Raw genomic sequence first — 60,948 nt, forward strand, 5'->3', positions numbered from 1 at the left:
ATGGGGAAGGGAGTGGAAAGAGACTGGCTATGTGCAGAAGGGACCAAGCACACCTTACTTTATAATAATCCCCTGTAATGAGAACTCACTTTGTGAAACCTACATTAATTCCTTCCTTGTGTAAGGGCAGCACTCCCTATGAATTAATTACCTCCTACGAGGCCACACCTCTTAAAGGTTCCACCACCTCAGCACTACCTTACTTGGGACCAAGCTTCCAGCACTGAACCTTTGGGGGACACACTCAAACCACATCCAAACCATAGCACACTGCATAAAGCCAGAGGTAATAACACTAAATGGTGAGAGGTGGGACTGCAAAGAGTGGTAAATAACTGGTCAGTAGAGACAATCAAAAAATTACTTGACAAATAAAAAGTAAAACTATTTCATAATTCAAATTATGGCCATTTAGACTTTTTTTTTTCAATGTGCGAAGACTTTTATTTAAAATTCTGAAAAGTTGAAGACTTATGACCACCTCCGTATGTGCCATTCCTGTCATAAGGAGGAATGACAGTTTCAAAACTCGTGCAGAGTTGCATTTCCATTTACAGAACTCTTGTAGGCCCTTTAGAAGTGAAGCTTGGCTTCAAAATACAAACACTGAGGGCTTTGGCTCAACCTTTCAATATAAAAAAATTCACTGATGTACAACAATGTGAAAGTGTGACAATGACAACATATGAGATTCTGTGATTAAAAGTCCCCTCGAGTGCACTCGAGTGCACATGCACCCGCCCAGATTCTGGCGTGGAAACAAACTAAGGTAAACCAGGGCTACGAGAAGCGCCAACATGTGCGTTCTCCGTTCCACCAATCACAGACCAACAGCTACTCTGAACGGTCAGTAACAAAAAGTGCGGCATCTTTCCAGGAACAGCAAGGTAGGCTTCTTACGATGAACCAGCACGAATAAACCCAGCAAAAAAAATATTGCATACTTAAATTTAGGATAGTCATTCATGAGGATCGTCACAATTCCAATATAAGGAGCAAAACCTCTGGCTCGCCCCACAACACCTTTTTAGGCCTCAATCATCAACAGCATTATTATCTCCTTTGGTCAAAATCTCGATAGGCCCATTTTGCTTTTCATGAATCTTCAGGACTCGGTGAACTATAGGAATTTCTCTTCCTTCTATTCTAAAAATGACAATTTCTCCCACTCCTATGGGATCTTCAACTGGATTTGTTAAAAAGAGAAGATTTCCTCTATGAAATGCAGGTTCCGTGCTGCCACTCAGCACCACAACTGGACTTTCACTTCCAGTTATTACCATTAACCCCTTCCAGATCGTTAGTGCCGAGGAGACAAAATTTAGGACTTGATAATACAGCTGCCTCTTGTTCATCCGCCGCACATCATCCAAAAAGTCTAGAGACAGCGTGGCGGGACCGGCGAGCGGGACACCCGCCGCAGCAGAGCGCGGTGTGACCACCTGGCGGACCCGCTGGAGCGCTGGCCCGGCTCGCTCACAGTCCCTTTAGTCTTTTGACACTAAAATTTTGATTATTACATTGATTTTGAAATTACGGAGACCTGGATACTTTTGTGGTGGCAAAGACAAGAGTTCTCATAAACGAGTCTTTGGACATAAATCCTAGATCTCTATTTGAGGTAAAAGCTTTTCTTGAATAGGGTTGGGAGTGCAAAGATGTTATAAGAATCTCACTTTCTAAGGTTGAGGATATAGCTCAGTAGTAGAGCACATGCCTAGCAAGGTCCTGAGATCCATTCATGCCATCACACACAAAAAAATCTTACTTTCTTATTGCACAAGTGAGCATACACTCTCAGAAAATTCATGACTCGGAGAAGTGGCTGTGTGCTTTTCTAACCTTGGATGGATAAGATAAGATAAATGGATAAATGATAAGAACAGCTGTTCTTTTATTCCTTGAGTATATTAATATCATCTAGCTCTCCTAATGCCCTCTTTCTCATTCCCCACCCACCTCTGAATTCTGCCAGGTGCCCTGTGCTGCTTGTTTGAGTGCTCCTTGTTCCCTCTTCTTGTCTGACTGAGTCTTTGCCTCTCATCTGTGACCCTTCAGCACTGTCATCAGCAAAACTTCCTCAAGGCCTCAAGAACAGGACATTCTACTCCCCTATTCCAGGATGTTCCTGGGACAATGGTCCCAGTATCTAGAAATAAATCTAATGCAAGTTGTACAAATTCTCTAAGGAGAAAAATGACATAATTAAGAAAAATCAACAAGATCAAAAATAAACTGAGAAATAAATGATGATTATTGACTGGAAGATTCAGTTATGTAAGTACATCAATTTTCTCCAGATGTAGAGATGAAATAAATCTCCCCCAAATCAAAAAGGCCATAAAATAGTTTTATTTTTAAATGACTTTAGAATTGCAAGAAGTTGCAAAATGTAGTTTCTTTATAGATTTGACCCAACTTTCCCAATTATACCACTTTCAATGTCATTAGTACATTTTCTAAATGAGGAAATAGTCTTTAGTACAATATTGTTAACTTAACTATAGACTTTGTTTAAGTTCTATCAGTTTTGACATGTACTTTTTTGGGTACTATGAAATCTCATCAAATGTATAGTTTGTAGAAGATTCCCAAAAGCAGGGTACATAGCTATTCATCACCATCAAGATATTTCCTCATTCTACCCACTATTGGCAGATTCTCTTTCTTACTTTAGAATTTAATGAGCATTGGATGTTCCTGGGACAATGGTCCCAGTATCTAGAAATAGATCTAATGCAAGTTGTACAACCACCACTATAATTTTGCCATTCTGAGAGTATTATGTAAGTATAATAATATAAAATATTATAAAGCTGAATTTTTTCATTTAGCATAATACCCTTGAAGGTCATCAAATCACTGTATGTATGAATAGTTAATTCTTTTTCATTGTTGTATATTATTCTATTGCATAGACATACCACAATTAATCCATTATTCATTTACCATTTGAGGAAAATCAATGTTCTTTTTAGTTTTGGACTGTAACAAATACAGCTGCTATAAATATTCTTTTTCAGGTTTTGTGTGAATATGTATTACCTTATATTTTCACTTCACTTAGCTATAGTAAGTGAAAGAAAACACATGGATGTTTTCTAGGCTGAAAAAGTTATACTAAGGAAAAAAAAAGTTATACTAAGAAGTGAGACCCACTAAAAGTGTTCAATTCTCTTCTAATGAAATACTATACTAGTCAAAACATCTCTAATGACAAGAAGAGCAACAGTTACATGGGATGTAGGTGCTAGCCTGGTAGACAGGTTCACAAGGGCTGGCTAGGAGCCTGGGGCCAGAGGGACTACCTAGTACTCCATCAGTGTTTAATCCACAGACCAAAGAGGCTAAACTGGATCTGGGGGTCCCTGGATGCTAGCCTGATGTTGAAGCTCAGGAGGCTAGCCTGTCATCATGGGAGTGGTCCAGGCCCTGGGTCTGGTAGAGAATTTGGTCACGCCTAGAGTTTGAACCCTGGGTTGGGGGCAAGTGGCTAACCTAGAGATGGGACCACAGAAGATGACCTGGTTCCTTGGGCCATGAGTTTTTCTGGGGCAGGCCTGGCCCTGAGATCTGTGGTGGGTGAGATGCTCTCTCCACTCTCCTGACTAAGCAAGAGTGTATCTGTCCAAGCTCAGGGGATGATGATGCGGGTAATATGAAATTGTCTTTCCTACCCTCTTCAAAGACTCCTTTCTTATTTATGTACTACACCAATGTGCTATGTTTCACCTGAATTCCTTACCTCTTGGGAAAGTAATTTTGTGAAACACGTGGATGTTTCACAAGACATTTAGGAAAGCCCTAATGTGTCATCTTGGTGTTACTTGATGTCCTCACCAAGTAAATTTTTGAAGAACTGTTTTCTCAAATTCTTTGACCATTTTAAAATTTTTTCATTCATCCTCCACTTTGACCTTGACCCCATATTTTTTTCTCCACATTTTTATTGGTGCAATATTTACAGTTGTACATACTGATGGGGTTTGTTGTTACATATTTATAAATGCACACTACACAATACAACAATGTAATTTGGCCTAAATCACTCCCCAGCAGTTCCCCCTCCTTCCCTGCCTCTAACCCCTTGGTTTTTGTTTGTTTGTTTGTTTGTTTGTTTGTTTGTTTTGCTCTACTGATCTCACTTCAATTTTCATGAGATTATCCCCATTTTTCTTTTCTTTTACCTCCCTAGCTTCTGCATATGAAAGAAAACATATATCCATTGACCTTCTGAGTTCAACTTATTTTGTTTAACATAATGGTCTCTGGTTCCATCCATTTTCCTGCAAATGACATGAGTTTTATTTTTTTATGGCTGAATAGCACACAAGTATGTGTATAACTGCATTTTTTAATTCATTCATACGTTGATGGAAACCTCTGCTGGTTCCATAGTTTGACTGTTGTGAATTGTGCTACCATAAACATGGTTATGCATGTTATTACTGTAGTATAATGTCTTTAATTCTTCAGGATAAACAGGGAGGAGTGATATATCTGAGTCGTATGGGGGTTCCTTTTCTAGTTTTGAACCAACTACATACTGATTTTCATGGTGGTTGGACTAATTTACAATCCCATCAACAGTGTAAAACTGTTCCTTTTTCTCCACATCTTCTCCAGCATTTGTTATTGTTTATATTCTTGATGTTATTCTCATCAGCACAAGATAAAACCTCAGGGTTGTTTTGATTTGCATTTCCCTAATTGCAATGATGTTGAACATTTTAAAAATGTTTGTTGAGCCTTTGTATTTATTTTTTGAGAAGTATCTGTTTAGCTTATTTTCCCGTTTATTAATGGGGCTATTTGTTTTTTGGTGTAAAGTTTTTTGAGCTCATTATCTAATCCAGATAATAATCCTGTTAAAAGAGTAGCTAGCAAAGATTTTCTCTCATTTTCTAGGTTCTCTCTTCAAATTCCTAATTGTTTCCTTTGCTGTGCAGAAGCTTTTTGATTTGATGTCATCAGGTTATATTGAGAAATTTGATGCTTATGCCTATATGCTGAAGTGTTGACGCTACATTTTCTTCCAGGAGTTGCATAGTTTCTAGTCTAGTTCCTAGGTCTTTGATTCATTTTGAGTTGATTTTATGCAGGGTTATACATAAGCATCTAATTTTACATACAGATGACCAGTTGTCCCAGCAACATTTATTTTAAAAGGCTGTCTTTTGTCCAATGCATTTTTGGCAACTTTGTCAAGCATCAGATCTGTATCTGCATGGGTTTGTCTCTGTGTCTTCAATTCTGTACCTTTGGTCTATGTATGTGTTTTTATGCTGGTACCTACAGTTTTTGTTACTATAACTCTGTAGTGTAATTGGAAATCAGGTATTGTGATGCCTCCCCCATTATTTTGGTTTAGAATTGCTTTGGTTATTCTGGGTTTTTTATTATTCCAGATGCATTCTAGTTCTGTCAAGAATGTCTTTGATATTTTGATGTGGATTACATTGAATATGTATATTGCTTTTAGTAGTATGGCCATTTTAACAATATTAATTCTGCCTATCCATGAACATGGGAGATCTTTCCATCTTCTGAGGTGTTCTTCAATTTCTTTCTTCAGTATTCTTTAGTTTTCATTGTAGAGGTCTTTCACCTGTGATTAGATTTATTCCTAGGTATTATATTTTTTGAGGCTATGATAAATGAAATTTTTTTCTTGATTTCTTTCTCAGCAGAATCATTTTTGGTATATAGGAAAGCTATTGATTTTTGTACAAGTTATAGGTCTGCTTAGATTTTCTATGTCCTCTTTGTTTAGTTTTGGCAGATCATATTTGTCCAGAAATGTATCCATTTCTTCTAAGTTCTCCAATTTATTAGAGCATCAATTTTCAAACTAGTTGCTAATGGTACACTGGATTTGTGGTGTTTGTGGTGATTTCTGTTTTCTAATTTCCAATTTTATTAATTTGTATTTTCTTCCTTTTTCTTTTGGTTAGTTTAGCTAAGGGTTTATCAATCTTGTTTATCTTTTCAAATAACAAACTCTTTATTTCACAGATCCTTTAGATATTTTTATTCTCAATTTCATTTATTTCAACTTCAATTGTAATTATTTCCTTTCATCTTCTGGTTTTGGAATTGACTTGTTCTTCTTTTTCAAGATCCTTGAGATGCACCATTGGGTTGTTTATGTGGAATCTTTCTGATTTTCTTATGTAGGAGCTGATAGCTATAAACTTTTCTCTTGGAATTGACTTTATAGTGTCCCAGAGGTTCAGGTATGTTGTATCACTATTCTCATTTGAGTCTAAGAATTTTAAAAATTTCTCTGATGGTTTCTTCTAAAACTCATTCATTATTCAGAAGTGTTGTTCAATCTCCATGGGTTTATATAGTTTCTGTAGGGTTTGTCATACTGATTTCTAATTTCATTCCATTATGATCTGATAAAATGCAAAAAAAGTATTGTATCAATTTTTCATATTTGCTAAGAGTTGCCTTGTGGTCTAAAATATGGTCTGTTTTGGAGAAGATTCCATAAGCCACTGAGAAGATGTATATTCAGCTATTTTGTTCAATGAAATATTTTATAGATGCCTGTTAAGTTCACTTTATTTATATTTTTAGGTCCAAAGCGTCTTTACTGAGGTTATGTCTGGATGACCTATCTAATGCTGAGATAAATGTGTTGAAATCACCCAATATTATTGTACTTGGGCCTGTCTATGTCTTCAATTTGAGTAGATTCTCTTATGTAATTAGTTACACCTATGTTTGGGGCATAAATATTTATTATTGTTATGTCTTCTTGTTGGATTTTTCTCTTCACCAGTTTGAAATGATCTTCTTTGTCTCATCTAAATAATTTTGGTTTGAAGTCTGCTTTTTCAGGTTCCATTCACATGGTATATCAATTTCCATCTTTTAACTTCAGTCCATGGTAGTCTTTGCCTCTTGCAAAACAAGGTGCATCTCTTGCAAACAGCATATAGTTGCATCTTATTTTTTTTATTTGTTCTTTTTAGTTATACATGACAGTAGAGTATATTTGACATATGTAAACAAACATGGAGTACATCTTATTCTAATTAGGATTCCAATCTTGTGGTTATACATAATGTGGAGATGTTCTGTGATGTATTCATAGATTCCATTCTGCCAGCCAATGTATTTTAATTGGAGAGTTGAGACCCTTTGCATTCAATGTTACTACAGCAAAATGTTTATTAATTCCTGCCATTTTGATTTATGTATAATATTTAATTTGGTCCTATTTCTCATTTGCTTAGTTACTTTTCAAATAATATTTGCTCATTTGTGAGCTCTGGGATTTCGTTTTATTTCTTATGTATGGAGTATTTCATTATGTGAGTCCTATAGTGCCCATTTAGTAGTCATAAATTCTTTAGTTTCTGCTTATCATGGAAGGTGTTTATTTTATCTTCAATTCTGAATGATAGCATTGCTGGATACAGCAGTCTTGGTTGACAGTTATTTTCTTTCTGAACTTGGAACACATAATTTCAAGTCCTTCTGACTTTCAGAGTTTGTCTGAGAAATCAGAAGTGATTCTGAAAGGCTTGCCTCTAAATATGACCTTTTTTTCTCTTGAGAATCTTAATATTCTCTCCTTGTTCTATATGTTAGGCATTTTAAGTGTAATGTATTATAGAGGAAATTCTTTTTGATTTTATCTATATGGGGTTTTGAATGCCTCCTGTATTTGGATGTCCATCTTATTCTCATGGTTTGGAAAATTTTCTGGTATTACGTCCCTCATCAATTCCAAAGATTTTTAAATTGTTTTCTTAATATTGTCCCAGAAATCCTGTACATTACAATTATTGTTACTTCTTTTCTTTTCTTTAATACTGTCTGAATATTCAAGTCTGGCCACTTTGTCTTTCAACTCTGAGATTCTGTCTTCAGCAAGTTTTGTTCTTTTATAAAGACTTCCAACTGAACTGAACGTTTAATTTCTGTGCTAGTCATTAGTTTGTGGTATTGTCTCTTCTATTTTTCATATTAAAGTATACCTGATTGTTATCAATTTGTGAGTGAAGCAGTGTGTGCTGCCTTTGACCTGTGTTTAGATCAATAGCAGACTCTACCCTGTGAACTGTTAGTGTCTCTGTAGGTTCCCAGCACCTCAAAAAATACGGTAAAACAAATAATAATAATGACAGATTCTACAATAGGTAGCATTAAAATAAATACCCAGTTCCTGTTGTGAAATATACAACATTAATTACCACACACACACACACACGAATGGTGAGGTCAGCAATGGCCAACAGGAAAATCAATGTGAACTAGATCTGGTATTAAAGGAAGCGGCAGGGGTCAACTATGCCGTCCACAGCAGTAATAGCTGCATCATCATTAATGGTGGTAGAAGGAGTTATATAAACCAAGTAGCTCTAAGAGGTAATAAAAATAGTTAATTAAGAGAAAAGAAAATGTGCTAGGAAGGTAGAAAAGAGTTTATAATTTCAAAAAGTGAACAGGGAGAACGTATAAGTGATGTAGCAGGTGGTGTTTTTAAGGAAAGAGGAGAAAAATGGGAGAAACAAAGGGAGAAAGAACAATCAGATTTAGCTGTTAGCAGGAGAAAAGAAACGAAAAAAAGAGACAAGGAAACAGGAAACAAATAACTGAAAACAATACAAAATAAAACAAAATTATACAAACCAAAAAACTCCTAACCCTCAAAAAGGCAAGGAAAAATAACTACATTAAAATGCTAAATTTGATGCAAATCAAAACTACCCTAAGATTTCATCTCACCCCAATTAGAATGGCGATTATCAAGAATACAAGCAACAATAGGTGTCGGCAAGGATGTGGGGAAAAAGGTACACTCATACATTGCTGGTGGGGTTGCAAATTAGTGCAGTCACTCTGGAAAGCAGTGTGGAGATTCCTCAGAAAACTTGGAATGGAACCACCATTTGACCCAGCTATCCCACTCCTAGGCCTATACCCAAAGGACTTAAAATCAGCATACTACAGAGATACAGCCACATCAGTGTTCATAGCTGCTCAATTCACAATAGCCAGATTGTGGAACCAACCTAGATGCCCCTCTAGATGAATAGATAAAGAAACTGTGATATATATATATATATATAATGGAATATTACTCAGCCATAAAGAAAAATAAAATTATGGCATTTGCAGGCAAATGGATGAAGTTGGAGAATATCATGCTAAGTGAAATAAGCCAATCTCAAAAAACCAAAGGATGAATGATCTCGCTGATAAGTGGATGATGATACATAATGGGGGGTGGGAGGGAGGCAAGAATGGAGGAAGGAGGGACTTTATAAAGGAAAAAGAGGGTTGGGAGGGGTGGGGGGAAGGAAAAATAACAGAATGAATCAAACATCTTTGCCCTATGTAAATGTATGATTACGCAAATGGTACGCCTCTACTTCATGTACAACCAGAGAAACAAGTTGTACCCCATTTGTTTACAATAAAATAACAAAAAATTTAAAAAAAATAAAAATGTTGTGGAACCCCGCTCCCCCCAAAAAAAGTTGAGACCTGTTCAACTTGCTTTTACTGGGAAAAAAAGATGCTAAATTTGAGAAATAAAGAAACAAATGTGTATATGTATATATGTCCCTGAACCACTCAACAGAATAAGATCTCTCTCTCTCTCTCTCTCTCTCTCTCTCTCTCTCTCTCTCTCTCTCTCTCTCACACACACACACACACACACACACACACACACACACAAGAAGCAAAAAGAGAAAAAAGAAAAAGATCTTAATGACAAATAATAAAATCATCTCTACTGGGGTGGTCAAAACAGTCAATGAGAATGAATGGTCACTGTATGCCCAATTGTCTTTCTTTCCATTTATTCTTGAGTTGTGTACTGAGAGCAGGACCAGGGCTGGGAGTTGTTAACCCCTTCCTCTTTTTGTGTTGCTCTGTGAGCTGCCAGCTGGAGTGGCATGAGGCTGAAGCTGACTGAAGTAAGTCTCAGTTTACCTTCTCATCAGGATGAGGTAGGATGGAGCAGGAAGAACTTTCAGTTGGAGTTTTGTTTGCACAGACCAGATTGGTTTCAGTCCTAGGGTGGAATTGCTGCAGAGTTCTGTGAGGGGAGTTATGGCGGGTGGGGCTTTGGTCTAGTCAGGCCTCATGGACCTTGCTGGGTGGGGCCTGCTCTGAAGAGACTAGATGAACACACCTGCAAGGCCGGGCAGTTGATGATCTCAGTCAGGGGTCTGGATCTCAGGAGCCACCCAAGCTACCCATGGGACAGGGGAGCCAGTCCTCCACACATTTTGCTGCCCAGGAACACAGACTTCCCAGACTTAGTTCTTGAGTGTAGTCACACCCACCTGTCCAGATGTTCAACCTGCTCTTAGTTGGTCATAGGAGCCACCAAACTCAAAGCAGAAATGAGTTGGGCTTCCCTTTGTTTTCTGACTTGAATTCCCCTGGATACAATCTTCTCTGTACCTCTATGTGTTCAAAACTATTGGCAACTCTCAGACTTTATTTGCATTGGTCTTCATTTGTAGAATTTGACACTGAATTTGAGCATCATTTTTGCTGTCCCATTAATACTTTTTCAATCACTTCTTTTTTTAAATTTTTTATTTGTTCTAATTAGTTGTACCTGACAGTAGAATGCATTTATACATTTTGATAGATCATACATAAATAGAATGTAATCTCTCATTTTTCTGATTGTACATATTGTAGGATCACATGGGTCATGCAGTCATACATGTACATGAGGTGATAATGTCTATTTCACTCTACTATCCTTCCTACCCCCATACTGCTTTCCTGCTTCACTCCCCTCTCCCTAATATAAAGAAACTCTGTTCTTCCCTTGAGCACCAAGAATATTGCTGATTCAAAGTCTACATCTTTGGGATTCAGTCAGAACAGGGAAACTTGGCTCTGTGCCCTCAGGAAGACTGATCTTGGAGGAGTATGGAGCTTGGGATTACAAGAGCCCACACCAAAGCACTCAGGAGGTGTGCAGTGCAGAAATGCTGTGGCTTGAGGAAACCCAAGGGCCACAGCAGAAAGCTTTTCTTTCTTCTCAATAATAATGCACAAATGTACACATTTGTTCTCCAACCTTGACTAGCTCAAATAATCATATCAATTCACTTTTAAAATGTATTGATAGTATATAGTTCTGTGCAAGTCTGTTGATAGCATTATTACTGCTTAATAATGCCTTTATTTCACTTTAATCCTTAAGAAAAATTTTCTCTGAATTCAGGGTCCTATGTTGGTGGGTTTCTTCACTTGGCTTATTTATTTTCCTCCTAATTGATAATTCAGTTGTCTAAATATTCCTTTGAAAGTATTGTATTTTGTTCTCTGATTAATGTTCTTTCAACATTCTATCACTTTATTTGATTTCTGAAATGTCACTCTCATGCTTAGGATTTTGGGTCTTCTTGAATGTCTGGCTGGTGTTTTCCATGAGGACTAGAAAGTTTTTAACCATGTAATGAAACACTGTATTGTAGAAAAGTAAAGCTTCATACAATACCATGAGTAATTCCTAGAACTCATACATGATTCCTTTTATATTAACATTCAAAGCAGGCAAAATACAGAGTGGAAAAACTATAAAATTAAACAATGGTTAAATTCCACAAATTAAAGGATAATGCTAAAAAGGAAAAATAGGATGTGATTTAGGAAGGAACAGTTGGTGTGGGGTTTTCTGTGGCATGGACAATATTCAATATTGTGATCTGTTTTAGAGTTTATACACTTTGCTTTCAATAATTGAAGATACGAATGTATGTTTTATGCCTTTTCTAGTCCATGTATTACTTCGCCAATATAACCTCCCCAATGCGCGCGCACACACACACACATACACACAGAGGAAATAACAAGGGGAAAACTGCTTTGGTAAGATTGTCAGGATAACTTTTCTGAACATGGATTATTTTTATATTCTGGAGGAAAACATTAAACAACTGCAAAGTAAGCACAGCCATACAGGCAACTATGTGCCACCTGAGCAGGCTGGCAGGTTACAGAGAGGCCCCTGGGCATGGACTCCATATTTTGGTGAATTTACCATGAAAAGTAATGGAAGATACTAGACAAAGGGGCCAAAAATATGCAATGGAGAAAAGATAGCCTCTTCAACAAATGGTGCTGGGAAAACTGGAAATCCATATGCAACAGAATGAAATTAAACCCCTATCTCTCACCCTGCACAAAACTCAACTCAAAATGGATCAAGGACCTCGGAATCAGACCAGAGACCCTGCATCTTACAGAAGAAAAAGTAGGTCCAAATCTTCAACTTGTTGGCTTAGGATCAGACTTCCTTAACAGGACTCCCATAGCACAAGAAATAAAAGCAAGAATCAACAACTGGGATAGATTCAAACTGAAAAGCTTTCTCTCAGCAAAGGAAACTATCAGTAATGTGAAGAGAGAGCCTACAGAGTGGGAGAATATCTTTGCCACTCACACTTCAGATACAGCGCTAATTTCCAGAATCTATAAAGAACTCAAAAAACTCTACACCAAGACTACAAATAATCCAATTGACAAATGGTCTAAGGAAATGAACAGACACTTCACAGAAGAAGACCTACAAACAATCAACAAACATATGGAAAAATGTTCAACATCTCTAGTAATAAGAGAAATGCAAATCAAAACCACCCTAAGATTCCATCTCACCCCAATCAGAATGGCAATTATCAAGAATACAAGCAACAACAGGTGTTGGCGAGGATGTGGGGAGAAAGGTACACTCATACATTGCTGGTGGGGCTGCAAATTAGTGTAGCCACTCTGGAAGTCAGTATGGAGATTCCTTAGAAAACTTGGAATGGAACTACCATTTGACCCAGCTATCCCACTCCTTGGCCTATACCCAAAGGACTTAAAATCAGCATATTACAGAGATACAGCCACATCAATGTTCATTGCTGCTCAATTCACCATAGCCAGATTGTGGAACCAACCTAGATGCCCTTCAGTTGATGAATGGATAAAGAAACTGTGGCATATATATACAATGGAATATTATTCAGCCATAAAGAATGATAAAATTATGACATTTGCAGGCAAATGGACGAAATTGAAGAATATCATGCTAAGTGAGATAAGCCAATCTCAAAAAACCAAAGGAAGAATGATCTCGCTGATAAGTGGATGATGATACATAATGGGGCGTGGGAGGGGTTAGTTTTAGGGTTAGAGTGAGGTTTAGGGAGGGGGGCAAGAATGGGGGAAGGAAGGACTAAATAGAGGGAAAAGAGGGATGGGAGGGGTGGGGGAAGGGGAAAAATAACAGAATGAATCAACCAACATCACCCTATGTAAATTTATGATTACACAAATGGTATGCCTTTACTCTATGTACAAACAGAGAAACAACATGTATCCCAGTTGTTTACAATAAAAAAAAAAACTCTACACCAAGAATACAAATAATATAATCAACAAATGGGCTAAGGAAATGAACAGACACTTCACAGAAGAAGATCTACAAACAATCAACAGATATATGAAAAAATGTTCAACATCTCTAGTAATAAGAGAAATGCAAATCAAAACTAACCTAAGATTTCATCTCACCCCAATTAGAATGGCAATTATCAAGAATACAAGCAACAATAGGTGTTGGCGAGGATGTGGGGAAAAAGGTACACTCATACATTGCTGGTGGGGTTGCAAATTAGTGCAGCCACTCTGGAAAGCAGTATGGAGATTCCTCAGAAAGCTTGGAATGGAACCACCATTTGACCCAGCTATCCCACTCCTTGGCCTATACCCAAAGGATTTAAAGTCAGCATATTATAGAGATACAGCCACATCAATGTTCATAGCTGCTCAATTCACCATAGCCAGATTGTGGAACCAACCTAGATGCCCTTCAGTTGATGAATGGATAAAGAAACTGTGGCATATATATACAATGGAATATTACTCAGCCATAAAGAATGATAAAATTATGGCATTTGCAGGCAAATGGATGAAATTGGAGAATATCATGCTAAGTGAGATAAGCCAATCTCAAAAAACTAAAGGACGAATGATCTCGCTGATAAGCGGATGAGGACATATAATGGGGGGTGGGAGGGCTTAGTGTTAGGGTTAGGGTTAGGTTTAGGGTTAGGGATAAGGAGGGTAAGAATGGAGGAAGGAAGGACTGTATAGAGGGAAAAGAGGGGTGGGAGGGATGGGAGGGGTGGAGGGGAAGGAAAACAAGGAAAAAATATAACAGAATGAATCAAACAACATTGCCCTATGTAAATTTATGATTACACAAATGGTATGCCTTGACTCCATGTACAAACAGAGAAACAACATATATCCCATTTGTTTACAATAATAATAAAAAAAATCTAAAAAAAAATTTATTTTCAGACACATTTTGGTAAGTTTCTTGGGTTGGTCATAGACTTGTGATCCTCCTGCCTTAACCTCTAGAGTACTGGATATTTCTGTTGTGTACTACCATATGCATCCTGTCTCAATTACTTATGTCAACTTTTGGATGCTTCATATTTTCTTTTATAGTTCACTTTTCATAATTCTTATATTTATATTTAGTATGTGAAAATGGGTTATGTGGTATGAGTAAAGCATACAATAGCATTTTTACTATCATACAAATATCCCCATATCCTAGCATTTGGAAAGAATGCCATCTTTCCTCTTTCCTATACTACAATCTCTATGATTTAAAACTATCTAAATAGCAAGAGATTTGTTAAGATGTTTTTCTTGAGTTCCACCATGTATTAATTTTATCATGAGGTCTACACTGATTGCTTAAACTTTATAACATCAGTCTATTGTGGTATTATGGTGTTTTGTTCAGTGGTAGACTTCATGTACAACAGTGGAATGTTTATATCAAAGGGCCTCATCATGTAGTAGTCTGTCCCAACTAAATCCTTGTCATTACACTCAGGTATTTGAAAAGTAGCAGAATCATCTTACAATGAATTTCACAGAATATATTCACTTTAATTAGACATCATTATATATATGCATATACATGCAATTACATGGTATATAAGTGATATAATTTTTACTTATTGAATTATTGAATTTACCAGGGTCTCTCTGAGTTACTAAGTGATTCACTAAGTTACTGAGGCTGTCTTTGAACTCTTGATCCTCCTGCCTAATCCTCCTGAGTTGTTTGAAATACACACTTGCTCCACTACATCTGGCTCATTTCCTTTTTAAAAGCACCATCATTGACTTTGGTGATTCTGTGTTATGTTTATTTTCAATAACTTCTAATTTTACTCTTTGGCTTAGGATTTTATTTTCTCTACTCTTACTTTTATAATATTTATTTGTTTCAAACTATTGAGATGGATAATTTGCTAATAAATTCTTTGTTATTTTGTGGTTTACTAAAAAAAAAAAAGAAAAGAAAAGAAAAGTAATGGAGGGGTCCCTAATTTCTCCCTAGCTGAGGTTGCCTTTAGAAAGAGTTCTCAGGTGTACCTAGGTTTGTTTACACAACATATTAAAAATACAGGAAATTTTATTTAATCTGTGCTACATAGGAATAATGGATAAATATTGGCTACCTCTTCATTTTTGAATCCTAAATCTACCTCCCTAGTCACTTCAATTTCTGTGATATCTTCTCCAATCCTTGGCACAATAGGAAAGAACTATCTCAGGAATTGTAGACATAATAGATTTCCAGAAAATCCTAAGGGATGACAAGTCTGAGAAGAAAATAATATACACAAATGCTCCCAGGGACACTTTTTTGTACAGTCTTCCTCAGATTCACACATGGTGTCTGGATATTTTCTCTGTCCTTCATGTTCCTCAAGAGGGTAGAACTCTGACTTCCTCTAGTCCTAGTCATCCAGAGCTGTGCTGTTCACTTGCCTGAGGGGAAAGGGACAGGTTGTTCTGATTTAACCATTGCCTCAAACCCTGATCAAGAAATTGTTCTTCTCCCACCCTCAGGATCATTAGTACAAGTCCTTTGGGCCCTGGGGAAACTCCAGGAATCTAAGGTCACCTGTGCTGCATTGGAACAGCAACTGTGGTTCTTCCTCGAGTTTACTCTCCTTATCACATGGGGGATCCTTACTGAGGCCTCCTTCCACAAATCCTGCTGCTCATTACCAGCCTCATCACCTATTCACAGAGGTCATTATGGTAAAATCATTCAAGTACCAATGAAATTCAGCATTATTTTCTGAATTATCTGTGAAGAGTTGGTTCATTTTTTAAGTAAGGTAAATTTCCATCCAAGAAATATTGTTGTTGTTTTTTTTGACATGCATGATAACACTAGAGATGCAAACTAAAGATCTTTGCCCATAATTTGAACATCTTCTGAGAGCACATAGGGTCATAATTAACTACCTAGTTTTTCTCAGGGTTGAAATACAACCCAGAGATTACTCTCTTAAACTAAATGTACCTTCAGAAGTCTGTGTTAGAGAGGCGGGCCTTATGGTCCTAAATCGGGTTTGGAACAATAGGAAAAAGGGGATTCCTGAATTCTTTTTAGTCATGGGTCTGAATTTTATGACACAAGAATTACTCTGAAACACCTGATGGTGAAAAGAAAAAAGGATTAGAGACAGTCTGAAAAGGAACAGAGTAGGAATATTTTAATGATCAAGGATTAGAGCTACTAAGATAGAAAGTATAATTTTGGGGCGATTTGAGGAGTCAATAAAATTGTAGCAAGTCAATAAAATAAAGCTTAGATATAAGCAAGGAACCCAGGTTGGATCACAGTAGCAATTGTCAGGAAAGTGCAGTAATAATATCACAGGTGTGTGATTAGGTGAGGAATTCCTTTCTGACAGAGTAGAGGAAGAGAACCTTTCTTCCTTTCTCGAGGGCTGCCATTAGACAAAGGACTAAATGTGGAATTCCTGGGAGGAAAGAATGGAAAATCTCAACAGATAGGAGAATAGAATATAAAAAATGCAAGAGTAAATGCTAAATTTCAGGGCAATTAAGTCAGGAAGCAAAGGGAGAGGTCTGCAGTGAACATGCAAAACACAGGAATCAGTGCTGGTTTTGTGTGTGTGTGTGTGTGTGTGTGTGTGTGTGTGCGCGCGCGCGCGCACGCGCGCGCGCCCACATTCGTATGTGTGTTGTATATGAACAGTGGTGTGTGTTATTGACCCTTCAAAGATTGACAAGGATAGTAGGTGCCTCCAGATAAGCAGTTACCAAATGTGTACCTGTCTTCCTCCTTGTTTAGAAATGCCAGCTCACTCTTTTCACATGTGATAGCCTCCAAAACAGCCTGGATCCAAAAATCTCTTCTGTACCTCCATTTTGTCATCTCCTTCCACTTTAGCCAACATCTGGCATAGATTACTGTTCCACTTTTCTAAACTCCATGTTGTGCCCTATTTCTACCTGCTTTCCTCCCGTGTTCCTTCATTGCCCTAGATATGGGCACAAACCCTTCCCTCAGTTCTTCGCAACAATCACACAGACTAAACAGAAAGTTCATTACGATTTACTGCAGGTATAGCAATAATTGAAGGAAACTAACAGAGAACTTAGAATGAGATACTAGATATGGTTCTTCAAATATGCAGTTTCAACCCTTCCAGAGGAGGTTCAGCAAGCCCTCTGCTTAGTAACCTGGCCTGACATAATGTGAGAGGGACAGGCTTCCCTCTCCCCAGGACTAGGGAGAAAAACCTCTCTGCTGACTAAAATCTAAGTCCCAACCACCAGGAAACACCAAGAAAGGGAAGCATTTCCCTTCTCATCATTGTCTTCTGCACTAGGATCAGCTTCTTTCTGAGATGGTTGAGAGTGGGAAACTTTAGCCCCCTTTAGCCCATGAGCCTCAATTTTCCATCTCATCTCTTCTCCATTCTCTAGATGTAATTTTTGAGGGTCTGTGCTCAGCCTTCCTTTTGTTTTTCCACCTTCAAATTATTTATACTTATGTATTTCCTCAGGTTCAATAGGTAGCTCGGTGTAGATGACTCTGAATCCCACACATCCCACTCTGATTTACCCTTGTGTCCTTTCACAAAGCAATATACTGAAGAGAACACAAAACTTGGCATCAAAAATCCTGAGTGGTAGGACTGAAACAAATAGGATCCAGTACTGTTTTTAGCCAGTGCTTCTTCTCTCAAGTTGCCAAGAAGAAAAATTACAGAGCCACTAGTTTCCTCAGAAGCAGAACATGCTTTCCAAGGACTTCCACAGTGTCCCCTCCCCCAATCCTTCCTGGGCAAGCTGAACTTGCAGGTGTATAAATAGGTCCTCTTAAAAGCTTTGGGTCCTAACCTGGGCCTGTCTCCCTCCAAAATGGACATGCGCCCTCTTCTGGGATTCCTCATCCTGCTCTGCTGCCTTAGGGGTGAGTCTCCGAGGTTGACTGCTGGTGAGATGTGTCCAGGATCAGGAGTAGGCTCTAATGACAGAGGTCCTCTATGGTGACAAGCAGGATGAGCTTCACTCTGTGTCATACCTATACCTACAACGTGTCGATTCTCTTGGTCCTTAACCAAAACCCTTAGCCCTCCATTTATAGAAGGAAATAGATGGGTTACAGAGCAAGAGAGAGGATTATCACAGAAACTGTGAGATGGGGTTTGGAAAATAAGGTCTGCAGAGAATGCTTCTCTCTCATTTTTATTTTTTTCAACAGTACTATCTGGGTCATTTTCATTCGTTAAGAACCAAGGTGAGTAGAAATCGATGAAAAAAGGAAGGCAGGAAGAGAGGGAGATGAGTGGGGCTGGGGAGGGCACTGAAAGTTGAAAGGAAGCCAGAAATAGACCTTGAGTTTCAACACCCAACCACCTCTTCCAACAGGACAGAACTGGGGTGGGAGATCATTTTAAAGTTAGAAAAATAGCATTAGCAACAACTGACAAGGCTAAAGGAAAGGGACAGGAGGAAGAGGAATGTGGACTTTACAGACCTAACTGTCCAAAGAATGAACCCAGATGCTTGTGCCCATTGTTAGATTCCAGGCATGTACCTGTAAGAATGCCACACAGAGTCAACTGAGAAGAGGAGAATGAGGTTAAAAAATATGCATTTATCCTCTCCTTTATGGTCTGTCCTATACCCTATAGGGATGAGTAGGGGAATCGAGAAGCCCTAATGTGTTGAAGAGAACTGAGAGAAGAGGTACAAGGTGCCATGAGTAGGTGACTAAGCTTGGGAGGGACAGAGAGAGCCTAGAATGGTTCCAGGCTAAGGGCACAAAATGGGCCCTGAGGAGGGAGACTGCTAGGGCCATACATGGGGGTGGATCTAGGCAAAATCACAGATTCCTTTTCTTTTTCTTTGCCAGCACAGATGAAATAATTGTCAATGAAGATTATTCTAGTGAGTATGAAGAGGACCTAATCCGATCATCTCAGTCTTGATGATGTTTCTCTTTTCCTTACCCTTCTTTCTTTGTTTCTGAATGCTTTTCAAGCCAAACTCCCAAGTCCATAAACTTAAGCCAAGTCACTCACTCTCTTGGCTTAACCTATCTTAATAGAGGCAGGTGTTCATGCTTCACAGGGCTCTGGCAAAGTTCCATGCAGACTTCAAACTTGAAAAGGGAGATGGGTCCTTCCATGACAGCATCACCTTCTCTCACTCCTGTTTCCCTATTCTCTTGCCAAGTTATGGAAATTATTCAATGTAGGATGTGTCACCTCCAGTTCCCTGGAGAAAACTGCTCTAGAGGAAGAGGAATATGTATGGCAACCACAGACGAGGCCTGCACAGTTGGGAGGATGTTCAAAAGTAAGTTGTGGGTTGAGGAAAGAAAGATGTGATGGAGGAAATAGGACATAATGGCAATGAGGCAGTCTCACGCTTGGAATGACTAAAACTGTACCTTCATCAGCTATCACAGTGAGAAACAGATGGAGGAGGTTACTGGGGGTGGCATGTGTAGATAATGAAAGAGTACTTATAGAAACGTGAAGATTATTGAGAAGACTGAACTGAGACAAAAGGAAGCACACAATATGATTCCACTGGAGAACATCTAATTGGTATTGAGGAGGGCTCCTTTTTGTCTTTATGCCTGAATGGAAACAACCTGTGGAAATAGAGAGGCCAGTGTTAGCAACCATGGGTTAAATGGCTCTTAATGGGTAGGTCTAGACTAGGGAATTTTTAGTTTCCCACCTTCTGTGCTGAACAGTCCCTCGGCTTTGGTAACCCTTGTTTCTACTAAGATTTTCAACAGAAACCTTCAACTTTGGAAATCCCTGAATTGCTGTTCTCATTAACTCCCCACCTCCAATACATTTTAAAAACTGCTCCATCATTGCTTTTCTTTTGGGGAAGCCCCAACTTGCTACATCTTCTAATCCTTAATATTTGAATGAAACAGCCATAAACCCCACAAGGACAGTTTTAGATGCTGGTGTAGGTTGGAGAGAAATTTTTTTGTGGAAGCCTTAGATCCATACTTGCTAATCTGTTCCCCATCCCTTTTACAGAGGATGGCACACCCTGGTTAACCTTCATGGGCTGCCTAAAGAACTGTGCTAACGTGGAAAACATAAAGTGGAGCATCTATCTGGTGAGCTTCAGGTGTTGCCGGAGCTACGACATGTGCAATGAAAACCTTTAGAAGCTGCAGGTCCTTCTGTGGCTCCAACAACTGGGTGTTATTGTTGCCTCACCCTCTCCACAACCACTTCCCATAAAACCACACTGCAGAGGAGGATTGCAAACACCTGGCTTTGCATTCTGCCTGTGAAAGAATAAACTCTCCTTTTCTCTAGAGTCTCTGTTCTACCAGAAATAAAAATAAATAAGTAAATACACACATACATACATAAAAATAAAACCTTGAGAGTAAGATCAATGTATCTTTCATGTTGCTACAAAACCTAGTCTTCCACTATACAACCAACCACTAGGGAAAGAATAGTTAAATTTCAAAAGGCAATCTCTTATTCTTTTCTCTGCTTCTTGCCTTCCCTCTGTGGCAGGATAATTTAATTTTTTTTTTCCATTTTCCCCATCGTATCATCTTTCTTATCCAACTCAAATTAAAACTGGTTTCATGGGCAAGGATGTGGCAAAGTGAAAAGAGTTTGAATATGCTTGGATTTTGTTTACGAATGTTATTCCTACATTGAGGTTAGGACATAAAGAGGAACTTGTACAAGAGACACAAAGAGAAAGATTTTCTGCCTTCTAGAGTGATTGGGGCATGATTCTGCCTTCTTTTTTGGGTGGGGGTTGAAAGTGCAAAAGAGAAGGAATCTGTGGGATTCTAGACAAAGTGACTACACCAGCTTTTCTGGCAAACTCATGAGGAGCATCAAACTCTAGACAGGGAAGAGCAGCAAGAGGCTTCCAAGGAGATAAGACCACAGTAGCAATGCAAATATTCCCCTGCCTGAAGCATAGTACAGAGGAAGCTGAAAGCTGTGAGGTCAAGGATGCCATTTAGGTCTGGCCATCAGATATTTAATCAGTAATGTTCATAGACAGATTCACCATGAGGAGTAGAAGCCTGTCCCACCCCACCTCCATCTCTCAGACACTTCACAGTGTGTGATTCTAGAAACCTGGTGGAAAAGGGGAGTTGAATCTGATGTGCTGAGTCTGGTTCCTAACCAACTGGTGGAACGAAGCCTGGAAAGAATGATTAATTCCCATTAGGAAAAAAAATTACATTCCTTCCTGCCTACGTAGTTTTCCTTCTTTCTCTCCCCTGCAAACTATTCCTCAATCACTTTAACAACATTTATTCAAAACTTACCATGCTCCATGCAATACTAAGCTCTAGGATATCATAGCCGTGACCCCTATCCTCATGGAACTTACTCTGATGGGAGTCTCGGACCTTGGATGAATAATAATAGCTAAGTCTTTGCATACTGTGTGAGAGGCATTTCTATAAGTCCTTTTTATCTTTTGGTCCACTTTCTCTTCCCACCACCCTGAGAGTTATACAACTGGTATCCCTATTTGGTTCAGGCAGGAAAAGGAAGTAGCACCTTTTATTTTTATTGAGACTTTAAACAAAGAATTATTAGCCAGGTATTCGAGAATTTAAAAAGCCAAAGGGGGACACTTAGTCAATAGAAATTTCAGGAAGCCACTAAAATTGATAGACCTAGGGAACACAGGGAAAAGGTCAGGTTAACCAGACCTTATAGAAGGGTGGATGAGGAACCCCTTTAACTGGAACCCAGACATCTGAGGAGGGATTGCCTAGTTACTGTTGGCACCACAAGTGCTCCAAGGAGGGGTTCCAAGAAAATTAAGTTTATCCCTGGAGGGAAGGGATACTGTTCAGGTGGTGCTGGTATCTCCGTGGGAGCTGGTTCTGGAAGTGGGGGAGGGGACCATAAGATGGAACCCATTGTAGCACTGAAACCAAGTGAAGAACTGCAAGAGGCACAGGAGTTAGGAAGAAATGTGTTCCTTTCTCTTCCTCCAACCTTCCAGTGTCCCTGCTGCACTCCTTATTGGCAATTTAACAGGCAGTTACTTTACAAAGGCAGAATCATAAAGCAGAGCAGAGAACTGTGCATTTAAAGTCTATGGACAGTTAATAACCAGTGTAGCCTTGCCTTTGGCCACTCAACATCTGTGCACTAATCAATTAAGTTATGATTTCAGCACACACATTCTTAAAAGGTTAGATTATATCTTAAAAGATGCAACATATGTATTTGGCTCTATTTAACAAAAAAGATAACTTTATGCTTTTGCTTAACCTCCCTACTTATGGTTTCATTGGCATAGGATCCTAAAACAGTGATACTGTGTGAGCTTTGAAATTGACTGAATCACTGTTATATTCCTAAATGAAAGCATTTCTTCCTCCACAACTAAGTCTTCCAAATGAACAAAAATGAAAATTTCAGGTGTGGAAGAGTTTTTCCCCATTTCTGCATTTTGATTCTTGGACCTATGTATTTGGGCTACAGGAAAAAGCAAAACTGTATATTATTTACTCATGCATACAATGCACCTCATAAGATGTATCTAGTCTTTTCAGAGCATCACACCGAAATCATAGTTTGGTTGAGATTTCACTGGACCTTTCCAACATTCCATCAGGCTAGGTGTTTTGGGTAATAAGGTTCATGGTAAGACAGGCAATTTCCACAGACATGAGAACATTCCTGTTCCTCCTTTGTAGTGAAACGAGTTCTCTGCTTGAAAAAACAAATGCTGAGTAAAATATCTTGATGAAGAGTAATGCATTCTGTAAGTCCACAATCAATGGTGCTGGCAGAAACACTATTAGTAGAATTACATATCCAATTACATATTAGTAGAATATACATATCCAAAATAAATGCTTAATCCAGCATTTGTTCATACTGGAATGGATTTAACACAAGCAAGCTGTTATCAAATAGCTATGAATTAATATAGATCTGTCCAGATGAAATGGATGATCAAATGTTCTTACCATTGGAGAATTTTTCATTAGTGTCTTTCAGGAACACCCTTGATTGGAGTTTAAGGATTTAGCTGTCAACTTGTAGTTATTGACAGAATATCCACTTATAAGTCGTCTCTCCCTTCTAAAATTGTTAGTCATAAAAAGCAACAACTGAGAAACCATAGATGTGCAACAGAGGGGAGGCTGCAACAGAGCAAAACTACATGCTTATGCATCTAACTCTGTCATCCTGATCTGCTTGAGTTTGTCCTCTCTTTGGTCATTTTCCCTTAAGCCAGATTGCTATTACACATACCCAATTTTGCGTCTCAATAACCCAGAAAATCCAGTAATGAGCAGTTTGGGTCTCAGGATTGCTTGATGATCCATAGTTCAAGGAACTGAGTCCTGGGGCAGTTAAATTAATTGCCAAAAGTCACTGAAGTAGGAAACAACAGATGTAAAAATTCAAATTTAGGCAGACTGTCTAGAATATTTACTCATAATCATTATGTTACAAACAACTAAGAAAATACATTGGTATTAAAAGTAGGAAAAATACAGAACACTTACAAAAACCAGAAGACAATTCAAACTGGGGTTTTAGAAAAGATCTTCATGATAAACACTTCCTGAATGCTTTTCATTTTGCAAAACTGAAACTGTGTACACACAAAAACAGTACTCCCCATTCATTCTACCTAATTCCTTGACAACTACATTCTACTTTTTGTTCTCTGTGAATTCAATCATTCTGGGTACTTCAAAAAAATAGAATCATGCATTATTTGATCATTGGTGTCTGGATTATTTCACTTGGAATTTATTTTCATGGTTCATCCATGTTGTAGCATGTGCCAGGATTTTCCTCTTTTTAAAAGTTGAATAATATTCCACCTTTTGTTTATTCATTCATCTGTCAATGCACATTTAGTTGCCGCCACACCTTTTACATATGTGAATAATGCAGATTTCTGTTCAACCTCTTGCTTTCAATTTTCTTTTTTCTTACATTCAGTACTGAAACATTTAAGTCTTTTTACTTATAAATAGTAATTGTACATCTTTAAGGGGTACAGAGTGATGCTTTGGTACATTTATACATTGTTTATTCATCAAGCAAGATACTTAGGTTATCCATCATCTCAAACATCCTTTATTTACAATGAGAACACACAAAAATCTGCTCATCTAGGTGTCTGGAAGTCAAGATATATTGGGTAGGAGTTTAAAATCGTTCTTGAGAGAAACATCTGTCTCGAGAAAATGAGTTTAGCTTTGAGATGTGAACTTGTAGTTGACAAAACAAAGAGGAAAAAAGAAGAGAACTTTCTAAGGAACAGAAACAAGAAATTAAAGATGGTTTTGAGCTGTTTGATACAAAAATGAAGCAATAGATTGTCATGAATTAAAAGTGTCAATAAGAGCCTTGGAATTTGATGTAAAAAAAGTTGATACTGAAGATTCTTAAAAATTATGACAGAGAAGTCACAAGGAAAATCAACTTTGAAGATTTTAATGAAGTTGTGACAGACTGTATATTGAAAAGAAATCCACATGAAGAAATACTGAACTTGTTTAAACTATTTGATGATGATGTTTCAGGTAAAATAAACTTGAGGAATTTGCAACGTGTCACAAGAGAATTGGTGAAAATATGAGTGATGAAGAACTTTGGGTATGATTGAAGTTTGATAAAGATGGAGAAATAAAACAAGAGGCGTTCATTGCTATTATGACCTTTGACATTTAAAGAATTACAAAGATAAACACTAAGAATGTTGCAATTACCATCTTATAATCTATTTTTGTGCCTGGAGCAATGTTAAAAAAGAAACCAACTTAGGTCTTTTTCCCAAAAGGACCATAATTAAGCATCTTCTGTATTTATGTTTTACTCTTAAGTTTCTTTGTATAAGCAGTGATGTTAGTACTCAAATAGTTTAGCTTTGTATTCATAATAGAGATTGCTATAAATTTTTTTTTAAATTGAATCATGTGGTATATATTCTTTCAAGATTTTTTATTTAACCATCAGTTATTACTTTTGGTGAATGCATATTTTTAGACTCACTAATAAGTGTTAATTTTCTTAGTATTTTAAAGTTTGGCAAATTTTCTATTTTACTTTGCTTTCTAAAATCTGTTAACCCTTTTAATAGAATATTCTAAAATCTTTTCTCTTTACATTTTTACTAGTTTCTGAAGCAAAGATCAAAATATAAATCATAATAGAATGATACTTTTTTTCCCATTACCAAGATCTCATCAAATTTGACACTCTGTTTCAATATTAGATGACTTGGCATAGGTCTCATTTTTTCTTAAGGAGTCATGTTTTTTCAGTTTGGAGGGAATAAGTATTGTGCATATGGGTCTGACCCAATCATCCTTGTGTTCTTGAACTCTTTGGCCTGTTAATGCAAGAATGAAAGTTAAATCTGAATATTTCTTCCTTAAAAATTGAATGAATAAAGTTTGAACCACCTAACCTCATGAAAAAATGATTTTTTTGATCTTGAATATATGAAAATGTAAAATGGCAAGCTACAGAAGTAATAAAGGTTATGTTTTTTTTTTTGTAAACAAATGGGATACATGTTGTTTCTCTTTCTGAACATGGCGTAAAGGCATAACATTTGTGTAATCATAAATTTACATAGGGTAATGTTGTTTGATTCATTCTGCCATTTTTTCCCTTCCCCCCCTCCCCTCCCACCCTTCCCCTCCATCTATACAGTCCTTCCTTCCTCCATTCCTGCCCCCCTCCCTAAACCCAACTCCAACCCCAACACTAACCCTTCCCACCCCCCATTATGTGTCATCATCCACTTATTAGCGATATCATTCTTCCTTTGGTTTTTGAGATTGGCTTATCTCACTTAGCATGATATTCTCCAGTTTCATCCATTTGCCTGCAAATGCCATAATTTTATCGTTCTTTATGGCTGAGTAATATTCCATTGTATATATATACCACATTTTCTTTATCCATTCATCAACTGAAGGACATCTAGGTTGGTTCCACAATCTGGCTATTGTGAACTGAGCAGCTATGAACATTGATGTGGCTGTATCTCTGTAATATGCTGACTTTAAGTCCTTTGGGTATAGGCCAAGGAGTGGGATAGCTGGGTCAAATGGTGTTTCCATTCCAAGTTTTCTAAGGAATCTCCACACTGCTTTCCAGAGTGACTGCACTAATTTGCAGCCCCAGCAGCAATGTAAGAGTGTACCTTTCTCCCCACAACCTCGCCAACACCTGTTGTTGCTTGTATTCTTGATAATTGCCATTCTAATTGGGGTGAGATGGAATCTTACAGTGGTTTTGATTTGCATTTCTCTTATTACTAGAGATGTTGAACATTTTTCCATATGTTTGTTGATTGCTTGTATATCTTCTTCTGTGAAGTGTCTATTCATTTCCTTAGCCCATTTGTCAGTTGGATTATTTACATTCTTGGTGTAGAGTTTTTTGAGTTCTTTATAGATTCTGGAGATTAGCGCTCTATCTGAAGTATGATTGGCAAAGATTTTCTCCCACTCTGTAGGCTCTTTCTTTGCATTGCTGATAGTTTCCTTTGCTGAGAGAAAGCTTTTTAGTTTGAATCTATCCCAGTTATTGATTCTTGCTTTTATTTCTTGTGCTATGGGAGTCCTGTTGAGTCTGGTCCTAAGCCGACATGTTGAAGCTCTGGACTTACTTTTTCTTCTATAAGATGCAAGGTCCCTGGTCTGATTCCGAGATCCTTAATCCATTTTGAGTTTAGTTTCGTGCATGGTGAGAGATATGGGTTTAGTTTCATTCTGTTGCATATGGATTTCCAATTCTCCCAGCACCATTTGTTGAAGAGGCTATCTTTTCTCCATTGCATATTTTTGGCCCCTTTGTCTAGTATGAGAAAATTGTATTTATTTGGGTTTATGTCCGTGTCCTCTATTCTGTACCATTGATCCACCTTTCTATTTTGGTACCAATACCATGCCATTTTTGTTACTATTGCTTTGTAGTAGAGTTGAAGATCTGGTATTGCGATACCCCCTGCTTCACTCTTTCTGCCAAGGATTGCTTTAGCTATTCTGGGTTTTTTATTCTTCCAGATGAATTTCATAATTGCTTGCTCTATTTCTGTAAGGTACATCATTGGGATTTTCATTGGAATTGCATTGAATCTGTATAGCACATTTGGTAGTATGGCCATTTTGACAATATTAATTCTGCCTATCCAAGAACATGGGAGATCTTTCCATCTTCTAAGGTTTTCTTGAATTTCTTTCTTTAGTGTTCTGTAGTTCTCATTGTAGAGGTCTTTCACCTCTTTTGTGAGATTGATTCCCAAATACTTTATTTTTTTCGAAGCTATTGTGAATGGGGTAGTTTTCCTAATTTCTCTTTCTGAAGATTCATTGCTTATATATAAAAATGCCTTCGATTTATGTGCATTGATCTTATATCCCGCTACTTTACTGAATTCACTTATGAGATCTAAAAGTTTTCTGGTGGAATTTCCTGGTTCCTCTAAGTATACCATCATATCATCAGCAAATAGGGATAGTTTGAGTTCTTCTTTTTTGGTCTGTCTAATTGCTCTGGCTAGAGTTTCAAGGACGATATTGAATAGAAGTGGTGAAAGAGGGCATCCCTGCCTTGTTCCAGTTTTTAGAGGGAATGCTTTCAGTTTTTCACCATTTAGAATGATATTAGCCATGGGTTTAGCATAGATGGCCTTTACAATGTTAAGGAATGTTCCCACTATCCCTATTTTTTCTAGTGTTTTGAGCATGAAGGGGTGCTGTATTTTATCAAATGCTTTTTCTGCATCTATCGAAATAATCATGTGATTCTTGACTTTAAGTCTATTGATATGGTGAATGACATTTATTGATTTCCTGATGTTGAACCAACCTTGCATCCCTGGGATGAAACCCACTTGATCATGGTGCACTATCTTTTTAATATGTTTTTGTATGCGATTTGCTAAAATTTTGTTTAGAATTTTTGCGTCGATGTTCATTAAGGATATTGGTCTGAAATTTTCTTTCCTCGATGTGTCTCTGTCTGGTTTAGGAATCAGGGTAATATTGGCTTCATAGAATGAGTTTGGGAGAGTTCCCTCCTCTTCTATTTTCTGGAATACTTTGAGAAGTATTGGAATGAGTTCTTCTTTAAAAGTTTTGTAGAACTCGGCTGAGAACCCATCTGGTCCTGGACTTTTCTTTGTTGGAAGGCTTTTGATGACTTCTTCTATTTCATTACTTGAAATTGGTCTATTTAAATTGTGTATGTCCTCCTCGTTCAGTTTAGGCAGTTCATATGTCTCTAGAAACCTGTTGATGTCTTCGAAATTTTCTATTTTGTTGGAGTATAGATTTTCAAAATAGCTTCTAATTATGTTTTGTATTTCAGTCGTGTCTGTTGTGATATTTACTTGTTCATTCCAAATTTTAGTGATTTGGGTTTTCTCTCGTCTTCTCTTTGTTAGTGTGGCTAAAGGTTTATCAATTTTGTTTATTTTTTCGAAGAACCAACTATTTATTTTGTCAATTTTTTGTATTGTTTCTTTCGTTTCAATTTCGTTGATTTCAGCTCTCAGTTTAACTATTTCCTGTCTTCTACTACTTTGGTGTTGGTCTGTTCTTCTTTTTCTAGGGCTTTGAGCTGTAGTGTTAGGTCATTTATTTTTTGAGTTTTACTTCTTTTATTAAATGCGCTCCATGAAATAAATCTTCCTCTAAGTACTGCTTTCATAGTGTCCCAGAGATTTTGATATGATGTTTCTTTGTTCTCATTTACCTCTAAGAATTTTTTAATTTCCTTCCTAATATCTTCTGTTATCCATTCATCATATAGTAGCATATTGTTTAGTCTCCAGGTGTTGGAGTAGTTTCTGTTTTTTACTCTTTCATTAATTTGTAACTTCAATCCATTATGATCTGATAGAATACAAGGTAGTGTCTCTATCTTCTTGTATTTGCTGACATTAGCTTTGTGGCATAATATATGGTCTATTTTAGAGAAGGATCCATGTGCTGCTGAGAAGAAAGTGTATTCGCTCTTGGTTGGATGGTATATTCTATAAATGTCTGTTAAGTCTAAATTATTGATTGTGTTATTGAGATCTATGGTTTCTTTGTTCAATTTTTGTTTGGAAGATCTGTCCAGTGGTGAAAGAGGCGTGTTAAAATCACCTAGTATTATTGTGTTATGGTCTATTTGGTTTCTAAAATTGAGAAGGATTTGTTTAACATACATGGATGAGCCACTGTTTGGGGCATAGATGTTTATGATTGTTATATCTTGCTGATTTATGCTTCCCTTAAGCAGTATGAAATGTCCTTCTTTATCCCTTCTAACTAACATTGGCTTGAAGTCCACATTATCTGAAATGAGGATGGATACTCCAGATTTTTTGCTGAGCCCATGTGCATGGTATGTTTTTCCCCATCCTTTCACCTTTAGTCTATGGGTATCTCTTTCTATGAGGTGAGTCTCTTGCAGGCAACATATTGTTGGATCTTTCTTTTAATCCAATCTGCCAGTCTATGTCTTTTGATTGATGAATTCAGGCCATTAACATTCAGGGTTATTATTGAGATATGATTTGTATTCCCAGTCATTTGGTTCATATTTAAAATTTTTGACACATCTTGGTTCCTCCTTTATTTGACAGTTCCTTTAGGATAATTCCTCCCTTTGCTGATTTGTTTCTTTGTTTTTTATCTCTTCCTCATGAAATATTTTGCTGAGAATGTTCTGTAATGCTGGCTTTCTTTTTGTAAATTCTTTTAGCTTTTGTTTATCATGGAATGATCTTATTTCATTGTCAAATTTGGAGGTAAGTTTTGCTGGGTATAAGATTCTTGGTTGGCATCCATTTTCTTTCAGAGCTTGAAAAATGTTGTTCCAGGCCCTTCTAGCTTTTAGGGTCTGGATTGAAAAATCTGCTGATATCCATATTGGTTTCCCCCTGAATGTAATTTGGTTCTTTTCTCTCACAGCCTTTAAAATTCTGTCTTTATTTTGTATGTTAGGTATTTTCATTATAATGTGCCTTGGTGTGGGTCTGTTGTAATTTTGTGTATTTGGAGTCCTATAAGCCTCTTGAACTTGATTTTCCATTTCATTCTTCAGATTTGGGAAATTTTCTGATATTATTTCATTGAATAGATTGTTCATTCCTTTGGTTTGTTTCTCTAAGCCTTCCTCAATCCCAATAATTCTCAAATTTGGCCTTTTCATGATATCCCATAGTTCTTGCAGATTCTGTTCATGATTTCTTACCATCTTCTCTGTTTGTTCAACTTTGTTTTCAAGGTTAAATATTTTGTCTTCAATATCTGAGGTTCTGTCTTCCAGGTGTTCTATCCTATTGGTTGTGCTTTCTATGGAGTTCTTAATTTGGTTTATTGTTTCCTTCATTTCAAGGATTTCTGTTTGGTTTTTTTTCAATATCTCTAACTCTTTATTGAAATGATCTTTTGCTTCCTGTATTTGCTCTTTTAACTGTCGATTGGTGCTATCATTCAATGCCTGCATTTGCTCTTTCATCTCATCATTCAATGCCTGCATTTGCTCTTTCATCTCATCGTTTGCTTCTCTGATCATTTTAATTATGTACATTCTGAACTCCCTTTCTGTCATTTCTTCTGCCATGCTGTCGTTGGATTTTATTGATGTAACATCTAGATTTTTGGGGGGGATTTTCTTCCCTTGTTTTCTCATATTGTTCAGGAATCAGTGGGTCATTAAGATATTGCAGATTTCCTCTATCAACTTATAATGTCCCTGAAGATTCCTAGTATATCCCCTCTTATCCTTCAGTAGCCTGAAGTCTTGGAGGAGGTTGATACTGCAGAGCTCCACGAAGAAGCTGCCTCTCTAGGTGTGGTAACCCTCAGGTGGCGTATATTCCCTGCTAGTGGGCAGAGGTGCCTCCACTTGTTGACCAATGGTCATCCAATGGGGAACTAGACTGTGGGCTGAGGCAAGGCCTGTTTGTGCCTATGTCTCTGGCTTTACCGTCCCTGTGGGAAAACCTCCCCCGGCCAGGAAGAGTCACTCGGTGGGGACGTCTTGCTGGTCAGTTGCCCTCCTAGAGGTTCCCCTCAATCTACAACTACCACCTGGGCTGGGCTGTCTTCCTCTGCAACGATCCCAGGGGCCCGGACCTACGTCCTGGGCCTGGGAGCCTCACCCTTTGCAGGCGAGTCTCCTTAGGCTGCCTCTCCCAGAGAATCTGCCCGCCGCCCTGGAAACTTCGCTCCGCCCCTAGGCGTGTCTCTGTGCGGCTCTTCCAGCAAGAAGCCACCTAGCTCCTGGGACCCTGCTCTGCACCAATCGCCTGGCTATGCAGCCCCTCCCCCGAGCCACCACCTGGAGCCCCGTACAATAGCTCCGAGACCCAGAGACCCGCCACACACCTCCTCCTCTGGACAGCCGCCCGGTTTCCGACGCAGTCACTAGGAGTCCAAGCAACTCACTTCGGGTCTCCTCCTCCCGCCAACCACCCGTAGCCCTAGGCAGTCACTCCAAGTCCAAGTGACCCACCCTGTTCCTCCTCCTCCTCCTTGGGGTAGCCCCCCGGGTGTTCAGGAGCGGTGGCTCTGAGACCAGGTGACTCACCACGCTCCTCCTCCAGGCAGGCCACCGGTGTTCAGGAGCGGTCGCTTTTAGTCCAATCACCTCACCACTCGCCTCCTCCTCTGGCAACCGCCTGTGGTTCTGATGCAGTCACTCCCAGACTAAGCGTCCCACCGCTCTCCTCCTCCAGGCAGGTCACCAGTGTTCTGGAGCAGCTGCTCCGAGTTCAAACAGCTCGTCACGCAGCTCCTCCTCCAGCAACCGCCCGCGGCTCTGATGCAGTCACTCCCAGGTCAAGCAACACGCCACGCTCCTCCTCCTCCTCGGGGCAACCTCCCAGCACTCAGGAACGCTCGCTCTGAGTTCAAACAGCTCACCACGCAGCTCCTCCTCTGGCAACCGCTTGTGGTTCTGATGCAGTCACTCCCAGACCAAGCGTCCCGCCGCGTTCCTCCTCTTCCTCCGGGCAGTCCCCCGGTGTTCAGAAGCGGTTGTTCTGGGTCCAAACAGCTCGCCACCCAGCTCCTCCCCAGGCAGCCCCCCGGAGCCCCAGTGGCTGCTCGAGTCCAAGCGCTATGCTGAGCCGCCTCCTCTACGATGATCCCAGTTGTCCGTGTTTACCGCTCCAGTGGGGGGAGGGGCGTCTCTCCGAGTAACTCCACTTCACAAATTCCCTGCGTTCCGGGGCTACCGCCCCATCCGGGTCGCCTCCCCAACAGGAGAGACTCACCCGGCAGCTTTGAGTTGGTCCCAAGTCTCTCACTATCTCCTCTTTTGAATCTTGCGTCCTGGAGCAGCATGAAATGCAACGGCCCTCTAGTCCGCCATCTTGGCCCGCCCTGCATAAAGGTTATGTTTTACGAATATAAAGGAACATTCTGTGATTCACCAGGAGACAGTAGATAGAATTTCCAGTATTGGAGGGCTCTTCTGCCTTGCAAGATTTTGTTAGGGGGAAACAAATGACTATGGGAGATAGGCACAGAAAAGTGATACCTATTCCAGACTTTCACTACTATTGTTCCTGATTATATGGCCTTTCCTGGGAAGAAAGTTGGATTGTCTATTTCAGTGACCTTTCTTTAAACTTCTTATTTTACATTTAAAATAATTTGAGGTATTTTAAATACCGTCAGCCTCCTAGAGTATTATATTAAGAGTCATCCATCAGAAACTTAATAGAAAACTAGTAGGGATTACTAGAACAGTGGTGATATTTCAAAGAATTCTCTGGAAAGCAAGTTAATTGTTCACCTTGAGGAGAATTTAATTTGAATGTGATATCAGTGTTCATAATAGTAATCATATTCAGAGCAACAAACTGAAATTGAAAAATTTTTATTACTTATACTTATGATTGCCTTCTGTGTCTTGATCATGAAATATATTGAAAGAGAAGAATAAAACATTAAAGCAAATCTAGGGAAAAATCTGATCTTCTAGCTATTTTGTATCAGACAATATTGTGAATTATAATTTCCCTCTGTGTAATAGAACACTAACACTTATTCCTCCAACCTACCCATGATTTGTACCCCTTAAGCAATCTCTCCCCATCCTTTCTCTCTTCTTCTCTCCCTGGCCTCTGGTAACTAACCACTCTAATGCTCACATTCTTTTACATATATTTACAGAAACTGAATTGCTGGATCATGTTCTAATTCTATTTAATTTTTTGAGAATTTGCTGTGCTGTGTTCTACATAGGCTACTACAAAATTTTACATTCCAACCAAAACTGCACGAGGGTTTCAACTTTCCTACATTTCTTAACAGTTGTTACTCTGTGTTTGTTTGTTTTGTTTTTGACAATAACCTTCCTAATGGATATGAAATGATAGCTCACTGCGGGTTTTTTGTTTGTTTGCTTGCTTTTAAATAAGTAGAAGAATGGCTCCTGGTTTTCCCATGAGAACCACAGATCTAGAGTATGAGCCAAACAAAAGTCCAAGTTGTCACTGTGGTTTTGATTTGCATTTTCCTAATGATTAGTCATATTGAGCATCATTTCCTATGTTTATTCACCACACATATTCTCAAGCAAAATATCTACTCAAGTCCTTTGTCCATTTTTTATGACAATTTTTTATTAGTTCTAATTAGTTATACATGACGGCAGAATGAATTTATGCATTTCAATAATCATACATAAATGGAGTATAATTTCTCATTTTTCTGATAGTACATATGGTAGGATCACATCGGTCATACAGGCATATATGTACATGAGGTAATAATTTCTGTTTTGCCCTACTATCCCTTCTACCCCCACATCCCTTCCACTCCCTTCACTCCCCTCTACCTAATATAAAGAAACTCTATTCTTCCCTAGCACCCCCCACCTTTTTGTGAATTAGCATCCACATAACAGAGAAAATATTCGGCCTTTGGTTTTTTGGGTTTGCTTATTTCACTTAACATGATAGTATCTAACTCCATCCATTTACCAGCAAATGACAGAATTTTATTCCTCTTTAAGCTGAGTAATATTCCATTGTGTGTGTGTGTGTGTGTTTGTGTGTGTGTGTGTGTGTGTGTATACCACTTTTATAAACAAAAGTGCTGAAGGACACCTAGGTTCATTCCACAATCTAGCTATTGTGAGTTGAGCTGCTATAAACATTGATGTGACTGCATCACTGTAATATGCTGATTTTAAGTTCTTTGAATATAATCCAAGGAGTCAGGTAACTGGATCAAATGGTGGTTCCATTCCAAGTTTTCTGAGGAATCGCCATACTGCTTTCCATAATGGTTGTGCTGATTTGCACTCCCATGAGCAAAGCATGAGTGTACATTTTTCCCCACATCCTCACCAATACTATTCTTGTATTCTTGATAATTGCCATTCTGATTGAATGAAATCTGATTGAGGTGAAATCTTAGAGGAGTTTTGATTTGCATTTCTCTAATTGCTATGGATATTGAACATTTCTTCATACAGTTGTTGATCGATTGTATATCTTCCATGAAGTGTCTGTTCAGTTCCTTGGTCCATTTGTTGATTGGGTTATTTGTTTTTTTTGGTGTTAAGTTTTTGAGTTCTTTATATATCCCAGAGATTAATGCTTTATTTGACGTGCATGTAGTAAAGAGTTTCTCCCAATCTGTAGGCTCTCTTCTTCACATTATTGATTGTTTCTTTTACTGAGAAGAAACTTTTTAGTTTGAGTCCATCCCGTTTATTGATTCTTGATTTAATTTCTTGTGCTTTAGGGGTCTTTTTAAGGAAGTCAGGTCCTAGGCCAACATGGTGAAGATTTAGGTCTACTTTTTCTTCTAGTAGTCGCAGGGTCTCTGTTCTAATGCCTAAGTCTTTGATCCATGGTGAGTTGAGTTTCATGCAGGGTGAGAATTAAGGGTTTAATTCTAAGATGACAATCATTTGAACATATATACAAAGGTTTTTTTGTGATTTTTCTATTCTATTACAGTGTTCTATATGTTTATCTTATGCCAATACCATATTGTTTCAATTACTAGAGCTTTGTAATGAGTTTTAAAATCAGGAACCGTCAGAGCCCAACTTTGTTCTACCTTTCCAAGAAAGTTTTGACTATTTGTGATCTCTTAAGATCTCATATGAATTTTAATATTCTATTTATTTTGCTCAAAAACACTTGTATATTTGAAGTTGGAGCCCTGGGATCACTGAAACCAAAGTTCAGATATTCTTTAAGGATTTTTAACTTGTTGATTTTTAATAAGTTACTTCATATATTAGAACTGTTTTGAATTCAAACAAATTGTGATGATCAGTACAGACAGTTCTGATATACCTACACCAAGGTACCCACTATTGCTAACATCATGCATTACTATGGTATGTTTGTCATGATTAATGAACCAATGTTGATACATGATTTTTAACTTGTCAATATTTTACTAATATTTTCTTAGTTTCACCTAATGTTCTTTTTCTGTTCAGGACACTGCATTACATTTAGTTGTCTTGTCTCCTTAGGCTCCTTGAGACCACCATGGTTTTTAAGATCATTCTTGTCTTTCATGACCTGGATGGTTTTGAAAAATATTGATCAGATATTTTATATTCATCTGATAGCTTCCTCATGGTTGTACTGGAGTTAAGTGTTCTTGGGAAGAAGACTAATTGGATAAAATACCATTTTCTTCCAATCCTATGAAGGGAACTATCAACATAACTTATTATATAATCTATCACTCAGTCTTGGTCATATGGCTGAGAGAGTTCATCAGGTTTTTCTCCTGCGGTAGAGACCCCCTCCCACCCCTCCACACTTTTCACACTATGCTTTTTTGATGTGGCTGTGCACAGCTCATGCTTAAGGGCTCAAGTTATATTTGGTTAATGGTGGATTTGGTAAATTATTTGGAATTTTTCTACATACAGATTTGTCTGCTTGCCCCCAATTTCTTTCTCTTTTTTGTTTCTCAATTATTTATTTTCATCCTTTGAGCTCATGGGTATTTGTTGGATTCATATATTTAGGTTGTTGTTCAAATTGTTATACTTTTAGGCCATTGGGAGATCTCTCCATTTGCTCCTCTGTCCCTTTGATATACCCCCATCATGTTTCCAGACACATCTTTTTAATTTGCTCCTCCATTCCTAGCATCAACCATTTCTCCAAGGACCTCTAATTGGACCTCTTTTGGAGAATGGTATTATAAACCAAGGTCAGAGGGCTAAGTGTGCATTACTCTTGGTGTCATGATATCTAGACCCTCATCTGACAGGGCAAGGAAATACATATTTGTTTAACTCATATAAACATACATATTTATAAATTTTTCTATATACATCCATCTGTATCTATATCAAACCCATGTGAGTTCATACTGATGTCTCCAAGAGAAGTGATTTGTCCTTTCCATCTACATTATTAAATTTGTGAGTGAAGTCACTTGTAGTACTCCTTTATTACCCTCCCAATGAACTTGGAATCAGTGATGATAACCATCTTTTTGTTTCTCAGACTGTTACTTTGTGTCCTCTCTCACTCTCACTTGCCTCTCTTTCTTAGTTAGCCTAGCTAGAGATTTATCATTTAAAAAAATCTTTTCAAAAAACAAGCTTTTAATCTGTTTTGTTTGATCTTCTCAATTTTTCTGTTCTTGATCCAGTTCATTGATTTCTTCTCTAAGTTTCTGCTTATGTTTTATGCAGTTTGTTTTAGGCTTACAATGCTCATTTTTCTTGTTTCCCAAAGTGAGTGCTTAGGTTTTACTTTCCTGCCCTGGTAGATGTCCTCCAGCACAATACGTTGAGAGCAGAAATCTTTGTCCTTTCTGATTGTAGGTGTAAAGTACTTGGTCTTCTACCTTAACTGTGTTATGTGTTTTTCATAGAAACCTCTATTTGATTGAAGATATCCTTTTCTCTTTTTAGTTTATTGAGTGTTTTGTTGTGAAAAAATAAAAGACTCTTTTCCAGACACTTTTTCTGCATCTATTGATAGTTAAAGAGTTTGTAATAGCAACTGTTCTTCCAGCAGTGTCTTTGTTATACATGAGACAAGAGTGATGATTTTACTATGTCTAGCCTGGAAAATTACCAACAATATCCTAACTGCAAAGAAAATTAAGCATGTTTTCCACCTAGGCAGATCTGATTTGTTAATAAAAAATTATGCTATTTAAAATACTGTGCCTTCTATTTAGTTTTTAGCCTATTTTAATATAACTTTATATTCATATTTAAAAGTCAAAAAGAAAAAAGAACAAAAATGTGAATTATTCATAACAAGACTGTTACAGGAAATATTTGGTAAATTTTTAAAAATATTTTTCAGCTCTCTTTTGAGATTCCCTGTCTGTTCACTTATTTCCTTTCAGTCCCTGAAAATATTCATGAGATTTTTTTTTTTAAATCTTGTCTGCTAATTCCAACATCTGGATTGAAAGGCCTTTTATATTAAATCTCTAAGAATTTTTTTCCTGGTGTCATTTCTATACAAATAAATAAATAAGCATATACTAGAAAAGAGTATCCATTCCATTTTTAGGACTAGGTAATACATCTAAAAACTGGAATTTTCTACTGCTAAAATTTTGGTGAATAAAAAAATTTGGTATATTGAGGGAAGTGTGATAATGGGTCAGTAGATGGTAGATGTTTAAATGAAATGAAATGAAATTTCACTGAATATATTTTAATGTGTTTGTGTTGATAAATTTGCATTAATGTTTTCCCTTGTGCATGCATGTTATTTCAATATATGAATGAGAATCATATTTGATTCAAACAATCTTGGTTGTTCTACTTTTATACTTTAGTTACCAAGACTTTTGTGAAGCTTGTTGCTTCTTATTTATTCATTTATTTTTGCCTGGCCTCATTCAAGTTGGGTGTTCAGCATCCAATCAAGGCAATTCCTGTTTATCAAATAGCAAATCTCCAGAGAATTAAATAACTGTGAGTTACCATAAGCCAACACTTAATGCAGTTGGGTGCACAATCAAGAGAAAGAATTTCAATAGCCATTAAAATCAAATCAAAACCACCCACTATATGAAGTAACAATGCTCTGATATTGAAAATGCCAGGTCTTCCTCTTGAAACACAAAGGAACAATTTTAAAATGAAGATTCTTCTTGCTCAACAAAGGCAAAGCAAAGGCTTTGCTAAACATTGATTCAGAAATTGTTGCTTTATTTTGTTTTGTTCTGTTACAGTACTGGGAATTGAACCCAGGGATGCTTTGCCACTAAGCTGCATTCTCAGAACTTTTAGTTTTTATTTTGAGAAAGGGTCTCACCAAGTTACTGAGGCTGACCAAGAACTTGTGATCTTCCTGCCTCCACCTCCCAAGTTAATGGAATTATAGGCATGTGCTCCATGCCCAGATGATTCAGAAGTATTTTTAATCTTTTTAAAAATTGTTTTTAATTTTTTTGTTCCAACTAGTTGTACATGATAGCAGAATGCATTTATACATTTTGATAGATCATACATAGGTAGAGTGTAATCTCTCATCTTTCCGATTATACATATTGCAGGATCACATGGGTCATGCAGTCATACATGTACATGAGGTAATAATGTCTGTTTCACTCTACTATCCTTCCTACCCCCATACCCCTCCGTCTCCCTTTACTTCTGTTTACCTAATATAAAGTAACTCTATTCTTCCCTATTCCCCCAGCCCTTATTGTGAATCAGCATCTGCGTATCAGAGAAAACATTCAGCCTTTGGTTTTTTGGGTTTGGCTTATTTCACTTAGCATGATATTCTCTAACTCCATCCATTTACCAACAAATGCCAGAATTTCATTATTTTTTAAAGTTGAGTAATATTCCATCAAATATATATATATATAGAGAGAGAGAGATACACACACACACACACACACACACACATTTATATATCACATTTTCTTTATCCATTCATCAGTTGAAGGGCATCTAAATTGGTTCCATAGTTCACTTATTGTGAATTGAACTGCTATAAACATTGATGTGGCTATGTCACTGTAGTATGCTGATTTTAAGTATTTTTAAAGTCTGAAATGCAAAATTAAACAAGGTATCCTCTCTCTCTCTCTCTCCCCCCTTCTCATTCTCTCTCCCCTCTTCCCCTCCACCTCTTCTATCCCCCTAGACTGACCTCTGCCATCCCCATGATTCAAAGGGTAAGAGGGCCCACATACATCAAAACCCCACACCTTAAACAAAATACTATGCTACACTGGCTTTTACAATCTGATTGCCTGTTTCAAGAAAGTTGTCTTCATGTCTTTTTTCATTCTGACTCTGTAAAATTCAACTTGAAAATTCTTCAGAAAAGATGCATTCTCCAGCACAGACAAAAACAGAGGGTAAACTTTTCTAGTAGAGAGGTAGTTCACTTAAGAATTTCATGTGGCATAATAGAGAAAAGGATCATGGGAATCCAGACCAGGAACTGCAGTAGGCCTCTGATGGAGAGAAATGCCAGGGTTATTTTTTATCCAAAGCCCTTCCATCCTGTCCACAGCTGTGCTTCTTCCCACATCAGTGTTGCTCGGTTTCTATTTGTTTTGTTTGCCTACTTCTTTTCCCACCATCTTTCTGCTATCTCACATCTTCTTCTTACTCATGACTTCATCTTACATGGGGCACTTTCTTCATGCTATCTCTATGCATTCTATCATCTTCACCTACTGCTGGAGACCATTTGTATGTTTTCCTTATTCCCATGAGAAGAAACTGGGTAGCTATCCTTGAACTAGGCCCTCCATTCCTAGTCCAATCACCTAATTCAATCATGTCCCCAGGGTTACCTGGTCAGCAAGAGTCATGATAATCCAAGCCAATTCCACCCACATCAAATTATCTCTCAAATCTTAGTTTCCACAAACTGATGTGCCCCTAAAATTTTCCTTGATACCTTATCTCTATGTCTGTCCATTTTTTTTCTGACCTGAGATTATCCCAAGAGCTCTTTCAGAGTAAGATTTGACTCATGTTGCCAGTGAACTTGGGAAGCTGGGGTTAGCTCTCCTGTACCTACAGAACCCATGATCAAAAGGACTATGCCAGGATGTCTTGAGGCTAATTCAAAGACAATTCCAACCCAGGGGAGTGGGTGTAGATGAGGATAGAGTATGATCACAGAATTCTCAGTGCAGTCTTGGAATAATTTTGGCCCATAAATTTGCATTTTCAAACAGGACATAATGAATAATCTAGTCTGAGCCTATTCACAGCAGCAGTAGCATGAGAAAAGTAAGACTCCATGCCCTCAGTGAGTACAGCTGGCTTTCTCACTCCCTATTGGCCAGAATAGGACTTTGGGGAAGGGGTAAAGTGGGTAGTAAATTAAAAAAAGACCTCAAATCCAGGAGCAGTGTAGAACTAGAGGCCCTCAGGGAGGTTGCAATAGTTACTGTGTTGGCAACAGATAATCTCCGTCCTCCTTTTAAAATTCATGAAGTTGATGTCCTCACAGAAGGTCATACAGGACAGTCTTGAATAATGATACATACTCTTCCCTGAGGAGGTGAAAGAGGGGAAATACAACTGAAATGACCCCATTTTACCTAGGATGTCTTCAGATCCTCACTAACTTGTCTCCAGGTCCAAATGAATTACAGGACTAAGTCTACTAATTACCGACCCAGAGAATGGATTCTGACCCCTTACTGGTCAGGGATATCAGCCTCCCCTTCACCCGATTTTGTCTGAAGTAAGAGTCCATCTTTTCCATCCCTCTACGACCTCATCCACCCCAGTCACCTACTCATTATGAGGACCAAAGAACACCACTGCTTCCTCTTTATACCCACATTACCACTTTTTGTGAGTACATAAAAGTTCTCAGTAGCACAGAATTGCTTATACTTCAGGACGCAGGACGTCATGGTGCTATAGCACAATCCAAGATGATATCTTCTACATTTGTGGCACACTGTTGCAGTACCTGCCAGATACAGAAAGAGGTTCTTAGACAACCCAGTCTGGAGAAGTTTCTCTGGGCCTGAGATCTTCTTTGCAGAGACTTACTATTGCCTAGGGGTTCCTAACTTTATTGGGTTAGGACTCCTTTGATAATATTGTGAGATATGACCTTTACAGATATAGACCAAATGTTTTATATCATTTCAGGAGGTAAGGTTCCTGAAAAAATTATCCATGGGCCTTAAGTAAAAAACTCCTTATCTAAACTGATGATTTCATCCAGTAATGGATAAAAGGAAGCAAAGAAGGGGATTTAAGCCTCCTTACTCCAAGAAATGGACTAAATATGACTGGGAGATTAAAATCCACAGATTCTATAGCAAGAATGAGTTGTTGCCCTCTCTGAAGTTGGAGGGGAGGTTTACACAAATGACCTATTTGCCAAGGATTTTAAACCAGTCATGGTCCTACCTTTTACAGAGTCTTGAAACTTAGCTGTAAAGAGAAGAAAAAAAAAACTCTCTTGTCATAATATCAAAGACATTTGTCATAGCCCCAAGAGACAATTTTGGAGACTTCCCCTTCCCCAGGGTCTGTCCCTCTCTGATCCAACCACCAGCTACCTTGTTAGTCTTCAGGACTTACCCCAACAGGGGCAGATGAGGAAGGCAGAGCCCAGCAGAAACAGAAGGAACATTTTGGAATTTCTGTCATGCACAGCTTCCTAAGGAAGGTGCTGGTTGTTCTCTCCTTTGATCTGTCCTTGAGCTATTCATCTAAATGATATAATCATAAAATTTCAGGGACAGACAGTACCTTCATGTTCCCCAAACTGAACCACCAAATATGATTCCCTCATAGCAGTTCAAAGAGGATTCTCACTCTGATTTTTCACAAATCCTCCAATGAAAGTAAAACTGTGATCTTCCTGATCCTCAAGCAATCTTCCTGATTACTCCTACTTCAGTGTTTTAAGTCTTATTAAATTTAGGAGGTGTTTCTTATAGCTTCTTATGTACTGTCTTTAAAAAGGTATTTGACAGCAAATCTCATTCATTCTGCCTACTAACTTCTCCTCACCTGGGTTCATTTTCTTTCCTTCTCCACTATCATTATAATATAATCCATTACCACTTCTTGCCTGTACCAAGAAATAGTCTTATTTTTTTCTCCTTGTTTCTATTCTTGCCCCCTTACAATAATTTCTCTGTGAAGCACTCAGAAAACACTTTTTATATCATAGATGCCACGTTCCTTCTCAAAGCCCTCCAATGATTTCTCTTCACATGTATAAAAAAATTCAAAGCTCTAATAGCCAGAAGAACCTTCCCCAATCTGAGTAATGGCCACCTCTTTGATGTCTTTTCCTACCATATTCCTCTTGCTTACTCAGATTCCTGCTCAAATGTCACCCTCTCAAATAAAACAGCATTTCCTCTGGTCCCACTCTTTTCTCTATTTTGTTTTTATAGCAATCTCACTACCTCACTTTGTATATCTAGCTGTTCACTTTTTGACACCTCTACTAGAACAAAGCAAGTGCTTTGCTTCATGTACATGGCATATCCAGGAGCAGGATGCTTGGAACACACAAAATAGCCAATAAAGATTTGTGGGGTAAAGTAATGATAGTCTTCCCACATCCACTCCTGATTTAGGTAATGTACATTAAAACTAAACTCAGATACTACTTTTACTTAAGTCTCAATAATCTAAATTTGGTAATACCACAGTGCTGGCATGATTGGAATAGAACAAGCACTGTCATACATTGTTGGTGAGGGTGTAAGCTAATGCATCAGTAAGCAGGAAAATGAGACAATAGTTTTCAAAATTACAAAGATATAGTGATCACAACCCAGTTGTTCTAAGAAATGAGACTTGCACATTTGGTAGTCTCTAGTATTTTTCAGGAAATAAATGGAAAAAATGACTAATTTCTTGTGAATCCTTCATAGTTTCAATTAAAATGCAGGACTACAAAGTTTTTACTTAATTTATATTACAACTCTATCTCTTTTGTTTTATACTAATTTTCAAAGACAGAATCAGAATAAAATAAATTTAGAATTATATGTATACATATAATCTACACATCATATAATAAATATAACAATTTTATGTATATAAATTACCACATTGCATATATAGAATAATATAAAATTAGAATAGCTGATAATCAATCATTGCTTGATCTCACATTAAACACCTAACAGTCTCAGCATAACAATATTAAGATCATCACCAATTATGGTTGCTAAAATAGTTTCAAATTTTTGTTTATGCTCTTCAGTGTAGTGTTTTTATGACTATTCTGTTCTACTGCATCCAGTCACAGAGCTATTGCACACTCTGCCTTTTCATCTTTATTGAGTCTTTGTTTTTCTAGGTTTATATTTAAAATTTATCACCAGCCCATATGTTGAGATCTCTCTAGTAATTTCATCAGAAGCAATTTCTCCCTCGTGGATTCTTTAGGAGGAGCCTATGGGAACAATAATTTTAAAATACAGCATGTCAAAACGCTTTATGTTCTTTACACCTGAACATGAATTCTGCCAAAACAAAATCCTTGGTTCATATTTTCTTTCTTTATGTATCATAAATATATTCCTCCATTTATAAGGGTCTGAAAATTAACCAAATTCCTATCCCTCATAAGCTGTATGGTCTCTTGGATGAAAAGTTCAAAGGACTTTTTTCTTTGAAGTTGAGTAATTTTACAACATGTCTTGGTTTAGATCATTCTAAGTAAAAAAAAAAAAAAAAATCCTCAGGTACATAATGTGCGCTCTTTCAATGTGAAGTTTAGTGAAGTTTCAATTCTTTTAAAATAATTTCAGGAAAGTTTCTTGTTATAATTACTAATTAGTATTTGTTCTGAGTTTTTTAACCCCTGTTTTTTTTCCAGGAGCTTCTTTATTTCTGTATTGTGCTTTTTTAGTAAAAAGATACTTTTTGAAGCATTAAATATCATTCTTCCTTCAGTTTAGATTTTAGTTTTTTCTCTTTTTCACTTTCTATTTCTATTCAGTCAGTATGTCAATATTTACTCTCTGTTCCTTATATTTTCATGGGGAGGGACATCAAGAAAGGATGTCAAGGATGCAAGGCACTCATCACTCCATACCCAGAATTTTTCTCAGGTTTAAGTCTGCACTACCTTGAAGAATACAGTCACATCTCCCACAGGAAAAAGAACAGGTTCATTACCACTACCACAAGTGGTATGTTCCTTAAGCTCAGTGTTCTTAAGCTTTGGCACAAACCCACAATGTGATAGCATGGAACTGGGCCTCACTTATTTCACGCCACATGATTCAGGGAACCTGAGAAGTCAATATCGACCAATGCTGATCAATGTGAAGCTTTGGCTTCTGCTTCTGCTATGAATAATGAAGTCCTTTGGTTTTGACCCAGGAGTTTTGTTTCTTTCACTAGCATCCAATAACAGGCTACTTGAGAGTTTGCAAATACAGTAAAATCTGAGACCCCCCTATAGCTCTTGACACTTTGGGAAATAAGGATAACATGGTAACAGAGTCATCTGTCTGGAAGATAAAGGACAAGGTGTCTCACAAGACAGGGTTAAAAGGGATGAGAAAACTTCCCGGAATTCAGTAGCTAAAGTTCTCGCCAAATTGGGAACAGGTGAGGGCATCCCCACTATCTTAGCTATTTGCATTGGTTTCTCATCACTGTATGACAAATTGTCACAAACTTAGTGGTTTAAAACACTGAAGTTTGGGCACAGTGTGACTGATACATTAGCTATATATTGTTAAGTAATCAGTTTTTCAAATCTTGATGGTTTTATGTCTTACCAGGATAAAATGGAGGTGCAATTCAGGGTGACGGTTCTCATCTGGAGCCCAGGACCTAACAACCCAGTCCAACAACCTGAAAAGGACTAATCTTGGCAACCACTACATGACAGACTTAGAAGCAGATTCTTCCTCAGTCAGGTCAAGTTATAGTCACAACCTGGTTGATACTTTGATTACAGTCTGTGACAGCCTCTGAAGCAAAGAATCCAACTAAACCACACCCACGTTTCTGACCAAAGACTCTGAGGTATGCCATTTCATTTTTTTCAAGACCTTAAGATTTGGGAAATTGATTGTACTGCGATGTGTAACTAATATATTGATCAAAATATCAAGGACTGCAGGACAAAAATAAAGCAGCTCAGGTAGGGATAGAAGGAAAGAGCCTCAGATGCTGGGAGATGTTTGGGGATGAAGAAGGCAGCTCCACTACTGAGGTGGGTGGCAAAGACAACCATCCCTGCAGACAGGCCTCCCCCTCCGCCCTGCATGTGCCACACTCGTGACCAAATAACAAACTCCCTACAGCTATTTTAACCCCAGAAGTGTGTGCATTAAACAACTTGATCTTTTTCTGCTAGAAAAAGAAAAAAGAATTCAAATGGTAGAATTTAGGGAAAACTTGTGGTGAGACTCAAACACAAGGCTGAATTGGAAACTATGCGACCAGCTGTGATCCACACTCTACCTCAACTCTCAGGGTTGAGGGTTCCTCAACTCTCAAGTCCTATGAGCCACAGGTCCCTTGACTAATGATTTTGTCACTTGGAGCCTCTGACAACAAAAAGGCCACCACCACCTCAAACATCCCTTGGGAATTTGAATTCTTCAGCCTCCTCCTATAGTAGCCCTTTTATTGAAAAGTAGCTATTGATCTACGACTGAGCTCTCCTAAACTTCAATGCCTGACCCTAGGAAACTTGTGACTTTCTGATCTAATACTCCCACTTTACTCAGATTCAGTGATTAAACATGAGGTCAAAAAGACCTCAATAATCAATCAAAATGGTATATTCAAGAATGCAAGTGGCTTGACCTGAGTGACATCTCAGTTTTCCATAAAAAAAGTGACAGCTATCTCCAGTCTAGGACCTGAAATAAACCTCCCACATCAATGAATTCATGATTTACAAAGGTCCCCAAATTACGTGGGTGTAAGTTCTGAAGGTTCAGGTTAGCTAGAGTCCAGTGGTGTCCCTCCCAGCTATGCAAAGTCAAAAGTGTGGTTGCTATGCTCCAGGGATGAAAGTCAAGACCCTTCTCATAACTCTGGGCAATGAGCCGCTTGATGAGTCTTGAAATATTTTTATTTATTTTTGGGCTGTTAACAATGCTCTAGCCACCTTGTCTGCAACTTGGAAAACAAGCAGACTGCTCTTTAGGGATGCATACTGTAAAAACCAATTCTACTTGCTAATCAGACCATTTGGGTCACTCATGTAAATGCTGAGGTTTCAGACCTGCTCTCTGGATGAGAATCAAGCTACTGATAAAATGGTCACTTTTGTCACTTGAATCATTGCACTGGACATGGCAGTGTATCTACCATTAAGAACTAAATGCACAAGGACAACAGGTAGAAGATTCCCTTGTCTACCTTGTCAGAGTCACAAGGGAGAATTACAAGGTGAAGGTCCTTCTCTATTATGCCTTTGTTTATCTTGTATTCTAGTTATAGGTTCTATGCTTGCATTTGAGCTAGAAAGAAGACATTGTTTTACAACACATTTGGAAAGGTTTGGTTTCATTATTTTCTGTTTATAATTTTCCTAAACTTTTAGAATGCGGCTTAACTCAGGTAGTTTTTTAAATTCAGAATTTTGTTCTCAATTGTTTTCATATGTTTTTAAAATATGGTGGTTCACCGTATGAGATTTCATGGCTCAATTCCTTCTGCTATTTTATCTATGTATCCTCTTTCTTTCATCTCCATTTGCTCTTGTCCTATTTAATTTTAAATGAAATATAATTTAAATGCTATAATATGCAGTCACATTTCATATACAACTCAGTGAGTGTTAACCACCGGTAACTCCCTCTGTTACCACAACCAAATCCAAAATACAAATATTTCTATCACTACAACTAGGGTCCTTTTAAAATAAAAAGTCCATCTCATCCATGACCCTAGGTAATTATTGATCTATTTTCTGTCAACATCGATTTTATTTCTACTTAATGGAATTTTATTTTCAAGAAAAAGAGTTGATACACAAATGAATGGAAAAAGAAAATGTGGTACATATACACAATGGAATATTACTCATCATAAAGAAGAATGAAATTATGACATTGCTGGTAAATGGATGGAGCTGGAGAACATCATGCTAAGCCAGAGATGCCAAACCCAAAATTCAAAGGCTGAATGTTCTCTCTGATATGCAGATGCTAACACACAGTAAGTGGTAGGGAGGGGAGAATAGAAGTTCATTGGATCAGACAAAGGGAAATGAAAGGAAGGGAGAAGGGAAGGGAATAGGGAAAGAGTAGAATGAAATGAATGTAACTTTCCTATGTTTATACACAAATACACAACCAGTGTAACTCCACCTATGTACAACCATAAGAATGGGATCCAAACTAGAATAATTTATACTCCATATATGTATAATATGTCAAAATTTACTCTACTGTCATGTATATCTTAAAGGAACAATTTTAAAAAAGAAAAAGAACTTCTACAAGCATTTGTGTTTGTATCTTTGTATGAATATATGTTCTTGTTACTTTTGTTTAATTAAATTCCTAAGTGTGGAATTTCACAGTTGTATGATGAATATATATTAGAGTTCATAAGAAACTGCCAAATTGTTTTCTAAAGTGCTTATGCCATTTTATATTCCCACCTGCAATGTCTGAATGTTTAAGTCACTTCAGCTTCTTACCAACACTCAATATTCTCAGGGTCAAAAAGCGACAATATTAATTTTAGCTAGTCTGGTGGGTGTGCAGTGTTCTCTCTTTGTGGTTTTACTTGGCATTTCCATGATGATTAATGTGGGTCCTAAAGTTATCCCAGTGGTTGGTGTCCTTGTGTAATCTTCGCCCTTTCATTGTATTTGGTAGAACCCAAGACTCACATTTTCAGACTCTTCATATTGTCTGTCTTCTGGTGAACAAAGAACTTAATTTTAAAGCAGTATTAGTTCCTTTATGGGCAGCAGGTTTGTATCCTGTTTAAGAAAACTTATGATGTCATAGACACAAATGTATTTCTTCTGAACTGCTTCATTTGTCATCTATCTGAAAATGACTTTGCCTAGGACATGGAGTAAGGGTCAAGATTCATGTGCATATCAAAACATCATATTATACAATACAAGTAACAATAAATGTTGGCAAGATGTGGGGGAAAGGGTACACTCATACATTGTTGGTGGGACTGCAAATTGTGGCAAGCACTCTGGAAAGCACTATTCTTTAAAAAAAAAAAAAACTAGGAATGAACCCACACCCAGCTATCCCACTCCTCATATATATCCAAAGGATTTAAAATAAGCATACTATAGTGACACTACCACATCATTGTTTATAGCAACTCAATTCACAATAGCTAAGCTATGGAGCCAATCTAGGTGCCCTTCAACAGATGAATGGATAAAGAAAATGTGGTATATATACATAGTAGATTATTAATTAGCCATTAAGAAGACTGATTTCACAACACTTGCCAGTAAATGAGTGAATTTGGCGACTATCGTGCTAAGTGAAATAAGCCAATCCCCAAACACCAAAGGTTAAATGTTTTCTCTGACATGTGGAAGCTAATTCACAATAAGGTGGGGGAAGGGAAGAATAGAAGTCCAGTGAATTAGACAAAGGGGAATAAAGGAAATGGAGGCCAGAGAGGAAAAAGAAATGCAGCGGAATGAATCTGACATAATTTTCCTATGTACATATGTGAATACAATGAATCTCACTATCATGTACATCCACAAGAATGGAGTCCTCATTAGAATAAGATACATTCCATGCTTACATAATTATATCAAAATGAATTCTACCATCATGTATAACTAAAAAGAACCAATTTTAAAAACATCACATTATATACCATAAACATATACAAATTTTTCATTTAAAAACAGAATAAACATCCAAGATGGTGGACTAGAGGGAGGCTGTGTTCCTTGTCGCTCCGTAACTCTGGTTTCAAGCAGAGGATATTTGTTTCTTGGTAAGGCAGTTTTTGCTGCTTATCGATCCCCTATTTGTCTGCTGTGATCACCTGCAATCTGCCAGCATATCAACGCCTTTTTTGAGTGCAGATTGCTCACTGTCAGGCACCTATCATCTGCCATTTGCCTGCCTCTCCCTTGTCCATCACCTGCCTTACACCTATCCATCACCCAATGCACAAGTTTCACCTCCCAATCGTCCGACAACAGTCATCAAACTGATCACCAACCACCAGTGGAGCACCAGCTGCCTGCTGTTGACTGGAAGTTCACTGTTACAGTACCTGCAGGTTTGATTACACGTGGCTACTGCCATTTTGAGACAACAGCCAGGCCCCATAGGACCCCTGGCCAGACTGACTGAGCCCCATCGCCAGGATCCCTCAGCCCGACTGATCACTCCCTGCCTCTGGGGCTCTCATTTCAACTGACTGCTCCCTGCCACCAGGACCCCAGACCAACTGACTGCGCCCTATCACCAGGACCCCAGACCAACTGATTGCAACCGGCCTCCAGTAGCCCGCAACCACACCAAACACCCAACCTCCAGGACTCCTGCCTGACCAACCCCATCACAACTCCAGAACCTCCTGCTGACCACGTCCACACCCTGAGCTGCAGCTCCCCATTTGCCAACACATTTCAAAGTCAGAGCGGTCATCTTGGATAATCCTGGAAGCCATAGCTTCGATCTTTAGATGGGGAAAAACCCATCCTGAGAAGCCTGCTGGAGGCTTGACGCTCATTGTCAAGTACCTCTTATGCATCAGGCCACTGAACTCTGGGAGGTTTCATTACTATATGACTGTTATACTGTAGATTTTCTTTTTTCTCCTTATTGAAAAAATTTAAGTTTTTATTTCTTTACTTTTCTTGCTCTCTTTTCCTTTTATTTATCTGTTCCCTCAGAGTCTCTTTCTCCCTTTTTTGCATGCTAACATCCAATTTCTTTTGATTACACTCTCACCCTTTCTATTATCTAGAACTTCTGTATATTCTTTTCTTATCCCATTAACAGCCACATTCTACATCCTCTTTGTCCTCCATTTGAAACTGTAGACCTTATTGCAAATCTGTTTGTTTTACTGAAGATAATATTTGAACTCATTTTGTTTATTATGACAATTTTGTTATTGTCCTCTTAGGGGCTATTTGGTCTAGGATTGCATAGTGTCTGAATTGGGCACTGCTAATATTGATTTCCCCTTAAAGAAAGGGTTTTGGAAACCTATAGGGCCACTATAAGCCTATAGGGGGAAATCTGCAATACCCCAGATCTGCAGTGCTAGAGGGGAAGATACATGAACAACATGAAAAAACAAGGGAAGAAAACGATCCAAAAAAATCTAGATTCTATGTTAATAGAATCCAATGACAGTATGTTAGAAGAAATGTTAGAAAAGGACTTCAGATTATACATGATTAAGATGATTCGCGAAGCAAAGGATGAGATAAGAGAGCAAATGCAGACAATGAATGATAATACCAATAAGCTGAAAAAGCAACTGCAGGAAGCAAAAGATCATTTCAACAAAGAGAGATTTAAAAAAAAAAAAAAAAAAACGGAAATTCTTGAAATGAAGGAAACAATAAACCAAATAAAAAACTCAATGGAAAGCATCACCAAAAGTCTAGACCACTTGGAAGACAGAACCTCAGACAATGAAGACAAAATATTTAATCTTGAAAATAAAGTTGCCCAAACAAAGAAGATGGTAAGAAATCATGAACAGAATCTCCAAGAACTATGGGACATCATGAAAAGACCAAATTTAAGAATTATTGGGATTGAGGAAGGCATGGAGATACAAACCAAAGGAATGGACAATCTATTCAATGAAATAATATCAGAAAATTTCCCAAACCTGAAGAATGAAATGGAAAACCAAATACAAGAGGCTTACAGAACACCAAATGCACAAAATCACAACAGGTCCACACCAAGGCACATTATAATGAAAATGCCTAACATTCAAAATAAAGATAGGATTTTGAAGGCTGCAAGAGAAAAGCATCAGATTATATATAGGGGGAGACCAATATAGATAGCAGCCGACTTCTCAACCCAGACTCTAAAAGCTAGAAGGGCCTGGAACAACGTATTTCAAGCTCTGAAAGAACATGGTTGCCAACCAAGAATCCTATACCCAGCAAAACTAACCTTCGGATTTGAAGATGAAATAAAATCCTTCCATGATAAGCAAAAGTTAAAAGAATTTACAAATAGAAAGCCTGTGCTACAGAATGTTCTCAACAAAATATTCTGTGAGAAGGAAATGAAAAACAACAATGGAGGTCAGCAAAGGGAGGAACTACCTTAGAGAAAAACCACTCAAAGGAGAAACCAAGCCAACTTAAAAACCAAAAATAAGCCCAAATGACTGGGAATACAAATCATATCTCAATAATAACCCTGAACCTTAATGGCCTAAACTCAACAATCAAAAGACATACACTGGCAGAATGGATTAAAAAGAAAGATCCAATAATATGCTGCCTGCAAGAGACTCATCTCATAGAAAAAGACACCCACAGACTAAAGGTGAAAGGATGGGAAAAAACCTACCATGCACAAGGACTCTGTAAAAAGCAGGGGTTTCCATCCTTATATCAGATAAAGTGGACTTCAAGCCAAAGTTAGTCAGAAGGGATAAAGAAGGACATTACATACTGCTTAAGGGAACCATAAATCAGGAAGACATAATGATAGTAAATATTTATGCCCCAAACAATGGTGCATCTCTGTACATCAAACAAATCCTTCTCAATTTCAGGAATCATATAGACCACAACACATTAATTCTGGGTGACTTTAATGCACTGCTGTCACCACTAGATAGATCTTCCAAACAAAAACCAACCAAAGAAACCATAGAACTCAATAACACAATCAATAACCTAGACTTAATAGACATATATAGGATATTCCGTCCATCAACGAGTGGATTCACTTTCTTCTCAGCAGCACATGGAACCTTCTTGAAAATAGACCATATGTTATGCCACAAAGCAGCCCTTAGGGAATGCAAAAAAAATAGAGATACTGCCTTGTGTTCTATCAGATCATAATGGACTGAGAGTACAAATCAATGACAAAATAAAAAACAGAAATTATTCCAACACCTGGAGACTAAATAGTGTGCTATTGAATGAAACATGGATAACAAAAAACATCAGGGAGGAGATAAAAAAATTCTTGGAGGTCAATGAGAATGACAATACAACATATCAAAATCTCTGGGACACTATGAAAATGGTACTAAGAGGAAAATTCATTTCATAGAGCACATTCCAGAAAAGAATGAAAAGTCAACAACTAAATGACCTAACATTACAGCTCAAAGCCCTAGAAAAAGAAGAACAGAATAACAGCAAAAGTAGTAGAAGACAGGAAATAATTAAAATCAGAGCTGAAATCAATGAAATTGAAACAAAAGAAACAATTCAAAAAATTGACAAAACAAAAAGTTGGTTCTTTGAGAAAGTAAAGAAAATAGAGAAACCCTTAGCCACGCTAACAGAGAAGGAGAGAGAAAACTCAAATTATTAAAATTTGTGATGAAAAAGGAAATATCACGACAGACACCACTGAGATACAGAACATAATGAGAAGCTACTTTGAAAATCTGTATTCCAACAAAACAGAAACTACTGAAGACATTGACAAATTTCTAGAGACACATGCTCCTCCCAAACTGAACCAGGAGGACATACACAATTTAAACAGATCAATATCAAGCAGTGAAATAGAAGAAGCCATTAAAAATCTACCATCCAAGAAAAGCCCAGGACCAGACAGATTCTCAGCCGAGTTCTACAAGATCTTCAAAGAAGAACTCATTCCAATACTTCTCAAAGTATTCCAGGAAATAGAAAAGGAGGGTACCCTACCGAACTCATTCTATGAAACTAATATCACCCTCATACCCAAACCAGGCAAAGATACATAAAGGAAAGAAAATTTTAGACCAATATCCTTGATGAATATAGATGCAAAGATCCTTAACAAAATTTTGGCAAACCATATCCAAAAACATATTAAGAAAATTGTGCACCATGATCAAGTGGGGTTCATCCCTGGAATGCAAGGATGGTTTAACATCCGTAAATCAATAAAATGTAATCCATCATGTCAATAAACTTAAGGATAAGAATCATATGGTTATTTCAATTGATGCAGAAAAAGTGTTTGACAAAATATAACACCCCTTCATGCTCAAAACACTAGAAAAAATAGGGATAGCAGGAACATACCTGAACATTGTAAAGGCTATTTATGCTAAGCCCATGGCCAACATCATTTTTTTTTAACTCTGCAATACTTTATCATAATGAATTACATCTCTTTTGGTAAAAATAAACTTTATAAACACTTTAATCAGAGATTAGATACAAAAACTAAACATTTGTAAGGTGTTTTTAATGAGCAAAGACTCGCAACTGAGAAGTGGTTCACTTATGACTGGTCATCTACTGGCAGTTACAACTCAACTGAAGACAATTTTTATGCTACATCAAAAAAGAGGAAACAGTTTCATAACAAATTTCTCAAAACAGAAAGCATCTTTGTACTTTCATTTAAAAATAAATAGTAATTACAATGAATTGGCAATTATACATTTTTATATACTATCTGATGGCAACATAATACTTTAAAATCAAGCACTTAGTTTAATAAAAAATGTACAACAATTTTAGAAACAAATTTTGACAATGGCACTGGCAGTTAGATGCAAAGAATGTACTTTAAGAAAAAAATGGCAGGTATAACATTAAAATACTCTATTTTCTCTTTCAATAAATATTTTGACTACATCATTAACATACTGAAGTAAACTTTGTTTAAATCAAAGCTTACATATCTCAAACTAATAAAACTATAAAGTATATATAAACCAGAAAGTCTCAAAGTTTCTTAAATGACAGTCTTCACAAAAGGGTGTTAAATTACTGTAGTATTTAAGACAATGGTCTTTACACTTTGTGAAGTATTCACATCTATTCCTTAAATTGCTGAGAAAGGCTTCCTGGTCTACCAAGACACATACATTCCCTCAATATTTTCTCTAGCTTTGAATTTGTGCTAACATATATTTAACTGACCATCTAAAATGAACCCTTTACATAATGTCTCAGAAAGTAGCAAAAGAAATATATATATATATGCTAAACTTTACAATATACAAAGGAATCTAAGTTAAGAGAAGTCATGCTGGCTATGAGGACAGGAAAGGCTCAAAGGTGGAAAAAGGGATGTGTCCATCAATAGTTAGCTTTTCCACAAATGCAGGTAATCTGTTTTCTTCTGAATTTGTAAAGTAAAATATTAACTAATTTAGTAATATATTGCACAAATAAATTTCAAAAATACATATTCAAGAAACAGATTCTATTTGGGATGTGAAAGATGAAGATTAATTGTGCTGAGTCAAAACTCTCACTAGGGATCTAGTATAAACTGGAACAGGTTGCAACCAAGTTTCTATTATTTTGATGTAAGGCAAATTTTTTGTTAGTTTAAGTCACAGTTATTGAAAAATATGTAACCTCTCTGGGGCTTCCAAATTGTTTTTACTACAGCAAAATTAGTTTATTATTGGGAATGTAATTTCTAGTCCACAGGACTTGGAATGACTTTCTCTAATTATGTGGCTATGTGCCATGTTTCTATCTCCACACACCTGAGGAGTGAGAGATCATAATCTCTATAGAAGTCATAATAGCGAGACCATAACTGAAAAGCTGGTCCTCTTGAAAATAACTGCTGAGGTATATTAGCAAATGGAACGTGACATACTAATCCTGTATAAGAATTAAGTGTAAAATGTTGTACAACTTCTCCCTGGTAGATGTTAGTATGGTTCTTATTGTCCTTGTTAGTGAAGAATGTAGCTTAAACATTTAAATTTGTTGGACAAGTACAAGAGGGAGGAAAAAAATCAAAGAATTTAAGGAGTTACGTATATGAAGACAAAATTTTGAAGATCACTATTACAGCTGAGAATAAATTTATTTTTGTAATCTCTTTATTACTTAGACTGTGGTAAAAGATTTTTTGTTTGTTTTTGGTGTTTTATTCACTGTCTACAGTAAAAGAGGTTATCTTGGTTTAGCCATTCACTGTAGATGTGACATTTATGAAGGAAAAAGTCCAAATACCTCATCCTACATTATTAACAAATGAAAAAATTACTGAATTTCAACAGCACCAATTCTATTAAGATAGTTATCTAGACTCAATGACAACTGATATGGAAACAGAACAGAAAATATTAATGCTATTATCCCTGGATAAAAGTCTTGTCAATTGAAAAATATGCACTTGTTATTCTTCTTCTCTTTTGTTTTGTCCAAAGAAAAATTTAGAAGTTAAGATAAAAATATTTTTCTCTTTAAAAAAAATCCAAGAAAATTTTTATAGTCATAAACACAGCTGAAAGGAGGAAATTAACATCTTGAGCCTGACTGTCATGTGTGTGTGTATGTGTGTGTGTGTGTAGCTATGTATACAAATTATAAGAAAAATGAAAATGAAGTCATTGTCTATGACATAGAATGTATCATAAGAATGAACTTTTGCAAAGTTGCTCCCACCATTGTAAAACAAATAGTAACAAATTATAGTATTAGTATCCCTTGTTCTTTCTGCATAATGTAGTCAAACTATATGAATGATATTATGAAAAAATGTCTCATAAGCAGATTTGTTTAAATACTTAAAATATCTTAGACAATGCTGGAATAGTAATATAAAAATATTTTAGCAGGGATTAATGGTACATATAAGTATTACACTGTCTCCTCAAAGAGTTTTGTGTAAGATCTAATTTTATGAGTTTGAAATTTGAGAATGTATTTTATCTCTAGTTGTGTTAAGTCTTTTTAAATTTACTTGGTATACATTCAATTTTAATTCATACAAAGTTTGGTAAGTTTTTTTTTCCTAAATGACCTACCTTCATTTATGTTTTGTTTAGTTTTTTGGTGGTGCTGGGGATTGAACCCAGGGCCTTGTGCATGCAAGGCAAGCACTCTACCAACTGAACTATATCCCCAGCCCCTTCATTTATGATGACATAATAAGTATTTGAAATGTTTTATTACACTCCATCTGGTTACAAGACTCTCAGAATGCAGTGTATTTAGAAAGCAAATGAAAGATTCTTATTGCAAAAGTATGTCAAAATTGGTTTTACTCCATAACACTCTATGGCTATATCCTCTTAGTGGACAATCTCCACTTACATAGACAGCTGGTGGCTTAAACTCCAACAGTGGTTGCAAAGCACTTTGGGAAAGAATAAAAGGCCCCAGTGAATGCTATGCATCATCCATGAATCCACTTAGATGCTTCTGTAATAGGAATTGTAGTCTTCTTAGATGAAATCACATCCCAAAATTGCCTTTTCTAAATCTTAGAACTCTCTGTTGGGATTCTTTATCTATATTACTAACAGGAGTTTTCTAGACATCTAGAATCTTTTCCAATTTATATTCAACTTTGCTCATGTTCAACAAATAATTTAAAATAAAAAATAAGACACACAAAAAAAATCCAAATCTTATCCTACTAGGTCGTGTGGCAGGGAGGAGTATATGCAAAAGACATCAGCAAAAATTTTAGTGGGATCAGTAACTATAGTTAATTATAGATTGGAAAAGAAAACAAAATAAAGTTATATAGAGTTGCCACTCTTACATTTTGACATATCAATAGAAAAGTTTTTTTCCTACAAGGTTAAGACAAAGGCAGGGAATTTTCATATACAACAATTTCTAAATCTTAAAAGGCATTTATCACAAAAAATATGCTTTCAGGTTTTTTTAGCACACATTTATGATTGGGCATGATCCTTACAGCAATTGTTAAATTTTTTTAAATTAAAAAATAAAAGCGACCAAAAATGTTTAGAAAGGAACAAGTAATTGGCACCCCTCCCCACCCTAAAACTAAGTCCATTATGGCTTTGATATCCCTTGTAAAGAATTAAGTAGAAGAGTATTGCCACACTTTAAAATAATTTCACACTAACAAGCATTTCTATTTTTTTCCCTTGCTTTTGATTTTGTGTCTTTGCAGTACTTATTAGGGAACCTAGACATGTACGATTCCAGCAAGGTGGAGCAGAGATCCAGCTGCCTCTTTGAGCTCCTCAACAATTTCTTGACATGACTGTTTTCACATCCTTTTACCTGGCTGCCCTTTGTGAGAGGTATCTGCACAAGCCTGTGATGCGTAGCCACTGTCTCCAAGAGGATCATCTTCATAATCAACATCTGTGTCTTCTTCACTGTGAAATCCTTCACTGCCATCACTTCCCACATGGCTACTCTTTGGGATAAATTAATACACCTCAATCCACAGAAGACAGGGAAGACACACTAGATCTGGATGCACAGCACTGTGCTGCCATGCTGCTTGCACTATAATTAGGATCTTCTTTTGGATTAATGATGGTGGTGGAAGAATCACTCTCACTCTCTTGTAATCTTATAGCACCGGGATGATTAAATGCATTACCATAATTCCTCTTTTTTTGCAATGATGTTTTAAGAGGAAGAGGTTTTTCACATTCTAAAATCCCCTGTTCTAAGGAAGTATTTAAAGCAACATTGCAGCGGCAGCATCAATATCAGATTCTTTGAGGGTTCGCACCTAGTTCTGCTTGAAAACAGAGCTTAGGTAGTGAGGTGATAAAGAACCACACTGACAGTTACGAGGCCCTGAGGAAAAAGGTTGCTTCTTCAGTGCCTGCTTAAGATTGGGTTTATATTCTGGATCAACACACCATAAAGAACCTTTGCCATTAACCTTCCCGTGGCTTCATTCCACTTTCTGAAAACACTTATTTAGGGACAGATTATGTTGAACAGAATTCTTCCAGCCTGTAGGTGCAATAGCAAAATACAGAAAATGGTCCAGAATCCAGCTATAAATTTCTTTGACAGGCAAACATTTATTTGGAGAGTGTTCGATAGCCATATAAATGAGAAGACTAAAGGAGTATGGGGGCTTTGAAGTTACTGATTTTTGTTCTGGGGTCTGGTAGCAAGATGGTCCAAAGGATAGTACATCATCTCCTTCTATGTCATACAATGGTCCAACCATTGGAGGACCCTCACTTCTGAGGCTGAAGTTTGTTAGAAGATTAGTACTTTCATGAAGTCAGTTCAAGTTTGTGAGCTCATCATCTGTGAACTCACTGCCCACTACAGTGGCCTTTGGCCTGGCAGCATCAATAGCTTCAGGCAAACTTCCCATTTTATAAATCTGACTTAGTGCTGCAACCTTTTCAGCTCCTGGGTATCAGCAGTCTTATCTGGAGTCATTCCAATTACCGGACCCATTTACTTTAATAGGTCTCAGCTCGGCCACCAAAGCGGGGAAGCGAGGGATGGGCCGGGAAAGACACAATATGGCAGAGCAACGCAGCTGCTCCCTGTGGTTTCCAGCAGCCACCTCCAGGAAGACACCGCAACGAGCAGGCAGCACCACATCCCCCTCCAGCTCGCTTCCTTCCCCTCCTCCCGACCAACATCATTCTTAATGGAGAAAAACTGAAACCATTCCCTTTAAAAACGGGAACAAGACAGGGCTGTCCTCTTTCACCACTTTTATTCAACATTGTCCTCGAAACTCTAGCCAGAGCAATTAGGCAGACTAAAGAAATTAAAGGAATACGAATAGGAAAAGAGGAACTTAAGCTGTCACTGTTTGCTGATGACATGATTCTATATTTAGAGGATCCAAAAACCTCCTCCAGAAAACTTCTAGACCTCATCAATGAATTCAGCAAAATAGCAGGCTATAAAATCAACACCCATACATCTAAAGCATTTTTATACTCAAGCGACGAAACAGCTGAAAGGGAAATGAGGAAAACAACTCCATTTGCAATAGCCTTAAAAAAAAAAACAAAATACTTGGGAATCAATCTAACCAAAGAGGTAAAAGATCTCTACAATGAAAACTACAAAACATTGAAGAAAGAAATTGAGGAAGACCTTAGAAGATGGAAAGATCTCCCATGTTCTTGGATAGGCAAAATTAATATTGTCAAAATGGCCATACTACCAAAAGTGCTATACAGATTCAATGCAATTCCAATTAAAATCCCAATGATGTACCTTACAGAAATAGAGCAAGCAATTATGAAATTCATCTGGAAAAATAAGAAACCCAGAATAGCTAAAGCAATCCTTAGCAGGAAGAATGAAACAGGGGGTATCACAATACCAGAACTTCAACTATACTACAAAGCAATCATAACAAAAACAGCATGGTATTGGTACCAAAATAGACAGGTAGATCAATGGTACAGAATAGAAGACATGGACACAAACCCAAATAAATACAATTTTCTTATACTAGACAAAGGTGCCAAAAATATGCAATGGAGAAAAGACAGCCTCTTCAACAAAAGGTGCTGGGAAAACTAGAAATCCATATGCAACAGAATGAAACTAAACCCCTATCTCTCACCCTGCACAAAAATCAACTCACAATGGATCAAGGACCTCGGAATCAGACCAGAGACCCTGCATCTTATAGAAGAAAAAGTAGGTCCAAATCTTCAACATGTTGGCTTAGGATCAGACTTCCTTAACAGGACTCCCATAGCACAAGAAATAAAAGCAAGAATCAACACCTGGATAGATTCAAACTAAATAGCTTTCTCTCAGCAAGGAAACTATCAGCAATGCAAAGAGAGAGCCTACAGAGTGGGAGAATATCTTTGCCACTCATACTTCAGATAGAGCACTAATTTCCAGAATATATAAAGAACTCAAAAAACTCTACACCAAGAATACAAATAACCCAATCAACAAATGGGCTAAGGATATGAACAGACACTTCACAGAAGATCTACAAGCAATCAACAAACATGTGAAAAAATGTTCACCATCTTTAGTAATAAGAGAAATGCAAATCAAAACTACACTAAGATTCCATCTCAACCCAATTACAATAGCAATTATCAAGAATACAAGCAACAATAGGTGTTGGAGAGGATGTGGGGAAAAAAAATACATTGCTGGTGGGGTTGCAAATTAGTGCAGCCACTCTGGAAAGCAGTATGGAGATTCCTCAGAAAGCTTGGAATGGAACCACCATTTGACCCAGCTATCCCACTCCTCGGCCTATACCCAAAGGACTTAAAATCAGCATACTACAGAGATACAGCCACATCAATGTTCATAGCTGCTCAATTCACAATAGCCAGATTGTGGAACCTACCTAGATGTCCTTCAATTGATGAATGGATAAAGAAACTGTGGTATATATATATATATATATATATACAATGGAATATTACTCAGTCATAAAGAATAATAAAATTATGGCATTTGCAGGCAAATGGATGAAATTAGGGAATATCATGCTAAGTGAGATAAGCCAATCTCAAAAATCCAAAGGGTGAATGATCTCACTGTTAAGCAGATGATGATACATAATGGGGGGTGGGAGGAGTGCAAGAATGGAGGAAGGAGGGACTATATAGAGGGAAAAGAGGAGTGGGAGGGGTGGGAGGAAGGAAAAATAACAGAATGAATCAAACATCATTACCCTATGTAAATGTATGATTACGCAAATGGTATGCTGTTACTCCATGTACAAACAGAAACAACAGGTATACCATTTGTTTACAATAAAAATAAATTAAAAAG

General features: G+C 37.5%; 3 protein-coding genes and 2 pseudogenes across 3 annotated transcripts; 2 read left to right on the forward strand and 3 right to left on the reverse strand.

Moving 5' to 3' along the window:
• Window positions 1-678: 678 nt before the first annotated feature.
• On the reverse strand, window positions 679-1,810 carry LOC124959701 (signal peptidase complex catalytic subunit SEC11A-like). The gene is made up of 3 exons (XM_047518044.1): window positions 1,794-1,810; window positions 1,093-1,485; window positions 679-1,004 (listed from the first exon to the last, which is right to left on the reverse strand). The coding sequence occupies exons 1-3, from the start codon at window positions 1,808-1,810 to the stop codon at window positions 848-850; spliced, it is 567 nt and encodes a 188-aa protein (XP_047374000.1). The 3' UTR covers window positions 679-847.
• Window positions 1,811-18,264: 16,454 nt separating this feature from the next.
• Window positions 18,265-20,548, forward strand: Pate1 (prostate and testis expressed 1). The gene is made up of 3 exons (XM_047518046.1): window positions 18,265-18,316; window positions 19,585-19,707; window positions 20,415-20,548. The coding sequence occupies exons 1-3, from the start codon at window positions 18,265-18,267 to the stop codon at window positions 20,546-20,548; spliced, it is 309 nt and encodes a 102-aa protein (XP_047374002.1).
• A 4,050-nt stretch (window positions 20,549-24,598) lies between these two features.
• Window positions 24,599-25,085, forward strand: LOC124960099 (centrin-3-like; annotated as a pseudogene).
• Window positions 25,086-39,444: 14,359 nt separating this feature from the next.
• On the reverse strand, window positions 39,445-45,283 carry Pate2 (prostate and testis expressed 2). Its single transcript, XM_047518654.1, has 7 exons — window positions 45,098-45,283; window positions 43,685-43,758; window positions 41,919-42,049; window positions 41,745-41,768; window positions 41,167-41,295; window positions 40,707-40,867; window positions 39,445-39,811 (listed from the first exon to the last, which is right to left on the reverse strand). Exons 3-6 carry the CDS (start codon window positions 41,968-41,970, stop codon window positions 40,731-40,733), a joined length of 342 nt encoding a protein of 113 aa, XP_047374610.1. The 5' UTR covers window positions 41,971-42,049; window positions 43,685-43,758; window positions 45,098-45,283; the 3' UTR covers window positions 39,445-39,811; window positions 40,707-40,730.
• An 11,930-nt stretch (window positions 45,284-57,213) lies between these two features.
• Window positions 57,214-58,626, reverse strand: LOC124960098 (forkhead box protein N2-like; annotated as a pseudogene).
• Window positions 58,627-60,948: the final 2,322 nt, after the last annotated feature.

Source organism: Sciurus carolinensis, chromosome 11 (genome assembly GCF_902686445.1).
Source record: "Sciurus carolinensis chromosome 11, mSciCar1.2, whole genome shotgun sequence".
In the NCBI taxonomy this organism is placed as follows: Eukaryota; Metazoa; Chordata; class Mammalia; order Rodentia; family Sciuridae; genus Sciurus; species Sciurus carolinensis.

Coding starts and splice junctions, on each gene's coding strand:
- Pate1 (XM_047518046.1), top strand. CDS start 18,265: ATGGACATGCGCCCTCTTCTGGGATTCCTCATCCTGCTCTGCTGCCTT. Junction 18,317..19,584: donor CCTGCTCTGCTGCCTTAGGG/GTGAGTCTCCGA, acceptor TCTCTTGCCAAG/TTATGGAAATTATTCAATGT. Junction 19,708..20,414: donor AGTTGGGAGGATGTTCAAAA/GTAAGTTGTGGG, acceptor TCCCTTTTACAG/AGGATGGCACACCCTGGTTA.
- LOC124959701 (XM_047518044.1), bottom strand. Junction 1,005..1,092: donor GTCCTGAAGATTCATGAAAA/GCAAAATGGGCC, acceptor GGGGCGAGCCAG/AGGTTTTGCTCCTTATATTG.
- Pate2 (XM_047518654.1), bottom strand. CDS start 41,970: ATGTTCCTTCTGTTTCTGCTGGGCTCTGCCTTCCTCATCTGCCCCTGT. Junction 41,769..41,918: donor CCTCATCTGCCCCTGTTGGG/GTAAGTCCTGAA, acceptor TTCTCTTTACAG/CTAAGTTTCAAGACTCTGTA. Junction 40,868..41,166: donor TTATGTACTCACAAAAAGTG/GTAATGTGGGTA, acceptor TCACCTCCTCAG/GGAAGAGTATGTATCATTAT.